General features: G+C 34.0%; 4 protein-coding genes across 15 annotated transcripts in view; 2 read left to right on the top strand and 2 right to left on the bottom strand.

Annotated features, from left to right (window-relative positions):
- Nucleotides 1–3,150, bottom strand: part of LOC111416266 (uncharacterized) — a 5,974-nt gene extending 2,824 nt beyond the window's left edge. For 2 of the 7 annotated variants that reach the window (XR_002706510.2, XM_023048233.2), the window contains exons 1-2: nt 2,916–3,150; nt 1–2,830 (exon numbers count right to left, since the gene is read on the bottom strand). The exon at nt 1–2,830 is cut by the window's left edge. Coding sequence is in view for 1 of the 7 variants with exons in the window: in XM_023048233.2 (XP_022904001.2) it covers nt 1,635–2,825 (1,191 nt within the window). In the remaining 6 variants the exon portion in view is untranslated. The remainder of the gene's footprint in view (nt 2,831–2,915) is intronic. The other 5 variants (XR_002706509.2, XR_002706511.2, XR_002706512.2 and 2 more) reach the window with 5 other exon arrangements.
- Nucleotides 3,151–14,964: 11,814 nt separating this feature from the next.
- LOC111416267 (glycerophosphodiester phosphodiesterase 1) lies at nt 14,965–30,760 on the top strand. Of its 5 annotated transcripts, none has more exons than XM_071194853.1 (6): nt 14,965–15,417; nt 15,492–15,667; nt 23,631–23,736; nt 29,669–29,761; nt 29,971–30,200; nt 30,641–30,760. In XM_071194853.1, exons 1-6 carry the CDS (start codon nt 15,097–15,099, stop codon nt 30,732–30,734), a joined length of 1,020 nt encoding a protein of 339 aa, XP_071050954.1. In that variant the 5' UTR covers nt 14,965–15,096; the 3' UTR covers nt 30,735–30,760. The 5 variants fall into 5 exon arrangements, with proteins under 5 accessions (XP_071050954.1, XP_071050955.1, XP_022904003.1 ...); XM_071194854.1 differs by having other exon boundaries at nt 14,969–15,417; nt 30,161–30,200; nt 30,641–30,711; XM_023048235.2 differs by having other exon boundaries at nt 14,969–15,417; nt 30,342–30,711.
- A 7,775-nt stretch (nt 30,761–38,535) lies between these two features.
- Nucleotides 38,536–65,152, top strand: LOC111416261 (DNA topoisomerase 2-binding protein 1-like). Of its 2 annotated transcripts, none has more exons than XM_023048229.2 (11): nt 38,536–38,714; nt 38,781–38,923; nt 38,976–39,219; nt 42,087–42,731; nt 42,783–43,076; nt 48,572–48,716; nt 48,770–50,094; nt 56,967–57,131; nt 57,180–57,389; nt 63,853–64,316; nt 64,370–65,152. In XM_023048229.2, exons 1-11 carry the CDS (start codon nt 38,625–38,627, stop codon nt 64,569–64,571), a joined length of 3,927 nt encoding a protein of 1,308 aa, XP_022903997.2. In that variant the 5' UTR covers nt 38,536–38,624; the 3' UTR covers nt 64,572–65,152. The 2 variants fall into 2 exon arrangements, with proteins under 2 accessions (XP_022903997.2, XP_022903998.2); XM_023048230.2 differs by having other exon boundaries at nt 38,541–38,714; nt 38,979–39,219.
- Nucleotides 65,153–68,925: 3,773 nt separating this feature from the next.
- On the bottom strand, nt 68,926–69,987 carry LOC139429485 (histone-lysine N-methyltransferase SETMAR-like). Its single transcript, XM_071195252.1, has one exon. The coding sequence runs from the start codon at nt 69,985–69,987 to the stop codon at nt 68,926–68,928; it is 1,062 nt and encodes a 353-aa protein (XP_071051353.1).
- Between the last annotated feature and the right edge of the window lie 2,102 nt (nt 69,988–72,089).

Here is a 72,089-nt window from a genome sequence, read left to right as displayed (position 1 = left end):
GAGTGAAAAGCCGTTAGTGTGGACTTGCCCTGAGTGTAAGCGTGTTGATTAGAATTTACTGGTTTAGTTGGGAGATAGAAATCTCTAATGTAGCGATCACACAGTCTTTCCAGGGTTTTCAAAAGAAATGAGGAGAGACTGATTGGTCTAAACGATTTCTGTGTGAAATAATCAAGCTTACTCGGTTTTGGTATGAAGTTCACTGTGACCTCAGCGCCAGAGATGCCTGGAAGATTTCCACTAGGTGAATCCTCCAAGCCTCATTGTAAAAGGGCAGGTATAATACCGTCTGGTCCTAGTGTTTTGAACGGAGAGAAACTGTTGATGGTATTTTTTCCTCCCTGCAGATCTCTTCAGCTGAAATCCAATCATCTGCAGTAGGTTCATGGTTGGTTTCCTGTTGTAAGCACACGGAACTTCCGGAACCTGAAAAATGCACCTCCATTAATAGATGAAGACTCTCCAAAAGGTTGTCAGTATAAGAACCGTGAGCCTTTTTTAGTAAGCAAATTCGTCGTTCAGGCTCTGAAGCCAGAACACGATTTAGCCGAGAAACTTCGCTGTAGGAGGAAACTTCCTCACAAAATTTCCTCCACGTTTCTCGTTTTCTATGACGAACGCTTTTTTTGAACTCCACTAATTTTCCTTTATAAAGTTTCCAGTCGGAGTCTAATTTTGAGTTTTTAGCTCTATTAAAGGCTGTTCTTGCCTCCTTTTTGAGCTTGCCGAGCTCAGGACACCACCAAATGGTAGCACGCCCAGAGACGGCCTCTGATCGGAGGGGACAGGCCTTTTTATAAGCTTTAATTAAGGAATCACTAATAGTATTTAGGTACTCCTCAACTTCAAAGCTTTCAGTTGGCTTACGTAACCCAATATCGCTCAAACACCCAGTTAGTAAAGATCTGAACGCGTCCACATCCGCCCTTCTGAGGTTACGCTTTAGGTTCTTTCCAATCTTTATGGTACCTAGATCGAAAGTGATTCATCTATGGTCCGACATTGAAATACCGTCCAATTGTGAATCGAGGACGAGATACCCATCGAAGCGAGTGTGATGTCATTAACTGATTGACCTTTAGCGGTTATAAAGGTCAATCAGTTAGCGGCTCAAAAATGAATTCAAGAAGGGACTTACCTCTTCCATTACCATCAGCACTGCCCCAGGCAGTTGAATGTGCATTAGAGTCACATCCGATGACAAGATTCCAGTTATCTTCCCTTCCGTTCTCGGCCAGTCTTTCCAATCCTTGAGATGGAGACTGGTCTTCATACGGGAGGTAAACTGATGCCACCGTTATTTCCTTAACCTTTCGGTTGATGGTACACCGTACTCTAATCGACGTAACGGCTCTTCCTGTGTGCTGAGGCAACAGGTGAGCGTTTGCGTCTTTTGGTACGTAAATGACAGTTCTGACCTTATTAGTGGCAGGGCAGCTAAAAAATAGAACCGCTTAAACCACTGAAACCGCAGACCTTGCATTTTAAAACCCAAGGTTCTTGGATCAGCGCGATAGTGTTAATCATCATATCAAGGTGGCGACAAAGGGTGGCACTTGCTGACCTTCTACGATGTAGGTTGCACTGTAGCACCCTTAATTCGTCACCTACCTTGTATACATCACCTTTTTCGTTCATTTCGAAGAGGCGAGTTGATCAGCTGATGCTGTTCTGAGCGGAGGTGTATCTGGGATGGACTCCTCCAACACCTTGCTCGAAGCCGGGATTTTGGGATCGACGTCTAGGTTGACGAGAGTGTTCTCATCTTCCTCAGCGGTTGGAACATCAGCTGTTTCCATCCGCTCTGCCGTCTCTCCCTCCGCGGCTGCTCCAACACCCTGCTCAGGGTCTTTTAATCTGCCAACGCGGGCCTTTAAGGTGTTGAAAAGGTAGCAGATTCTACCTTCATGGATTTTAAGCCATTCGGCGTCGTTCTTCCCTGCCCCGAAGACAATGAGGCGACCCACAGGGTCTGTCCTCACTTCGTAGCGAAAGAGGCACCAGTTGACGACATCTAGGTGTCTATTTTGGGCCGCTAGAATCTGAAGTGTCTGTTCCCTGGTGTTTACATCCACATCAGTATCGGGAATCCAAACTTGGATTCTTGAAAGGGTAGGAAGATCAACTTCCCTGACAACGCTTAGTACTACGCCCTCTAGGGGTGGTATCAGCGGTACTGCAGCCTTCAACCACGTTAAAGAGTGGTCATCATTGCAGGCGACCTTTAAGATCTGGCCTGCATAGACCATCGATGTAAACGTTGGTATCGGCGTTTGTTGTTTAGGGTCGAGCTGAGTAATTACTTTAAACAAAGCGTTCGTCAGCTCGTATTTGACATGTCCGGCCTCAGTCTCGCTGAGTTTACCCAGCTGATTTTGGCTGTTAATAACGGCAACTTTAAGGTGCGACAACAGCGCGTCCTTGAAGCCTTTTTTGGGGCCCTGTTGAGCCGATTTATCCAGGGCGGATTCCTGCCACTTCCTCTTCGATTCTCTGAGTGAGGGTTCGGTAGAGGTGGCGAATCGCTGCTGCTCGGGTTGCGCCCTCGCCTGTCCCTGGGTGCGGACATCTTTCCTACCACTTTGCAGTGGTTGGTTGGTCCTAGCCCCCCTGGGAGGCTTATGAGGGGCCCGGCTGTGGCCTGGTTTCAGGTTTTCAGAAGCGAGAATCCTATCCCTCTCCTTCTTTCTCCTTTTTAATTCGGCCCCACACGGTCTTTGTCGGTATCTACGGTGGCGGACTTCTATGAAGTCCTCGCCTCCGGACGGTCTGGCTTGCGGTGTGGATGCCGCCGAGGGCTTAGGGGTTGAACTTTCTGAGCTCATTTCGCCTGAAAAATAAATGCCGATCAACCAGCCCGAACGAAAAGTTAGGTTATGTTACGTATGCGGGTTGTCAACGATAAACGGACTTACCCCGCAAAGAAATATTACTTTGTACAGTGCACACGACACCTATTTACGTGATTTAGCACGTTATAGTAAAACACGGCACTAGAAAACCCTTAAAAACACGCGAAAATCGCGGAAAGTTTTGTTTCACGTCTCCATTATTTTCGTTTAAAGGGGGTTCTTATTTTAAAATGTCAATTTAAATATGGTATCTCAATTTTGGGATACCTGTACATTTCAATTTTATCTAAAAAATGCCCATTAAAAAATATAACATACATATTCAAGAATTTTTTCTGGAAGAATATCCCTCAAATTTTTATCAAATTGATTTCATACTTGATGTACAACTCGGAAACTATAAGAGGTATAAGAGTTAGAAAAAAAGTAGCTTATATGTCATGATTTCGTTTTTCGAAAAACTGCTAATGCCGAAAACCATAGAAAATAGCTTCGTAGAAATGCAACCCACTAAACAAAAACTTCGTACTCAAAATTTACTCGCATGTGGGGCCATCTGTTGGGGATATTTTGGAATTATTCAGCTAAGAACCGAACCACTAGAATACAGGTTGGATTGGGTTTATATATAAAACCTCCAACCCTTCTCCAACCACAGAATAACTGTTTGGAAAGTGTTTGGAGCCACTTAACGTTCCGATTGGTTGGAAATTCCTCAGATGCAATTACCTACGGCAATTACACTTGTCAAATAATGCCACCACATTTGAATATTACTGCATCATACGAACGTTAGCTGAAACAAAGCTATAATGTCAATTATTATAATCTAATTGTTTAATCATACCATTATTATTTTATTATACTCTTACCGGAAAATCACTTTAAAATGACGTTTTCATCTGTCATTCTGAACTGTTCTCTGAACAAACTTCAACTGTTAAAAGGTGAAGTTAGCGGCAAATTTAAAAATATAACAATCTATACTTTTTAAATTAAAAGAATGATGGTAATAATTGTTATTGCTGTCTCTCATCATTCCTACTATTAATAATAAAATTGTTAGTTTAATTAAATGATTTCAGTATAGACGCTAACGCCATCTTACGGGGGGATTTCGACATACAATCAGTCCCAACTTCTCCTATTTAAGATCCCTGGGGCTGCCGAAAACCTCAAGGCGCCATCGTCTTTTGTTTTTTCCCTAGAGGCCACAATTGAAAATATCGATAAACCAACAAGTATAATTATCTTGGTTATTATTATAGGTGGAGTATTATAACTAAAACATTATATAGACACTTTTTTACAGAGAATTTCATGACGTAGTCAAAAAAAGTTTTTCGGTTTTAGATTTTGAGATATCATGAACATTTTCGTTTTTTTAAATGGAAACAACCACTGATCATTCGCTTATTAAATTCGTTATTTTTTTCTGATTACAAAAATATAGGGTTTCACAGGTCTATTTCTTATTGTTTTGGAATAAAGCTAAAAATAAACTTTTTTTTTAGTGTAGTCAAAGAAATAAAATTTACAGTTTCCTGTAAATTATAACTAAAAATTAAAAAACATATTTCTGATATTTGAAACAAATACATTTGTTGAACTATTTAATTTATATTTGTTTTACGCAAAAGTTGAAATAGATTATTTCACATTTTTTATTAATATTTAATATTATTATTAAATGACTTAATAAATTATTGATAGATGGTGCTCATATATATTTTTTTATAAAGTCCCTAGATTTACAAAGTACCGCGGTTCATGACGCCTGTTTTCGAGCCAAAATGGCGGTTTGACAACTTGTCACTGCATCTCACCACTTATTTACAAAAATATTGCCGTCTTGTTGCCTTTGGTGTTGCAAAAATGGCAGTAAGAAGGACTTTTGACTCTTCAGAGTACCACGAGAAAAAAGAAAGGAAATTTGGCGTAATGTTATCAATAGAATAACATAGTTTTAAATTTCCCGCTTGACTTGCGAGGCAAAATGGCGTCAAACCGCGGTACTTTGTAAATCTAGGGACTTTATTTTTTTAATTCAAATAAACATAGCAACATTTGTTTGTATTCAAAAATTTAAGTGTCAAATTAAAAGTCCTGTTTTTTAAGATGGATTACGAAAATTACGAAAAGTTTAACATGTTAGAATGTTATATATTAGAAAATAAAGTAAATTTTATATAAATTTTTAGTAAAATAATTAGTTATAGTACCGTAATTTACAGGAAACTGTAAATTTAATTTCTTTGACGACATTAAAAAAAAGTTTATTTTTAGCTTCATTCTAAAACAATAAGAAATAGACCTATCCAACCCCATACTTTTATAATCAGAAGAAAATAACGAATTTAATATGCGAATAATCAGTGGTTGTTTCCATTTAAAAAAACGAAAATTGTCATAATATCTCAAAATCTAAAAACGAAAAATTTTTTGAAAGTCACAGCTCTGATGGTGAAGTCGATACTATGCATCTAAGTACAAATGTGTAAAGTTGTTCTTCAAAGGATGGAAGAATAGAATGGAAGTCGAATACCACATGATTGTTTTATAACGTTATATGACAAATAAGACCAATGGGGATATAGCTTCCTTAGACATAAATATGCCTTTTTGATATATTCATTGATCTGTCCACGATGCCTAAAACTACGGTCGAGCGTTAAGCCTTAGCACTTCATGCGCTGCATATGTGTGTCTGAATCAAACTTCTGAATATCCCGTAAGTGCTTATTTATGCTTAGTTCCATATCATGACTCCCGCAACAAGGAAAGGACTGATACACCTGAATGTCATCGGCATACATATTAATGTTGGAAGAAGTCAACAGGGAAGCAAATCTCGACGTATAAAGAGTAAACAGAAGTGACCCCAAGACTTACACGAACCACCGCGACACTTGATCTCCAACTTTAACGTTTTGTGTCCTACCCGTTAAATAGTTTTCTATTAATGACACGGCACTTCGTCCCAGTCCAAAATATCCTAAAATACGACAAAATAAAGTGTGACTAACGGTATCAAAAGCCATAGAAAAGTCTAACAGTGCATAGCTGTAGTACAACTATAATTTGCACGAAAGCCAGATTGCTGGACACACAGGAAAAAATATAGAGTAAAAATCAACTCTAAAACATGGTTCAGATCGGTCCAATTTATTTAGAGTTATTTTTCTGCACTATATAGTGTAGGTGAATAGATTAAAAATTTACACTAAATAGTGAGAAGATGGTGTTTATTAAATAGTGTAAAATCGTTACTGTATAACAGTGTATTATATGTAATATAACTAGATGTTGTCGTGACTCTAATTAGATACATTTCTAATCTAATCAGTGTAAATTATTAAAAATTCGCTCTAATTTTACTCTATTAATTGACAAAATATCACTAAATAGTGTGTATCTTCCACTTATTAGTGTTAATTTTTAATAGGAAGTGGAGTATTTTTAGGGAAGTTTTACGTTTGTAATAAAAATCAAAATTATAAAATATTTGTTTTTATTTTTACTTGTAATATATTGTATATACTTAAATTTAAAAAAATTAAATTCTGTTTATATACATATATAACATATATAATACTTAATTCATTTTAAAGTTTCCACGGAGTCACCATCAAAACTGCATCTAATGAGTCTTCTATAAGTTTCCTATATGTATAGTTGCACCAAGTTGCACATACTTACCAATCTTCACAAGGAACTTGTATGTAAAATCTTCCGGAAGTTCCACTAATTTCACATCATGAATGTTTTATTTTGGCAAACATAATTAAAATAAAAATAATCGTTCTTTCTTTCTATATCGCGTAAATCTGGTCTATAGACACTATCTAGTTCCGACTCGTTTAGTAGATGACCGTTAAATTTTAGCTGTATCACACCACATGTTGGTCACGTGGTACCGACGAGTTATCCCGAGCAAAATAGTGCGGTGCCTACGAAGTACCCGAAGGAAAAATACACGTCTAGTGTAAAATTTAATGTTTTATATATTACATTACTTCACTAACATAAGTAAAAAAGAACTCTTCTTTAGAGAACTGTAAAAACTGCAGTATTGTAGGGCAACACATCCGCAAAATATGAATACCAACCGAGTCCGCTCCTATCGATGGAGAATCTATTACCGAAATAACCTGCAATAGCATTTGAAACGTAAATAAATTAGAAAATTTTTTTACTCTCCATGAAAATCATCAGAAACGTCTGACTTAATTTTATCATGAATATCCTGAACACTCTGAGTAAAAAAGATATTAATATCTTCAGGATCCTGCAATTGTTCAGGTAATTGGCTTCAATTATTATTATTATTATTCTTAGATTGAATTTTTAAATGCTTAAAAATAGACATATATATAATCTTATTTCAATCATATATATATATATATATATATATAAAACACCTCTTCTCAGTAACAAATTGTTTTATTTTTTATACAATTAAAACATTATTTCCTCGACGTTTCGAGCTTTTAATGCTCATTATCAAGAATTAGTATCATCTTAGCGCAATCTTACATTGTAAATTCTATTCTAACGATAGCACGTGTCACTAACTGCAAAATTATCGATGGAATGAACAATTTACTACTGAGAAGAGGTGTTTTATATATATGATTGAAAAATTTGACTCTCGGTAAAACAAAAATTTCTATATTAATCTTATTTCGTTTTTAATGGCATTTGTTGAAGTTACGTATTAGCGCGACGCGGATTTAGGGGGTGAGTTTGACCCCGATGGGCACTTCTAAAATTGATGAAACTTTAGAATGCTTAGAAGGGTGGATTTTTGACAGAAAAAAACTTTTTACAGAGAAAGAAATTGATTATATTAATGGTTTGCTTATAATTAAATTCTGTAACGGATTGAGAATATTATTATAATTACTTGCTACCGCGTTCCAGACCGTTTCCAACCCTTGTTCATTTAAGTGAATGCCATCCCTGTGTAGAAATTTGTATTAAATACATAAAAAAGAAACATTTTTACGTTGTGTTACCTTTCCATCATGTTTTTGTTAACAATTCTTTCAATGTCGCTACATATGATTTTCTTTTCAGCACAAACCTGTCGAATATAACGATTGATTTCCTATAAAGGCTAGGAGATTATTTATTTATAGCATGACATAGAAATTATGATATCTTACGTTCACAGATTCGAAGTTTTTGCAGGGAGGAATTTATATTTCTTCAGAATACAAATTACGAAGAATATATACATTAAAATATTTCGATTTTTCTCTTGTAAAGACATGAGCACGAATACAAATCACAAAATAAACGAAACAAACGTGATGAACTCTTCCTCTCCCCTCTCCGTTATCCTCTCAAATTTCCTCATTCTAATAAACCTGTTTTAAAATTTTCTTCATACGTGGGTTAAGTTGTTTTGGTTGTTTTGCTCGAAATCCTGAAGATTTGACGTAAGTTATTTTTAGATTAAGTTAACGTGTATTATAATACACTTTCATTTTATATTTTATTTTCTTATAATAATTATAATATGGTTTAACTTGTAGATGTTTCTGAAAGATAGCCACGGCCGGTAGAGCATAAATAAATAAAAATTGTACATCAGAAGTACAAAATAGAAAAATATATTTATATTGTTTGATGATTTTCTTTCCATTTTATGTCTAATAAATAAAATTCGTTTTTGCACTTAAATGGATTTTTATTTAATTTTTCTCTCAACCGGTTTCGCTATACATTTACAGCATCTTCAGGAGATTACGTCATTTTGTTACAAACGTGTCCTATAAAATGAGCCAACTTTGACAACAACATACTATATGCCAAATTTTATTAATTTAGGATATAAAAGTAAAATGCAGATTTTTAAACCATAAGATTAACAAAACATTTTCGATCTAAACTAAATTAACATAAAAGCTTATTCAATGATACCACCACCAACACTAACACATAATTCAGCCCTTTTCCGACATTGTTTATAACTTTTTCTAATATGGTCCAACGGAATTTCTCTAATAACAGTTTCAATTTTTTGTTTTATACGGTCTAAATTGTTATTAAAATTTTCAGTGTACACTTTTTGTTTTACATAATCCCAAAAATAAAAATCCATAATAGATAAATGCGGACTTCTTGGCGGCCATGGTTGCGGACCATATCTAGCAATCCATTTTTTCCAAATAACGTATTTAAATAATTTCTAATTAAAATGGTCGAATGTGAGCCGCAACCATCTTGTTGAAAATATAATTTATTGTTAATATAATTTTCTAGTATTTCCAAATATCGGTGTTGATTCAAATTGCCGTTTATTAAGTAAGGTCCAATAACACCGTCTCACGAAACAGCACATTCACTTTCTGGGAATACTAGCGTTTACAAGCTATGCGATAATCTGGATTAGTCTTTGACCAAAATCGGCAATTTTGTGATGTAACCACTCTATTAGTGGTGAACGATGCTTCGTCCGAAAATATTATGTTTTTTAAAAAAGTTCTGTCCATTGCGTTCGTTACTGCAACAATCGACCCCGCATCATGTTCATCTGAAAACTTTTTTTCCTTCCTTTTATTTTCCGCATTACCCGAGTCAATTCAAATTTCTATTTTCAAGTGTTACGGTGTTACCAACTGCTACATACCTATTTCCCTACATTGTCAAAATTTATTTTATTTTTGAGAAAAAAAAGGATAAAAATGAGAATTACAAAAAATAGCATAAAAAACACGTTTCATAAGACTTAAAGCACTCATTCATTAAAAAACTCGTGGCTTCGCCACTCGTTTTTCAACTTGAATTCGTGCATTTCAAACGTGTCTTACGAAACTTGTTTTTTAATATACTATTTCGATAAATTTCATTCTCTAACACATTTAGGTTTCAAAACCACCTTAAATAATATCAAAAATCGTTTCTTTTGGCCACATTTAACCAAGCAAGTAAAATCATGGTGTAAAACTTGCATACCTTGCCAGAAAACTAAAATCCAAAGATACACAAAATTTCCACTTCAGAAATTTAATCTACCTACTGGTAGATTCGAACATATACACATAGATCTAATAGGTCCTTTTACTCCTTCATTAGGCTGTTCTTTTGTACTGACAACCATAAATCGCTTCACTAGATGGCCCGAAGCGTACCCAATACCTGATACTACGACATCTACTATAGCCGCAACATTACTAAACCAACATTTTTCAAGATTTGGTATACCACACACTATCACACACGACCAAGGAAGGCAATTCGAGTCCCTACTATTTCACCATTTCAATAGATTGTTAGGATCTGATCAGATCCACACTTCAGCCTTTCATCCCCAAAGTAATGGCATATGAGAAAGGTTCCATAGAACCCTTAAAACTGCTATTGCTGCCAGAGGAAACGCCTATAGGTGGAACAACGCCCTCCCAATTATATTGGGCCTTAGATCTTCACTTAAAGAAGATCTAGGCTGTTCCCCCGCAGAGTTAGTGTATGGTCAACCTCCCCGCCTACCCGAGAATTTATTATCACTTCATAGGACTATTTAGAAACGGAACCACTTCTAGTTAGTCTCAAAGAAACGTTTTCAAGTTTAAAACCAGTACCTACTACTTTCCATTCAAAAATTAAACCTTTCATTCATAAAGATCTATTTGTTTCAGACTTTGTTTTATTAAAATTAAATCATTTTAAACCTCCCATGGTTTCCCTTGCACCAATTATTATTTTAAAAGATAACAAGGAATTACATTAGTCTACAAAAAAACATAAAATGTACATTTAACCCCACTGTATTTTTCTTATGTAGTTTGGTCCCCTAAACCCAAAAATCACATTTAAAATTTTTTCTATGGATACGTTTTGGAGATATGATTTTTTTTAGCGGTAATTTGACTATTTGCAGCAAATCTCGAGTTAGAGATGACCGAGCTGGTCGTACTATTCATCAAATTAAAGAGTATTGTATAGCCAATAAATGGTATTAATACTTATTCCAATCGCTTTGGTAGTTTTAAAACAATGTGAAAAAGGGATTTTTTTTAGACGAAATGTGAACCAAAAATTCATTCAATATCCGTGGAGAGTCGCAGAAAAATTTTTTTTACCTTCTACGTAAAGTTTGCTCTTTTAAGAAGACAACAAGGTACGCAGGATAATGGACTATAGAGAAATTACCAAAAATTATGATCTTCTATATGTAAGAGCACAGTTTTTTCCTGTACAGGGTGTCCCAATTTCGTTGTACGCATAGAAAACAAACAAGAAAAGAAAAAAACCAAACAAAAGAAAACTAAATTAGAAACTGTCAAAACACAAAATGTATTCACCTGAAAAAAATGTTTCATGTACACCTCCCAAAATAAGAAAAATTGCTCAGTGTTCAATGTCCTCATCATTGTGGACCTTGTAGACAAAAATTGTCACATTGACAACTAGAAAAATTAATGACCCAATGTCACCAACTTGAACTGGTTCCATAAAATGTTACTAAAATCTCATTACAGCATCGGATGCTGTAAGGAGTTTTATTACAGCACCCGTTTGAGTACTGTTAGAGCTTTCGTTACCGTCGCGAATTACAAAAAATTCTTTATATTGGTCTCTTTCTTTAAATAGTATTCACTAGCCGTATTTTCATTAATTAAATCTAGTGGTGATATATAGAAAAACTTATACAAAACTTGCGCCATTCTAAACCAATATTCGAACGATTCGAACTGAGAACAGAACAAAACACAGAATAGAACAAGACGTGACAAGACGCTGACCGCGTCACCGCGATGAAGACATTCCAGACATGTTTCACACACATTTGTAAAGAAATGTTTCAAATAAAATGTTTCTGCAACATTTTTTAATGATATTTCATAAATATTCCTACTGAAATGTATTTGATACATATCTTTAGATATATTTCGTAAAAATAGTATCTGTCACGTATATGAAACGTAGTTCTAAGATGTTTCATTTAATTCACTGTACAGGGTGTCCAAATTTCGATGGGTTTGCAGGGTATCTCAGTTATTATGAAAGATAGAAAGTTGCGGTTTTCGCGAACCTGAGCTACTTTTTTGTGAAACTTACAATGCCGCAAACCAAATTTTCATAGACCTCTTCGTTTTTGATATACAGGGAGTATTTCAAAATTTACGATTTTCAGACACCCCCCGTATCTCGGCTATTCGGAAACTTAGTAAAAAAGTAAAAACGGGTTCTAATCAAGGACAGTAGAATCTAACAGGACTGCTACATCCATTGTTGTGACAACCTGCCCGCAAATTACGTCACACCATTTTCCACGCCCAGCTGTTGCTATGTCTATGCGTTTGCTGTGTTTTTAGAGGTTATATCCTAGACTTATTCATATTATTTTTGAAGTTTTATGTTTTTAGACGTATTAATGTCTATCATATAACCTCTAAAAACTCAGACAGTTACCAGGCGTGGAAAATAGTGTGACGTAGAGCGCGGGCAACCAACCCGTAGTGGACTACAAAAATACAATGGATGTAGCAGTCCTGTTAGATTCTACTGTCCTTGGTTCTAATAGATTTTTTCACGTAGAATCCAATCATGCACGTAGAATTTTTCTAGACATCACAGTTTTTGAGTTATAAACACAACTTAGGTTTTTTTAAATGGAACCACCTATATTTTATTTTTTTATTGAACTAGAATTTTTTCGAGCTTTTCAATGATATATAATACTCTATACTTACCTTTATAATTAACCTCGAAATTAAAAAAACCACATTATTTTATAAGTAGGCTATGATAAATTAAGTGATCGCGTTGCTAGGATACCAGAATAAACAAAGAATTTTGAAAATACTATAATATTAATTATCGACTTATTTACTTAAAAATGTATCTATTAAATTTTGTTTGCTAAAAACGAAAAATTATTAAAAATAAAACATTATGGCTTCAAGTTACAAGAATTGTTCAAAGTTGTTACCATTTTGATGCACACATTGTTCACAAAGTTTAGTAATGCGTTTAATTGCATTTAGAATAGTTATGGGATGTTGCTGTAAATGTGAAAAAGCATCAATTGCAGCAATTTCAATTCCAATTTTGTTCGATTCTGGGTACTATATACCCGATTCTTGATTCTTGATCCCCATAAAAAGAAGTCCAAAATAGATAAATCAGGTGATCTTGCTGGCCATCGCGTTGGACCATGTGTACCTATCCACCTACCAGGAAATTCTGCAGTTAGGTAGCGACTCACTAACTGCGCATTATGAGCGGGAGCTCCGTCCTGCTGAAAATAAATATTATTTCGCCGAATAAGAGGAATATCATCCAAAATCTCTGGCAAAGCCTCTTGCAAGATGGCCAAATAGCGATTAGCGCAAACGTTTCCTTCAAATATTTTGTAAACAATTCGTGGCCCAATAATAAAACATGCCACGCTAAAACCAAATTTTCCTTAACTCTCCCGCTCAATTACAATATGTTGGTTTTCTTGATGCCAATGCCTGTTATTATGACGATTATAGATTCCTGTGCTGGTAAAATATGCCTCATCAGACCATATAATAGAGGAACTAAATTCAATATTATTTTGTGCATGGTTCAAATACCAGTTACAGAATTCCAAACGTCCTTCGGCATCTCCCGGGTGTAAGTGGTGAACTATTTGTTCTTTGCAGGGTTTATATTTATACTTTTTTAGAATCGCACAGGCTGTCGATTTTTTAATTCCAACTTGACATTCAATTTCCCTACATGATGTTTTAGGCGCGGCTTCCACACATCCTAACACGGTAATTTCATTGTTATTCCGGTTTTCTTTATTATATTTTTTTGGCCTTGGCATCAAAAAACTTCCATAATTGATCAAATTACGCTTTATTCGCAAAAAAATTTTTGAATTTGGTTGCGCTCTTTCTGGATATCTGAATTGAAACAATCTGCTAATAAAATGTTATTGCTGATAAATGTTGCATTCTACCTATTTATGTATAATTCAGCAGCTTGATTAACATTTTCATTTGCATGAATGTAACATGCTAGCATGTCATATTTTTCATAGTTTTCATAGCGCTCCATTTCAAGAAAAAGATAATTAAAGGTAATTAAGTAACACACGACTTATTGTTAGCACAAAATTCAAAATTAAGTTTGACAGTAATTAACTATATTTACTTTGTTTATTCCGGTATCCTAGCAACGCGATCACTTAATAGACAACCTAAGCCTTGACGTAACAGAGATGGGCGGAGCTTATATCGACTCCAAACATTTTGAGATAGCGGGAATTTTATATTTCTCAATGGCAGTTACGCCCCCTAGCGGTCGAATTACGAAGTTCAAAATAATTTCCAGCTATTTCTCTTGGCCACTTTGCCTATAAGGATTTCTTTCCCAAACCTCTAGGCTTTACCGTTGTCGAGATACAGCCGCTCCGTACCCTTAATGGGACTCACTGTATAATAAATGTTACGTACGGAACTGAAGCTTTTTGCCGTTATGGGGTGGCGGCTCGTTTTCTAGTTCAAAGCACGCACTCCAGTAAATATAGTATATCTCGATGATGCCAACATTATTGCGATTTTTACTAGATTTTTGGTCACCATATTTACATTTCAGCCAATTACAGAGCGCATTTTTGGCGTATAAAAATTTTAAAAATTAATTTTCCATAGCAATTTGAATTTTTATGGAATCTAATGCAACGTTGCCACAGATTCATTTACATTGTTGCTTGTTATTAAAATGGGCGCAAATTTTAAATATTTTTATAGATAGGCGCAATTTGACAAAACATTGCAGTATTTCTAATTTAGTATGTATTCTGGTAGTATTAATAGTTTTAAAATATAAAACGATAAGAAAGGACAAATTAAATAACGCTTTTTCTGGATTGTCGGAACTTTCCCGTATATTCTGTGAAGATGGGGCTGTATGCTAAAAATAAAAATTTTATAATAATTGAAAGTTGTATAAAAAAATGTCAAAACTTTTTAAGAAACAATTATTTTTCTATCTAATTCCGATTAAAAAACATTGCAATTTCAATAACAATAAGAAAAATGTGAAAGCCTTAGTAGTTACTAAAACACCCAACTATAACCTCTTTAAATTAACACCAAAAACACCATGGAAATACACCAGACTTTTCTTAACAGGTAAAAAGCAAAAAAAACCAAAACCCATCAAAATTCTCGTAGTCTTAACAATAATTTTAATATTACCGCGTTTTAAAACGCTTTTTTATGAGCACGCGCAATAGACGTTTTTAGGTTATTAAATGGCAGTCGAAAAAATAAACATCATGGACATGGACTTGGGAGTTGCAACAATCTGTTTAAAAACAACCCTAACCCTATACACCATTGGTTATCTAATAACAGGAGGTTTTACACACATTTTGACTTTAGGAGTGGTCTCTATTGCGGTAATAACGTGTCTTTTGTATGTCATACGAGTACCAAGACCTCCAAATAGTGCCGTTGAAAAAATTATTGGCCCCGACCCTTTTATTACCGAACACGATGATGTTATTACTACCATTGCTCATCGTGGAGCCGGATTGGATGCACCAGAAAATAGTTTGGAAGCGTTTAGACAGGTTAGATTCAATTTACTGTCAATTTTCTTTTAGGTTATGTTTTAGTAAATTTAATTTGATATTTTTATTTTTAGTGCCACACCAAAGGGGTTGATTTTATCGAATTTGACGTGACTTTAACTGCTGATTATGTGCCCATTGTTTTTCATGATGATTCCTTAGAAAGAATGACTGGCATTCATGAATTAGTGAGAGATAAAACGTACAAAGAGTTGGAAATGTTAGATATTAGTGTTCATCACCCGTACAAGTAAGTTTTAAATTATAGGGTGTGGCAAATAAGGTTCTTATTATTGCATATTAATAAAACTTGATGTTATTAAGTAAATACATATATATCAAGCCATTTCTTTTAGTCGACAGTCCAAGATAACCATTTTTCTCTAGAATACAGATGTCCCTACAATCAATAAAGTGTGGATGTTTCATCTAGATTGTAATTTAAATCAATTGGTACAAATGTTACATTTGTTATGTACAAATAATTTTCTTAATGATACTAACAATTATATTGATGCATGAAACAGTTCATATTCAGTTTATCTAAATATCAATTCATCTTAGTGGACATTAAGTACACATACCATTAAAATCTATTTTTAGGATTTTGTTAAGTTCATTGGTAAAGTTGTAAAACCTAAGGGGCAAGGTGATGAATCTGTTAATGAGGTATTTGAAGTAGATGAGTTTATATCAACAGCAGTTTAATGATCTTTTAGTTATAGTGATGTCTGTTGTGTTTTTTTTCTATAAATGTTTAGGGATAAATGGTTGTATGTAATGTTTCTTTTGATTTCTAGGTCAAGGTAATTGATCTTAAAATTATTTTCCATTTCAGTGGTGAATTTTAGATTGCACAAGTTTTTAAGGGCTGAGAGTTTCGCATTATTTCCATTGTAAATCATAAAAATGTCGTCCAGAATAAAATTTTACATCTGTGTTAAATAACTATATTTTTGGCTGAATATTTTAAAGTCGTATTAAGATGTTGGTGACTGATGAACTCATCAGTAGTCCGTCTTGCAATCTGTCTTAGCACATCTAGGACCGCTCACGAGATTTCTCGTCTTTCGCGTACTATCTCACGAGTTTTCTCGTGCGCAACACGTGTGGGTCAAAAACATGCGGTCTTATATAGGCTGTCTCCGAAATGCGTGTACAACGGAAGACCACAAATTCCTTGACTCAAAATAGGTCGATTTAAGTTAAGTTAACTATATCCAAAGTTGCTTCGTTTCGCCGCTAGAGGACTTCAAAATTAGCAACAAAAAATCTTTTATTTTTTATAACTCGAGAACGTGTAAATCAATTGAAACCATTTTTCAGAAGTGAGTTCCTAGGTGCAATTAACGTCTTTTTATGGTTTTTGATACAATTTTAGAAACATAGGAATGATGGAAAAGTCATGTGTTCACCGGATTACCCCATTTTTTTTTCTGGCCAGGCGACCGTTTTTGTCTCTTATAAGATTTTGATTACATAAGTGGTTAAGCCAGAAAAAAGGTATTTTTAAATATCTGCAAGCCTTGTTTACGCCCTTGCAGTTACAAAAGTTACCTCATCGTAGTTGGCACTGATTTCAACTAATTGCAATTTATGTTTAACGTTAATACAATATCATTAATTGATTAAAAGCGTGGGCATTCAATGATCCTCAAAGTATACAGTGTTAGGAAAAAACGTAGTCGTATTTAGTTGATTCAGTACGACAAAGAGAAACTTTTAATCAATTCTAAGAAACAAAAGGATAATACATGTGTTATTGCAATGATAAAACATAACTCTAGTATGCTTTGCATTTAACTGTCAGTTAATATCAATAAATCGTGTTTAACGTTATTTTTATAATGGATACTTACACATATGATGAGCAAGTAGATATGATTTTAGTTTATGGCCAATATCAATTTAATGGTCGCAAAAGCGTTCGAGTCTTGAGTCGTGAAAAGTTTCTTAATCGTCGAGTGCCAAATCACGAAACGTTTGGAAATATCGTAAGACGTCTCAGGGAAACAGGTAGCTTGAAACCGAAATACACAGACCATGGATGTCAACGTACAAGGCGAACTATAGAGTTAGAAGAAAGGGTTCTTGAAAGAGTAGCAGAAGACCCTAAAATTAGTACGAGGCGCTTAGGAAATCAACTAGCAGTCTCTAAAGATGTTGTCCATAGGGTAATAAAAGAATTACTACACCCATGCCACCTTCAAAAAGTGCAAGAGCTTTTACCTGTGGATCACGAAATGCGTTTGACTTTCTTCCAACTCATCCAAAACGAAAGAGTCCACGACCCACATTTTAGTAGGAGGATTTTATTCACAAATGAGGCAACGTTTACCAGATCTGGTATCAATAACATGCGTAACGATCATGTTTATGCTGAAGAAAATCCGCGTATGACCACAGCAGTCCATCATCAGCATCAATTCAAAGTCAATGTTTGGGCTGGAATTATTGGCGATAACATCATTGGACCGGTAATAATACCAAATCGGGTAAATCGCGAAGTTTATTTAAATTTATTAAGACAGTTGTTACCGGATTTGTTAGAAAATGTACCTTTATTACTTCGTCGCGATATGTGATTCATGCACGATGGTGCTCCGCCACATTTTACGATGGCGGTTCGGTAATATTTAAACCAGCAATATCTTGGTCGATGGATTGGAAGGGGAGCTGATGCCCCAATAAAATGGCCAGCAAGATCACCAGACCTTACACCATGTGATTATTTTCTTTGAGGGGCATTGAAGTCAAAAGTCTAAGAAAAATTTTGTTAGCATGTAATACATTAAATAATCGCGAAACAATGGACAGAGTGCAATTTAACTTTTTACGACGAGTAAATTTATGTATTTTGAAAAACGGTAACTACGATAAGGTAACTTTTGTAACTGCAATGACGTAAACAAGGCTTGCGGATATTTAAAAATACCTTTTTTCTGGCTTAACCACTTATGTAATCAAAATCTTATAAGAGACAAAAACGGTTTAGAACTAAATAGGCTATTCAGAAATTATAATAATGTAATTGTCGCCTGGCCAGAAAAAAAAAATATGGTGTAATATCCGGTGAACACATAACATTTCCATCATTCCTGTGTTTCTAAAATTGTATCAAAAACCATAGAAAGACGTTAATTGAACCTAGGAACTCACTTCTGAAAAATGGTTTCAATTGATTTACACGTTTTCGAGTTATAAAAAATAAAAGAATTTTTTTTGCTAACTTTGAAGTCCTCTAGCGGCGAAACGAAGCAACTTTGGATATAGATAACTTAACTTAAATCGACCTATTTTGAGTAAAGGAATCTGGGGTCTTCCGTTGTACACGCATTTCGGAGGCACCTGTATATACGTCTTACAGATTTCTCTGTGGTCCTTAATGTGTTAACTGGCATAAAGAAACATAAAATTTTCACTATCTGAAAAAGTTAGATGATGAGCTATAACTTTGATAATATTATTTGATAGCTTCGATAATACCGCATTGTTTTGCTTTGCGACATTTCTGATATTTATCACAATAAGCGAGGGGGAGGCTAATGCGTTTTCAAATATATTCTCAGTCGGAATTTCGTATTCGAAAATCGTGCTTTCATGAATTCATTTCTCCATTCATCCCTATTCTCAGCCATCTTGAATGTGGGCGCCAGACTTTGTCCCATACTGTTTGTGATAAGGTCATGTAGGGGATCTTCCAGGCTACCTTTTACCAGCTACTATACTCTCTAAGGTAAGTCTTACGAGACTGCTTCATTGCACCACATGTCCAAAAAATGTTGCAATGTTTTCAGCCATCACGACTCGCAATCTTTTTTTGGTTTCAGTTTTTGTAGTATTGACTCGTTAGTTAATAATAATAATAATAAGCGTTTCATTGTTTATAATTTTACAATTTACCATTTACAATGTTTCTCCAGTAATACAGAGTGATTTATTAGCTCACCCTGAAACTTTGACATATGATAGCTAATCCAATTACCAAAAAAAATGTTAATGAACATATGTCCCATTTCAATTATTTACGAAATTATAACACTTTAAAGTTTTAATTTTTATATCATAATTAACTGCTACATTTTTTTTAAAACACGTAAATATTACAAATATTGTTCAAAATAGCCTCCTCCTGCTAGAATACATGCTTCACAACGACGAATTAAAGAGTTCTTCAGCCGAATTAAAATGTCTGGGTGATTTCTTATTTCAGTAGCAGCCATTTATTAGCCTATTTATACTATCTCGTGTAAAATATGATTCATCTATCCAGAGAACATTTGAAATGAAGTCATTATTTTGGGCATATTGCTGCAATAACCATTCACAAAATGCCGTTGCTGATTATCTCCTGGCTGTAGAGCTTAAACATTTTGTTTACGATACGGATGAAGGACTTCGCGGTTCAATACGCGCCATGCAAAATTTTGACTTACATGTATGTGCTATTTTGGAACGTTGATGGAAGGATTATCAATGAGAGCATTAATTACAGCTTCTTCGTCCTCTACATTAACTACATGCGGTCGAATAGCTTTTGCTGGAGCAGAATTACCTGTTTTTCGAAGTCTTCTGAAAGAATCGCTAAAAACTGAATAATATTGCAAATGACGCTGTGGAACTCTTTCTTGATATTGTCGTACTGATTGTCGAGCATTTCCATTGCAAAAACCATACAGGAAAATTATATCAGCATACTCTTCAGTGCTATAAGCGTACATTACAGCAAACTGACATATTACAATGATAACTTTGTTTTTGTTGAATGTTTGATTTTACTGACTATTAATAAATTCGCTGCAGAAAACTTCAATGTGTTATAATTTCGTAAATTGAAATAGGACATATGTTCATTAACATTTTTTTTTTGGTAATTGGATTAGCTATCATATGTCAAAGTTTGATTGTGAGCTAATAAATCACCCTGTATATGTATACACCCAAACCCTCTACCCTCCTCCCCCATCTCCACAACCTCGGCTCCTCGCCTCAATCACCTCCCTCATCCATCTTTTGCGTTCACACACCCCCCCCCCTCCCTCTCCCAAAATCTGCATCCTGTCCATCGCGTCCTCCTTTGCTCACTATACCCTCTCAGTATGTGTTCAAGCGTCTCCCAATCCTCTCCACACAGGCTACACCACCTCTCCACATATTCCGCTCAATACCTGTTCCGTTTCTCTTCATTGCCACAGTGGAATCTGGCCACCAATCTCTTCCCTTCATCAACAGATACTTTGGCAGTTTCTCTATCACTATCTCCCCATACCTTTCATTATATCTCCCTTCCCGTATCTGTGATCTCTCAGTTCTCTCCACATTTCATCTCTCTCCACTCTTCTGTTGTCGATCCCAGTTAGTGAATATCCCACTCTCCTATAATATCCTTCCCTATCTCTCTGCTCATATTTCAGCCTCCTTTCTTTAATTTCCCTCCAGCACTCCCAGGATCTTACAATGCGATCTTCCTTCTATCATTTCCTCGTACTTCACTGCTCTTTTCCCTTGCCAACCCTAGTACCCATCTCCAATACCTTGTTTGTACATCCTCCAGCAATCCTTGTTCTCTCCATCCCCATACTTCTGCGCCGTACATCATTGTGCTTACTAAACCCTCAAACATAACTTATCTTTTTTCCACATCCCTCCCAAAAGTTCTTTCCCCCCATTCCCAAACTTGTCCCATCATCCTGTTCGCTCTTAATGATCTTTGGCTTCTCGATATTTACCTCCAACCCCTTCGCCTTACAATGTCTCTCCAGAGACCTCATCATCTCCACCGTCTCTCTAGCCACGACCACTAAATCGTCCACATACGCCAACGCGTGCCATTTGGCCCCTTACAAGTCTCTCTTCCAAGTCCGCCGTATACATCGCAAATAGTGTGGGACTAAGTGTGCACCCTTGTCTCAATCCCTTCGTCGTCCAGAATATCTCGCTTAACTCTTCTCCCGCTTTAATCTTGGCCATAGTCTCTCTGTACGTCTCCTTCAGTGTCTCTATCAGCTGTTCTGTGATACCACTCCTCCTCATTTCCTCCCACATCTTCCCTCTATCCACCTTATGAAATGCCACCTTCAGGTCTGTGAACAATGCACACAACTTTCCTCCCTTTTTGTTCAACTCCCTATATGCCAGGTGAATCTCTACCCGAATCCCGCCTGCTCATCCGGCAACAACTCCCCCCTCTCCATTTCCTCTTCCAATCTCCCCAGTAGTACCTTTGTATATATTTTAAATTTAGTGTCCAACAGGGTGATCTCTCTATAATTGCTCACCACCCTTTTACTCCTTTTTTTATATAGTGGGCATATTATCCCCATCCTCCACCTGTCCGGAAACCCCTCGTTCTCCCTCTCCCATATTTCTCTCTTCCACCCCTCCCAACAATCCCATGAAGTAGGTTCTCCATTCCGTCATTTGTATATCTCTGCTGACTTCCTCTCTTCCCTTCCTCATCCGCTTTAAGTATCTCCATACCTCATTTTTCTCTTTCAACTTCCTAATCTTCTCAGCCTCCTTCTCCTTCACCTCCTTCTTCTTTTTCTTGCAATCTTCTTTGTATTTTCTCTTGGTCGTTATATATCTATCTATCCCTACCTCCCCTCTCTGCCATTGTCTTAATCTCCTTCTAGCTTTTCTCTTCACTTCTCTGCATTCCCTATCCCACCATTCGTTCCTTCCCAGTCTAACCCCTCGCCGCCCACTTTCTTTCTTCAACGTCGCCTCCCACCTCAACCACCTCAATCAGTTCATTCAACCCGTCGGCCCCCTCCACTCTCTGACCATAGCTTGCCAACTTTCCCCTATAATGTTCTATCTCTTCACTCGACCAATCTGTCCTAATGTGTTTCCCATTATCTTTCTGTTCCCTCTTCACCCCGCTCCCTTTATGCACACGTTTAGAGGTTGGTGATTGACTCGTTAGTTCTCTGTGTCCAGGGCATCGATTTTCTTTTTGTCCGTTGTTTCTAACGACTAGCACTCTGATCCGTAAGAAAGAAAACCAGGTTCCTTACCAGTCTTATTTTCGTTGTCATGCCTTCCTTCGCTAGCACGCTTCTCCTGATAATCTCTCCGTTGCAGTTTGTATGTACCCTTTCCAGAAACCCTTTTCCACGTGGAATGGGGCAGTTAGTCCGGTCTTAACTCTTACGTATGCTGGGTTATTCTCGTAGAGATGGCCTTTGTCGCTTCTATAAAGCATAAATAAGTAGGCATGTTAAATTCTCTGCAATCGGTTTGCAGCACTCTGCAAAGCGCAGGCGACACTACTGGTTTACATTTATCTCTATTAAATTAATTCCAAGTGCGGCGGCACTTCACGAGTTAATTTTGGCGATTTCTTCATTTTGCCTTGACGCTTTCAGAGTTTTTGAGATACCAAATGTAAATGGTAAATCAAAATTTGGTGCGTAGTTGTGTCTCGAGAAACTGATGATCGCTATTGCTATAGTCTTTGCCGGGTAGTCGTTTTCCCTCTCGATTTAACTAAGATATAGTCGATTTGATTTTTATATCGACCACCTGGGGATGTCCATGTGTAAAGTCTCCTTGGATGGTGGTGAAAGCCTGTATTTGCGATGAAGAAGTTGTTTTCTATGCAGAATTGCAGTAGGTGTTCTCCCCTAGCATTTCTGTCACCCAAACCAAACTTGCAAATTGCTCCTTGAGTGTTGGGGTCGTTTCCTATTTTGACGTTGAAATCACCAATTATCAGCGTAATTTCTCTATTAGGGAGAGTGTGTAATAGTTGTTTCAGTAGGGAATATATTTCGTCCACATCTTCTTTTTGTGCGTCAGTCGTCTGGAAGGAAACTTGTATTATATATCATATGATACAAGATTTTATCTCAAAAAATACGCGTTAATAAAAATAAAGTAGATGTCCAAGCCTATTTTCTGGAAGAATATCCTCCGAATTTTTATCGAATTGATTCCTTACTTTATGTACACAGTTTAAACCTTTGCAGTTAATCTGTGGACATTTTGTCGCCTCGACATTGCATAGACTATGTACCTAATCTTAGTAATATTAATTGTTCACGAAAAGTTTTAACAGATTTAATGAATCTACTCAATTTTAAGAATGCTTCATTTGAACATTTTGTTGTATAAATTTCAATACTTAGAACTTTATTTTGCTACATCAATAGATTTAGTTAAAAACTAAATAGCTCGTATACAATAAAAAATTTTAATATACTTTTTAGGGAGGATTTTCCAAACACAAAAATTCCAACGCTAGATGAAACTATTGAGTGTTTATTAGAAAATAATCAAAAGATGTTTATTGATATAAAAGATAATAATCCCCACGTTAGTATTTGATTTAGAAGAGTATGAAATTTCGAATATTAAAGGGTAACATGAGTGAAAATTTTGATAGGATAAAGGTCATCTTGCTATAGTAGCATAAACTTTATCCTAGTATTGAGTAAAGTTCTTTCATGCGCAAAAGTGATTTATAAGAAAAATGCGTGCATGGTCGGACTCTAGAGTATATTAAACTCTTTACACATTGAAATCATCACTTGTTATACAGTGTGGAAAAAATCTGGATTACTTAAAATGGGTAATCACTATTGAAAAGGAGTTTCTTCTGACAAAAAGTCTTGTAGAGGTCCAAAACTATACACATTTGTTGTCTTTTCATATGCTTTAACTTTTTTCCTGTGGTGTGTAGTCGCAGGTACAACAGGCACAATTTTTTTAAATTGCAGTGCCTATTTTTTGTTTGATAGTATGAAAGAACACATTTTTCCAAGTTCGATCCATGTTACAAAGGCATGGATCGAGATAATTCAAAAAGTTGCGACATACATTAACAAACATTATCGATTACTATTTTAACAATTTAATGGAGGCATTACGAGTTGTTCTAGCTTGCAACGTTTTTATCTACGACGAATCAAGTTTATAAGACTCATATAGACACTCTTCTACGTGCTGTAACTTTTCTGCCAGAACGAACTTCTTTTCAAAATCTTCAAGACTTTATCTACATTGCGCGTCCACATGCAAAGTACAGCTTGGCAAATCTATTTTCTCCGATCAGTTGCGCAGAAGGAGTGCGATAGTAAATCGTTGAATTTATATAAGGGTCGCTGATATATATGGAAACGGTCGGTTATCTCCTAAAGTGAGATAGCTAGCGAAAAATGTTAAGATACAAAAGATTTAAGTGGTAATTTAAGTGCTTATTTTTAGTGTTTTTTTAATCTATTACAATAAAGACAAATTAAGTATACAGGGACAGTCAAAAAGTTATGACGAAACAAAGTTACGTTTTATTTAATGGAACACCTGTATATTATTCCATATTTCAGTTCATCTCGAAATTCTAAACAAAATTCATGTAGTATATCATAAACCTAAACTTATTTGATGGCACAGGATGTTCCACTAAAGAAAACCTAACCTTGATTCGTCATAACTTTTTGGCTGACCTACTACTTAATTTATCTTTATTGTAATAGATTTTAAAAAACACAAAAACTTTTGTATCTTAACATTTTTCGCTAGCTATGTTACTTTAAGAGATAACCGACCGTTTCTACACATACCAGCGACCCTGTATATAAATTTAAATCATAGTATCACCATAGCAACGTTAAAATACAAATACAATCGGTTTAAAAATTATTAAAAGCAATTTTCTATAATTATTCAATAACCGTCAGAAATGTACCCAATAAACCATATACAGGATGATTCAAAAAACCTTCTAGGGCAGGTAATACATCAAAAATTAAGATGAAAAGTCTTAATATACAGTGAGTAACTTTAATATTCGGTTTTTTTATTACAAACTCTTCTGTCTGAAATTTTCAGAAGAAAATAAAAAAAAAATTTTGTTTGTATCTTGTTCTTTGATACATATATCTATTTTAATTTAAAATATGTACATTTGTTGTTTCAATCTTATTTCAATAAACCTACAACAAACAATATACATAAAACAGTGAAAATTCGCGCAACATTAATATTCGGTTTTCTTTACTGTGAAAAATGGAAACACTTGTTAGCAGTTGAGTTGGCCAAAGAATAACGCTATTTTTTCTAAATCGCAGTAGGTTACGTTACCTATGACGTTACCCGGCATGCAATTGTCATTTCACTTGATTAAAACGTATAAAACGAAGCGATGGGGCGTAAAAGCAAAAATTCGTCAATTGAAATTAAAAAACTTGTCATTAAACATTATGTAACACGGAAAACATATAAAAAAATAGCGGAAATTTTAAACATGAAAGTGAGTACAGTTGGGGATATAGTACGGCGATACAGAGAGGAAGGCAGGATAGAATACCTCAAGCAAAAAGGGCGACCAAAAAAGTTGTCTGCACGAGAAGAAAAGTATATTGTGCGTAAAATTAAGTGTGAACCGCGTTTAAGTGCGCCAAAACTGGCTGCTGATGTATTTTCTACATACGGTAAGAACGTACACCCCCAAACCATTCGGCGTGTAATACAATCAGAGGGTTATAACGGACGAGTAGCTAGGAAAAAACCGTTCATTAACGAGCGTACAAGAAAAGCCCGATTGAATTTTGCTAAAGAGCACATAAAAAAACATGAAACTTGGTGGAATGATGTCATTTTTTTAGATGAAAGCAAATTCAACTTATTTGGTAGCGACGGAAAAGTTATGGTTTGGCGGAAACCCAATGAGGAGTTGAAACCAAAACATTTGAAACCTACAATAAAACACGGAGGTGGCCATGTGATGGTTTGGGGGTGTATTTCGTCCAAGGGGACGGGAAATCTGGTGTTTATAGACACCATCATGAACAAAGAAATATATCTAAATATTTTAAAAGAAAATTTGAAGAAGTCAGCTGAAAAAATGGGCATTCTACAGAGTTTTAAGCTGTACCAAGATAATGACCCCAAGCATAAAGCACATATTGTAAGGGAATGGTTGCTTTATAACTGCCCGAAAGTGATCGCCACTCCTCCGCAATCACCTGACCTTAATCCCATAGAGAATTTGTGGGATGAATTGGAGCGGCGTGTTCGGCAGAAGCCGGCTTCTTCCCATATAGAACTGAAGAAAAGGTTACAGGAAGAATGGGCAAAAATTGGACAAGACTATACCCAAAAAATAACTGGCAATATGCCAAAACGTCTAAATGATGTTATTAAAAACAATGGGTTCAGTACGAAATATTAATTTCTTTAAATTTGAACTATTTTTTATAATTATTTTGTAAGTGGGCAGAAAAACCGAATATTAATGTTGCGTAAATTTTTGATTATTTTGTGTTTTTTTGTTAATTGTAGGTTTAATAAAATATATTTAAACAACAAATGCGCATATTTTGAATTAAAATACATATATCGAAATACTAGTTGCAAGAAGAAAGGAATTTTTTCTTACTTTTTCTGTGAAAATTTCAGATAAAAGAGTTTGTAATAAAAAACCGAATATTAAAGTTACTCACTGTACATGGGGTCGCAAATGCCTCCTTAACGAGATATAGCGGGTCAAAGTTTCTTTAAAATTAAACATCTGCAATAACAAGCCCTTTTTTAAAAATATTTTCAACGCCACTGCTAATTTTGCCAAACGGACAGTATTTTCGTGTAAAGTGATAAATTATCTATCAATTAGTCTCTTACAAAACTTTGATTAAAGCAACAGTTTTTGATTGGATTAACAAATTTTCTACCAACCTGTTTTTCTTAAAAACTATTGCTTTGACCAAAGTTTTGTAAGAGATCAATTGATAGATAATTGATCATTTTACACGAAAATACTGCTCGTTTGACAAAATTAGCAATGGCGTAGACAATATTTTAAAAAAAGGGCTTTTTATTGCAGATAATATTTAATTTTAAAGAAACTTTCACCCGCTATATCTCGTTGAGGAGGTATTTGCGACCCGATCTATATTAAGACTATTCATCTTAATTTTTCATGTATTATCTACTCTAGAAGTCTGTCAGCGGTTGTTTGAATCACATGTATATTTATTATCACAAAAAATACAGCAAATTCATCTAAACCACGACCAACCGTGGCATTTAAAAAATGAAGCTTGATATTAAATCTTGAAGATGGAAATTTTGCGAGATGTATAGCGAGATATTTTGAAAATATACGATATATGCGTGTTTGTCATTGTCGTAAAATTTAGACTTTTTTGCCAATAGTGCAAAAACAAAAGACTATAGCGATTTAGAGTTTTTTGCGTTAGCACTTTCTCGAAAAGCGAAATAACGATATATGTCAGCTACTTTTTTTCTATCTTTTAGATTCTGAGATAGCCTATGATGACATCAAATTCTGTAAGAACACCTGTACAGTTATAGATCTTTTGAATAATTAACCTGAAGTCGCTTGTGGCCGAGGCTCGGTGATTAAAATTATATTAACCTGAAGCTGGTCATCATATTGTGGTGCCTCAGCCGCAAGCGACCTCGGCTTTTACTGAAGTTATAGGTGCAAATTTAAATACTAGTGCTTCCCTAACAGTGTATTTATTGTTTATTTCTGTGGATCATCTAATCAAACGTGTACAAATTTCTTTCAAAATAGAGAAACCATGATTTTTTTAAATAATCACAACCATTTTATTCTTTACTAAGTTAGCAGCTTCACTATTTATGCCATTACTTAAGTCCTGAGCTTATGTCACTACACCAACCTGTGTACAAAGCGGAGGCCCAGATGTCTCTAATGTTTTTATTGATGCGCTAGGAAGCCATAATTTGATGGAATAAAAATCAAGTTTGATTTTATTGTATTGTCATTCAGTAGGTCCTTTGAAATTTTCATTGACGCAGCGTCTTCTTCGTCTAATTCGTCAAACACATTCCCAATTTTTTCGAAATTAGTGGCATAGTAGATTGGTATATCGAGTAATTACCAGTTGTGGAGGAAGAGTGAACCAAGGTGCTATTTAATTAAAAATTGCTACTCTTGACAGCGCATTTAAAAATACTTTTTTTTAACATAAGCTGGTCGACATTAGTGTACATGCCTCGAATTTGTTCACAAACTCGATGAAGTCCGAGTACAAGACGAGTTAAGTGTGACACTTTTAGATAAAACGTTTGTATGGCCTAAGTTGCTTTTCCCATGTAGGGAGCAGCATCTCATATAAAGATTACAATCATGTCTCTGTTAAAAGTCTCACCCAAAATCTTAATACAATCATCGAAAAGCCTTGCAATAGTGCTTTGATTCGCTTTACCAACTACTGCTGTATATAACAAAAATTTTTGTTGGAACTCTCCATGATCCAAAACCAGATATCTTCCTGTTGCATCTGTTGTTTCTGTATGTGTTCTATGGTATTTTTGTAAAGTTCCTTATACAGGGTGTCAGATAAAAAACGCCCCAAGCTGTAACTTTGTCATTTACATTCCGATTTTCATGAGCGAGGTATCAAATGAAATGGTTTGATGAATACTATGACTCATGCTACAAATAAACTTTTTCCAACGCTATCTTCAATTTGAAACGATTATTAACTTTTGTTTTTCAAATTGCTCTATATATTTTTCTTCACGTCATTGGATAGATATTCTTTTTCAGAATCCATTGATATACAATACATCCATTTTGAATGTAATTTTAGCAGAGAAAAGACACCTGTATATACAGATTGTCACACAAGAATGCCGCAAGCTGTAACTCTGTCATTTACATTCCAATTTTCATGAGCGAGGTATCAAATGAAAAGCTTTGGTGAATACTATGATTCATGCTACAAATAAATTTTTTCCAACGCCATCTTCAATTTCAAGCGATTATCAATTTTTGATTTTCAAATTGCTCGGTATGTTTTTCTTCACGCTATTGAATAGAGATTCCTTTTCTGAATCCACTTTATTATATTAACCTGAATCTGGTCATGATATTATGGCGCTTCGGCTACAAACGGCATGGGATTTACCTGGTAAAGATGTACTTCTAGTAATTAAGCCATGATTCTAATATCCCATATGAAATACATACACGAATACTTTTGTTGGGCACTGTATATGATATGCACTTCGAAATGAGCTCCGTAGTACCGTCCATTGTTTGCTACGGCGCCGGCGGATTTAACCTTCACCGGCCAAGATAAATTTGCCAAGCTGTAAGGAACATAAAAGATGAACTTATAAATTAGAAACTGTCTAGCATCACAACCGATGCATACTTCGATACATAAAATAGAGATTTTTAATTCACACTGATGTTACCTTTTTATATTATTTTAACTTTTTACATACCATACGTCCCCTTCCTTTTTAGATAGTTGATGTAATATTATCAGCATATGAGAGATGTCCAATTCTGTATGAAAAAGCCATTACAACATCGTTTTTTCCAAACATCATATACATGGTAATTAAAATCATCTTTTTGATCGATTAAGTTATATTAAAGAAATTTAATAATTTCCTTCCATGTCTGGAAAATTTTCTTACAAGACTTGGAACTTAAAACTCTTACTTTAAATTATATTCCTTGTCTGCAATAGAAAACCTTTCAGACTTTAATGTAAATAGCTATTAACACAATAACATTCTTTTTGTTTTTGAAAAAAAAAATAGATTAGAAAACGAAACCCCAAAATTGTATGCTCGCTTGCTTGGAGGCCGCATTCGTTTACTTCTGCCAGTTATAGTTACACTCAAGGTTTGGGGGAGCGAATGCATAGCAGTTTTCATATGCATATAATCTATTGCTTACTCGATTGGTTACACGAAACTTTATTTATGACTGTAACTCATTACATTTTAGGGCTCTCATTTGTGTTGTTACACAAAGACGCTATTTCTGGGTAAGTTTTTTTGATTAACATTTTTTTTTACTAATGTCTAAATTACTAAATTAAATATTTACTGACATTTTTGTTATTAAATAACAAAGTTTAATGTTGGTGGTGGTGATACTAACATTTAGGTTTAATAATTTTTTTCAGTCGCGTTGTTCACGAATGGCGCGAAAAAGGTGTCCGGGTGATTGCTTGGACAGTAAACCTGCCGCTTGAAAAACGATACTTTTCGCGCGTGCTTAAAATAACATACATGACTGATACGTTAATTCGAGAATCGCAAGAACCAAGCTTAGAGAGAAGCATTACGGACCATTTGCTCGGGGAAACCAATTAGTTCTTAGTTTTTTTATTTGGTTAGATTTGTTTAGATTACGTTTATTTTTTTGTGTAGTGTCATTTTTATAAATTTAGGTGATTATATTTTTCTCTTGTTTTTTGTTTAGTAAAAACTGTGAAGATCTCAATTCTCTAGGTATAATATACACATATAAAATAAATAGAACATTCCGTAACAGTTGTGCATTTTATTTCTTTTAAATAAAAAGAGTTAAATTTAAAATTAATTAATAATTTCATTTTATTTCACCTTCTTATTTCAGCTTGTTGGCGATTCGTTTGAAGCAATATTATGTTTAAATCGTGGGGCCTTCTTCTCGCTGAGATAACACAATTAACTCCAAAATCATCGTTTTCCATTAGTTCGTAAGTTTGTTTTAATTTAATTGAGCCACTTCTTCGAATCGATTTCTTTGAGTTAGGTTATAAACAAAAAATCTCTTTTCTTAAATTTAATTAAAAAAGAAAAGAGTTAAACTTTTATTCCCAGTGGACATTTGGAGTTTGGCTTGATTGAACAGAAAGTATCGGAAATTGCTAAATTATTTAAACTTACATCTCTAAAAGAAAAAATAGTTATAAAAATTAAATGTAAATGCAATAAAACGTGTGTATTTATAGATGGTTTCTTTTAATTTTAGCTTTACCGGTTTCGATCAATACATTTAATCATCTTCAGGAGCAACGTCAGTAAATATATTTTCAAAAGACATATTTTTTGTTAATTAGGCTGTTATCCTCTTACTCTTGATATTTTAACTCTTCTTTTCCTTGTTACCCAATTATTCAGAAATATCCAACAAGCCTACCTCGATGTTAGTTTCATCACTTTGAATAAATCTCATTAATGCCAAACACATAACATTCAGCGATTGATTTTAACAATTTCAGCGTCATCTTTCATACAACTTCTAGCTAACTCAGCTTTCTTCAGATGAAATTCATGATTTCTATCGAGTACCGTCTTATCTTCTTGATTCAAATCTGGGTTAGATATTTTAATTTTGTAAATATCACACCTTTTACATGTATCCTTTTTCGGGCTATAGAAGTGTAAGTTGAATTTCGTATTGAAGATATACCGATAAAAATGTTCCTTGACTGGCTGCCTCTGGTTTTCATAGCATTTTTCGGCGTACATCGCATACATTTTTCGCAGGCTCAATGATTGGCATAAATATTTTTTGTTTGGGTTGTGTTTCCTTGTGTAATGACTCTCGTATGAAGGAAATGACTGGATATGCTGCATAACGTAAGTTTCATCGTCTTCTGATGTTTTCCGTTTAGGACAGCCTTTTAAGCCTCTTAGGTCATCTCCTGGAGTCTGACCATCGAGTGTTTTTCTTAAAGCTCGGGAAACTCTTCCCTCAGACACGTTAAACGTGCCAAGAAAATATTTCTTGCAAACCACAACTGATAAATTATTGTTTGGTTTTAAATTATATTGAAATGAAGCACTCCTCATAATGGCTCCTTCCTTTCTTGGCCTTTTTTGCTTCACTGAATTTTTACTTACTAAACCACATAAAAATGTATTTTGTCTTTTGAAATTTCCCATTTTCCAAAAAGCTTCAAACAACAACTTTCGCTCTACTGGCGTGATTTTGTCATTACAGTTCCTTTTGCAGGAACAGAGAGCATCTTGAAATGTTTTTTTCTCAATAATTTTACCCATCTTTGTAACGTATCGTTGCCCAAAATTTCGTGCTTGCTTCGCAATGTTTTGTTTGTGTAGGGAAGGATTTCGAATTCTTTTCCTACTTTTAGTTTTATTAGAATGTTCCATTTTTGTCGTTTCCTCTTCGTCTTCCGAACTAGACGAATAGGGTACAATCCTTAATGAAAGAAAAGTATTAACACCGTTGTTAGGCATCTGTCAATAATTGTAGAAATATCACTGAAAATTGTTGTGAGTAATAATTAACATAATATTTGCGTAACAATGTTTGACTTATGTCGTTGTCATTCTCAACAAATGTCAAGTATTGTAACAAAATGAATATTCGTGTTGCTCCTAAAATGTCTTAATATTTATCACAAAAACAAAAAAAAATAAGGTTGGTATTAATATTTAAAAATTAAATTGCTATCTTCATTGTTGCTAACTTAGGGTTTAATGTTTTTTATTCTAACTTTTTTGTTTTTTGAGATAAGTGCGTCATCTTTGGACTCATTTTAAAGGTTTTTTAATGAAGATGACAAATATGTCAAAATTGACGTTGACGTTTCAAACCGGAAGTGATTACATTTCCATTAATATTAAAGTTAAATATGTCGAGTTTGGAAAGATTTTTTATAAAGTTGACAATTATGTCAAAATTAAAAGCTCGAATTTTTTGATTTTTTGAGATAAATTTGTCAAGTTTGGACTCACTTTAAAGGTAATAATAAAATTAAAGTTGACATTGACAACTGAAAGTTTATTTCACGACTAAACCCGAATGTTTCTAGTTTTAGTTCAATAAAAATATACAACATAGTAATATCTTGTGCTAACTAGCGCTACCTACCACTGCCACTAGAACTAACACTAGACCGTGAACTAGAAACATTCGGATTTAGTCCCACGTCTCTCAAGACGGTTAAACCCGAATGATTCTAGTTCTAGATGTGTTAGTTCTAGTGATAGTGCTAGTGTAAAACTAGAACTAACACTAGTCCTAGAACTAGAAATATTCGGTCTAGTGTTAGTTCTAGTTTTAGTGCAATAAAAATGTGCAACAATGATATCTTATGCTATATTATAGCATATATTATATAAAATAAAAGACAAACTTTCAATTTTATACTAACATCTAGAAAACGACACTGACTCTAAATTGTAGGTTCATCTATTTTTTCTATTGTAGAATTTCTTGGTGTATCTAAGTGTCGTATCTAATGGTAAGTCGGTTCTTAGACGTATGATGCAAATCGGACTTGAAATCGTATAACGTGATTGGCGCTTAGTTTTATCCTTTAAAACAAATAGTATTTTAGGTCTCTCGGTATTCTGTATTTTTTCTAAGATGTTACACCTTTACTTACCAGACAGCATGAAAATCTCTAAAAACGATAAAATGTCGCTTAGTCAAGTGATGTATAACGCGGTCCATTTATTAACATTTTTAACATTGCGGACCACAATCTTGTGTTCGTTAATGTTGTTTTTCCGAATGCGGCTCATAAAGTTCCTCAGAAGTTCACATTTCGTGATTTTAGCCATTTTGATAACAAATTATTTTCTTCTGATTTATGTGCAATATCTTGGTGTGACACTGCAATTTAATGACATCAACGACAAGGTAAATTTTTTAAACGAAACATTGCTTTATCTATTTGACCATCATGCGCCTTTGCGCACTACTTCTATTCGCAAAAACTCTGGGTTACCGATACCATTAAAGTTCTTATGAAACTTCGTAATCAGGCTTACGGTAGATTCCGCCTGAGCAGGTGCCCAACTCATTTCCAATACTATAAACAGTTGCGTAATTATATTAATGCTGCCATACGAAGGGAAAAGCGAGCATTCTTGGAACATTTGTTTCAGGAACGGTCATCCCGTGACCTCTGGAAAAGCTTCAGGAAACTTGGGGTTGTAAAAAATAAGACTCAGATACTTGCAGGTACCGGATTCGATGCTAATTCGATTAATAATTTCTTTATTAGTTCTCAGACTGACTCTGCTGGGGATATAGAGTTGATTGAGTTTTATTGGAATAACACGCTTCCACAAGTCACAAATAAACTTTATTTCTCTCTTACAACTAAATCTGAGATTTTAAGCATCTTAAGGGGAATAAAATCTAACTCAACGGGTATTGATGGCATAACTGCTAAAATGATTGTTTTGTGTTGTCCCACTATTTTACTTTTCTTGTGTCACGTTGTTAACTACTCAATCGAGCATTCCGTATTCCCTGATGTCTGGAAATGTGCCTTGGTCACCCCAATCCCTAAAACTTCTAATCCCCGGGAGTTGAGTCATTTACGCCCTATTAGTATCTTACCCCTACTCTCCAAAGTGTGTGAAAGAGTCATAGCGGAAAGACTCCGACATCATCTCGATTTGTTTGATATCTTGCCAGATTGTCAGTCTGGTTTTCGCGCGGGTTTTAGTAGTTCTACTACGCTGTTGGCGGTGACGGATGAAATTTTAAAAGCTATTGATAATAAACAAGTTACAATCTTAATTCTTTTGGATTTTTCTAAGGCATTTGACCGAATTCATCATGAAACTTTATTGGCCGTGCTGCACTACATTGGTTTATCTGAAGAATCTATCCAATTTATCCAAAGTTATTTATCTAATCGAAAACAGTCAGTGGTACTTAATGGTCAAATATCTGGGGCTGGGGATATTGTTTCTGGTGTCCCACAGGGGTCTATTTTGGGGCCTCTTTTATACTTACTTTCCACCATTGGTTTTGCGGATGCTATTGATTATTGTACACCATATATATATGCTGATGATACACGGCTTCTTTATTCCTTTAATCCATACAATTATGAGACAGCGGAAAGAAATATAAATCATGATTTAGATAAGATTGTGCAGTTTGCCGCTAAACTCTGTCTTCATATAAACGCTTCCAAGTCATCGGCCATGGTTTTTGGAGACAAATCCTCTGTAGAGTTTGTAAAATCCAATCTTCATTTGGTGATTGGCGATAATGAGCTAGTGTTCGGGGACAATGCTAAAAGCTTGGGTATTATTATTGATGAACGTCTCCGTTTCTGTGAACATGTTCAGTCTCTTTTACGGAAAGCCTATGCTACTTTAAGGTTGCTTTATAATAATAGGTACATCTTAAACCAAAAATTGAAACTACAGCTTTGCGATGCTCTTGTTTTGTCTATATTTAATTATGGTGACGTTGTTTACCATTCATGTCTTGATAGTGTACACTCGGATAAGATTCAAAAACAATTCATTTACGGTATCTGTAGAAGAGACCGCATATCACACGCACTAGTGTGGGCTGGATGGCTAAATATGTCACGACGTAGAACTCTTCACTGCCTGTGTCTCTACCATAAAATTATCTTGCATAAAAGACCTCCTTATTTGTACAATAAAATTAAATTTCGTACGGATGTTCACCACATTAATGTTAGGCATAGGCATACCTTGACGATTCCTCTTCACCGTCTAGAAATGTTTAAACGTAGTTTCTCTTATTGTGTGCCTAACATGTACAATCGGTTACCTGATTCAATTAAGAATCTTGGTCTACTTTCCTTTAAGGGCATGGTTAAGGAGTTTTTTTGTGGGTGAGTGACCAATGGAAATATTTTTAAAAATTTGTTTTTTCTTTTGTGTATACGATTACTGTCTTACTTTGCGCATTTAAAATTCATTTAAAATTTATTTAAATATTATTATGACTTGAATCATATAATTATATTGTTTTGATTATTATTATTATTATTTGTTGTATTTTTTTTTTTTTCGATGGGTCATTGAAAAGCAGGACGACCTCGGATTTTCTTTGGTCGCTCTGACATGACTCTTTTTGATTGGAGTTGTATTTTCTTCATATATTGCTATGTACTTATGTATTTCGTTTATTACCTATCAATAAATATTATTATTATTATTATAATATGATAAAACACATAGATAATGTTATTTAAATTTATTTTTAAGTATAGAATTCAAAAACCTTAACTTTGACAACCTGGTGCCTAATAAGCGATTCCTTTCCTGATTAATTGTTGCCCCAACTTCTGTGAATAATCGTTTGTTAGACACTGAAGTTGCTAACAGTGCCAAATATTTCATTGCTCTTTTATACAACCATGGAAATAATGGTCGTTTATTTTATCAAACATCGAAGATAAAATATCGTTCATAATGAACGATGTATCGATGTTTTATGGACTTCAATATCGCTATTAAAACATCGAAGTTTTCGAAAAATCGATGTATCGTTTGCATCCCTAGTTATTAACGGTCTCTGGTGTTTTTTTTTGTAGTTGTGAAGTCCGTTATTAGCTGCCGTTTTTTTTTGGTTTCTCAATGTGCTTATTGCGTCTTTTAAACGATTTTTACGGGGCATGGTTGTGGCAAGGTCCTGATATTTTTACCGGCGAGACGATAGCAACAAACTTTTTCCTTTATATTTCCACCTACTTCTAGGGCCCATATCTTCATTATCTAGAAAGATAGCGAAAAACTAAGCACACGGTTGGAAAGCTTGGTCTTTTCTCTATCATTAACCGAGTTTTCGTCCGCCGATATGTTGATAATAAGAGCAAGAAAAATAAGAAACGTCGCGCTGCATTCAATTTACCTCAGAATTACCAAACTTCACGGCCTTGTGCAGCTATTTCCAGATGGAAATTCAACAAATGGTTTACATATTCGGAAAGAGCTGACCTTGGTCTATCTTATTCCGAGTTTTCGTCCGTCAATATCTGTCGGCGTCTGTAAAAAAACGCTCCTGAAAAAGAACCTACAGTTGGCAACAAACTTTACTTTTGTATTTCCATCTATGTACTTTTCGGACGGATATCTTTGTTATTTATAACGCTAGCGGAAAACTAAGCACACGGTTGGAAACCGCCGATATATTAATAATAAGAGCAGAAAAAAAATAAGAAACGATACGCTACATTTAAATCACCTCAAAATTGCCCCACTTTAAGGCTTTGTGCAGCCGTTATCAGAAGGAAATTCAACAAATGGTTTACTATTACATATTCGAAAAGAGCTAACCTTGGCCTGTTTTATTTAGAGTTTTCGTCCGGCAATATCTGCCGGCGTCTGTAAAAGAAACACACCTGAAAGGTTACCAACCTTTGCATTTTAAGTTGTTTAGTTTATCAATTTAAAAAGCGCCTATGCAAATGTGTAAGCGAAGCGGTGCGTCGCACACCGTTGGAAAGAGCAGAAAATTTCCCATAAGATGAATATAGTTCTAGAGTTTTCTCCCCTTCATAAAAGAGAGTTATTGACCCAAGCGTGGTTTAGCCGCTGCAAAAATTCGTGGTTTAGGTAGTTCATAGTCAGAAAAAAGGATTGTGCAAACATGTGATCACGGTGTATCACACATCGTTGGAAAGAGCAGGAAATTTCCCATAAGCTGAATATAGTTGTAGAGTTTTCTCCCTGTCAAATAGGAAAGTTATTAGTGCAAGAAAAATTTGCGTGTTTTCATCGGTAGGGACTTTTTCAGGTGCGTTTTTCCTACAAACGCTGATAGATATTGGCGGACGAAAACTCGGAATAAGACAGGCCAAGGTCAGCTCTTTCCGAATATGTAAGCCGTTTATTAAATTTCCGTCTGGTAACGGCTGCACAAGGCCGTGAAGTTTGGTAATTCTGAGGTAAATTGAATGCAGCGCGACGTTTCTTATTTTTTCTTGCTCTTATTATCAACATATCGGCGGACGAAAACTGTTTAAACCCGGCTTAAGATAGAGAAAAGTCCAAGCTTTCCAACCGTGTGCTTAGTTTTTCGCTATCTTTCTAAATAACACAGATATGAGCCCTAGAAGTAGGTGGAAATATAAAGGAAAAAGTTTGTTGCTGAGTGGTTTGTTGCTATCGTCTCGCCGGTGATATTTTTACTGATTTAATGGATTGTTATTAAATGTACAATTTTAGTGGATTGTTGTTAGTATTAGTATTAGTAACGAACTGTCATATAATAATGTTTGTTTTTATTGCTAGTGAATGCCGCTATTGGGGGTTTCCCTGTTGGCATCCCAAAGAAATAAATAAAAAAAATGATCCAGATAAACTGAAGCTGAAAGTCAATATTATTTTTTTTTTTTTTATTTTTTATATTAGTTCATATTATTTTTATTTTTTATTTAGTTATTTTTTTATTTGTTTTTATTTTTTTTTTTTTGTCAAAAAAAATAAAAATTAATAAGAACAACATCATTTTTAACCACATTTAAAAGTTTTATTAATAAAATAATACAAATTAGTCTTATTATTTATAAATAAATTTTGTTTATAAATACAATAATTTTTTTTGTGGGGATTTTTACGTTTTAGGTTGGAATAGATTTAGGCTAAAAGATTTGACATTTGACGTGTTTTTAAAAGAAAGATGTTTTAACGGTTGTGTTAGTTGTTATCAAATAAATATTAATATGTCTACAAATGTACGGATTATTTTCATTATCCCCGAAGAGTACGATAATGAAAACCAATGTTCGGAAGTAATGCAATCTGCGTTTCAAGTAATCAATTTATTTTTTAGTAATATTTTGAGGTTAACGTTGATTGTTTTTAATTTATTCTTTTAGGCATGTAAAGGAAATTCTATGAATGTTGAATGGATTAGAGATGGTAACAGTTTCACAGAAGCCGAACTACAAAAGACGGAATTTGTTGTATTTGATAAATTTGAAGGGAGTTGTTACGAGAAAATTAAAGATTCGAAAGCAAGGTATGTCTAACTCATTTCATTAATTTTTTATTAATTAATGAATATGTTATAGTAGAATCGTTGGTGCATATTGTTTGTTAATTTGTTTAACCGATGGACGTCCAGTACCAAATTTTTCTTGGCCGGTATTTAATATGGCAATGTCGGATTGCGTTGTTTGCACTTCACATATTAATAAATCGAAACGAGATTGTCTTAAAGAAAAGATTCAGTTGATGGGTGGTAAATTTACTGAGGGATTATTTGAACCTAACACACATTTAATAACTGATAGTGTTAAAACTGAAAAATATGTTGTAAGTTAAATGAATGAAACAAATTAAGGAAAAATTTAAGAATCATCATGTGGCTTAAAAATCGACGTTTTTTTTTTAATCAATCTGAAATGATCTAATTATCTAACCTACAAATTGTTTATTTTATAATCACACACAAAATCAATCTGATATACTTAAGAGTAAAGGTATTTTCACTAAACTAGGTGAGATTACAACATATATTTATGGATGAAACACCCTTGTTTTTCTTAGTCTTTTGATGTATAATGTTCATCTAAAACTAATTAGATCTAGAACTAACACTAAACTGAAAACTAGAAACATTCGAATTTAGCCCCACATCTCTCAAGACGGCTAAAGCCGAATGTTTCTAGTTCTAGGTCAAGAATATAATAGAATAGTTTATTCGTGCTACAAATACTTACAAATGTCAAAAAAAAAGATAAAGAAACCGAGAAAAGGCGTAATAAAATGATATAATACAAAATACAATAAAAGTTCAAAATGGGGAAAAAAGAAACATATTATACAGGGTCCTGCAACAGTGTGTCGGGCATCCATAGCTCCTATACCAATTAAGTTAGGAATTTCTTTCAAACGCAGACTTGTACAGGGTGGGCAAATTTGGGTGTTATTATAGGCTATCAGACACAATAAGAGATACAAAAAAAGTAGGTGCCATGTCCCGGTCTCTTTTTACGAGACTAATCCAATCCCCTAAACACCAAATATCTATCTTCTTTTGTTTTTAAGTTATAGCCAAAAAGTCAAATTTTAGTGATTTCAAAAAATGCTTATATTTCGTTTATTTTTGAAATTACAGAAATCGGGTTAATACATTCTTAAGACACTTTTTTGAGTAGAATATACTGCCGTTGAAAAATTTTTAACATAGCTGATAATTTTTGAGATATAACATGAAGTTGTATTTTTTAAAATACAAACTATACTTTATTATGATGTTACTGAAAAGAGCATATTTTTAGCTTTTCAATGATGTATCACACGCATGATGTTTCTGCGGAAAATAAGCGTTATTTTTCAATTTTTAAAATATTAAAGATTAATATTCAAATTTTTAATTATAGTAGGCGAGGAAAACGCTAAATACTACTTAGTTACTATAGCAACGTGAGTTTACTTATCATTTCATTCATGAATTTTGCGAAACGAGTTTCCCGTTTAAGAAGTTCCGCATTATCTTTACATAAAACGATAAAATTATATATAGAATATATTGGAGTCCGCTTTGAAGATGGTACATAAGTCTTCATATCCCCATTCAAACGGTGTTTCAATGGAAAGTCCGCTCCCAGTTTATGATCCCTAATTTTCCTCTATCTCACCCAATTTCAAAAGAAAAGATTGCTGATATCAAAAAACTTCTACATCTTATGTTTGGGGAAAACTGGGAAAATACTACCGCAGATTTCATTCATTGATACCGAACTGTTCTAATCTTACAACCAGTAAGTTGAGTAGAAGAAGATGACAGAGAGGATGAAGAAGATGAGTAGAACTTTATGACTGTTTAGTTCCCGAAGTTGTCCATATTTAATTATTCATTAATTAATACATTTCTTGTATTTTTAATAAACAAACATTACTTGATAATCATTTTTTATTGGTGAACAAAGTCAGGGATAAGATGCTGAGAAATTTAAATTAACTATTCAAAGTTTAATGGTACAAAACCAATTTTATTCTGTCATATTCGTGCAAAACCATATATTATAGCCACTAGGTAGTATTTACTGTCCGGAAAACACAACTTTGTGTTGTATCTCAAAAATCATCAAGTATATTTAAAACTTTTCAACGGCAGTATATTCCACTTAAAAAAGTGTCTTAAGAACGTATCAACCCCATTCCTATAATTTGAAAAATAAACGAAATATGAGCATTTTTTGAAATCACGAAAATATGACTTTTTGGCTATAACTTAAAAACAAAAGAAGATAGAGGTTTGATGTTTGCGGGATTGAATTAGTCTCGAAAAAAGAGACCGGGACAAAATCAACTTAGGGATGTCGAAGTTATATCCACACCAAATTTCAACTCAGCAACTCACGGCTAAGGGGTGGATTTTATTTTTTTTTCACCTAACATAGCGAATTTAAACTATTTTTATTAGGCGTTGACACCCCGTCATCTGTAGCACTCTAATTTTAACGAAAATCTACTTAGGGATGTCGAAGCTATATCCACACCAAATTTCAACTCAGCAACTCACGGCTAAGGGGTGGATTTTATTTTTTTTTTTCACCTAACATAGCGAATTTCAACTATTTTTATTAGAGGTTGACACCCCTTCATGTGTAGCACTCTAGTTGTAACGAAAATCAACTTAGGGATGTCGAAGCTATATCCATACCAAATTTCAACTCGGCAACTCACGACTAAGGCGATGGTTTTATTTCTTTGTAAAGCCGCGACGTTTTTACCCTATTTTATTAGCAGTTTCAAAATTTATTCTGCAATTCTGGGTTAAAAGCAGGTAGTAACCTTCGTAACATTCACTTAACACAATATGATCATATTTTCCATCTTCAATCCGTTTCCCTGTGCGTTTCAATCTTAGCGACGGTATTGCGACCGTGGTGGAATTGACAAAATCCGTCGCCGAAAAGTCGTCGATTATTTAACTGTATATGGTTAACATGATCGATGACGTCACAAAACGTGACGTCACGTCGAAACTTTAAAGTGATTTTACGGTAAACTTTACACTTTTCCGCACTTTTTTTTTGTAACAGCTTACTTGAGTGATTTCCCGTCGATTAAAAAAAAATTGTTGATTTTTAAGCGACATGATGATTCTTGATTTTTTACCAAGACTAAAATTAAAAAATAATATAAAAAAAATTTTTATATTATTTTTTTAGAAAGCTGCGGAGCTGGGTTTAAAAATAATGTTACCTGATTGGGTGGATGTTGTTTGGGAATTGTCTCAAACAGAAAACGTTCATTGCAACGATCAACGATTTAAAACATATTCTTGTCCAACTTTTAAAAATTTAAAAATAAGTACTACTGGTTTTACGAATATGGAGGAACGGGAGAAGTTAAAAAGGTTAATTACTGAGAATGGAGGTACTTATTCCGGACAATTACATTGTGCTACTACAGATATACTTATTTGTAATGGTCCAACAACCTCGGATAAATACAAAGTAGCTAGGAAAACAAATAAAATAAAATGCGTTTCTTACGATTGGTTATTAGATAGTGTAAGAAACGGTTATGCACTTAAAGTGGAAGAATATACAATTAAAAAACCGACTTCCACTCCAACGAAAAATCGTGAAAACATAAATCCTGATTTCTCAGTGATGAGTGCGATTAGTTCCGTGACACCTTACCTGAGTGTTTTACAAGAAACCGTAAACTTATCTATATCGAACTCAAATTCGTCACTTTCTCAAACAAGAAAGAGAAGAAGTTCTACATTAAATGATGTTAATGATATCATCGATGGAATTGATATAAAGTCGGTTAAACAAGCTGGAAGTTTTTTAGACGGGTGTTGTGTAAATCATTTAATATTTATTTTAATTAAAGTTAATTCATATCTTCCTTAGGTTTTTATAGCGGGATTTTCACCGGATCAACGCGAAAAGGTTTCAAGAATTTTAAATTTGGGAGGTGCAACAAGATACGATCAATTATCTGATCGGATAACTCATATAATTGTTGGTGATCCCACATTAAACGATGCCCGCGCTTTGTATAAAAAACATTCCGCCCCCGTCGTTAGTTTGGAGTGGTTGTGTGAATGCATTCGGACGCAATCCGTGGTCCAGGAGGATGAATATATTGTTAATTTGCAAACGCGTGCATCTCCTAATGTTACCGATTCACCAATTTCACAAAAAGTATGCAAGTATTTTTTTTTATTTAACCTTTGAGCGGGCGCGCTCGATTTTATAACATGAGCGGGCGCGTGTCATAAATTTTATAACAACAGGTCCGTATTAAATTTCTAGCTGGCGCACTCGATTTTATTACATGACTGGGTGCGTGTCATATATTTTATGACAACAGGTTTGCATTAATAAGTATTACGTTATTTTTAATAAAACACCCATTTTACTAGAGTAAAAATATTTAATATACAGAGTGGTCCATTACTAATGGGACACAGAGCAACAGTGAATTCCTTACATTAAATTATTACGATTAAACCCAATTTATCTTAGACCAGTTGTTAATAATAACGAAGATACAGATGGGTAAAGTTAATACTTTATTTTCGTTTTTCTTTAATAATTTCTCTAGCTTAAATTATGAACATGAAAATTAGTACATTATTATTTCTTGAGACGATAAATAATAATTTGGTATTAGTTTTGATCTATCTTTCAGATGGCGCTGCCTACCCTAAAAAGCTCTCTTAAGGGGGTATGCCACCTTGAAGACCCGAAAATAATAGGTATTTTTAAAATTTTTTTGCAATCGGACGAAAGAAGTTTTCTAAAAACGGGTTGCAGGGTGTGAATAAGCCACTTTTTTAGTTTTAAATACATATTTTATTTATTAACAGTTATTAAAATTGCATCCGCTGGATGTCGGTAATGTTAGCAAGCCTAACGGTAATGTTAGGCTTGCAAATCGTGCAGGGTCAAACTGTGCGTAGGATTTCTCCTAACGCGTAAGTCGAATAATTAAAACTTCAATACGATTACTTTAGTAAACTCAAAAACTAGGGAAGTACGTAGGACTTTTAAAAAATATTCATTTTTGACGAAATGGTGACGATTTTACAAGAAATGTCGTATTTATCGATAAAAAACGTACATAAAAATAGTTGTAAAACAGAGAATCTGAGACATATCGAAAAACGGTATGTACGTACTTACCTAGAATAAGATAATACAAACTTTTGAAAAAACAAATATTGAAAATCCGTTGAAAATGTGGAAGTTATCTTGTGCACAGATTTGAAAAATGTAGTTTCCAGAAAAACGCGTTTAAAGTTTTCGAATGTAAAAAATTGTATATTTTTTCTAGATACATCTAATCAGCGATTCCTGCACCATACAGCTGTCCTTCCTGAAGCTTATTTTCATCTTTTGCAGCTTTTCTGTCTGAAAGTAGGCTTCTACGAGTTTCTTTAGCCTCATTTTATGACAAAAGTCGAAGCACGCTCTTCCAATTGTTATTGTTATGTGTTGTTATTTCAGTGCTTGCATTATTTCCATAATGCTTGTAAGACCGTCATTAAAATTGCAAGCAGCTATATTAGACGCAATGTCAACCACTTTCTTGCCACTATGAATAGTTTTTGGTGCGATAGACATCTTGTTAAAAGATCTTCACCACGAGTCAACACCAACTGGACAATTGTCATGCTTTGGAGTTTCATCTGTTGAAATTTTATGATACAAAGTAGCCCAGATCTCTTTTTTCATGTCCTTCACGGAATCGCAATTTCTGTCAATAGCCAACCCATAATATAAGGAAAGTTTATCAATTAATTTTCCTGTTAATTTTCCTTTGCCTCCTAATCCACGGGTGTTTCTTTTTAGATTTCGTAACCGTGTGCCCATTCGTTTCTGAACGTGATCGACGCATTCTTTTTTGGTTACTATTACACTGTCAACTACAATTAATGTTACAATTAATATTAAAAACTTTAATCACCTTCTTAAAAGCAAGAATAAGTAATCTTTTATTATTAATTTATAAAATTAAATTAAGATGTTCGTTTTTACAACGACCATTAAACCTTTATTATTTCGGAGCAATCGGAAATATTTAAGAAAACTAAACACGTATAATTATGAATTAAACTAAATTTTATTGAAAGCAGCTCTTGACTCGAATGGCCAAAAAAAGGAAAAAAAGAGACGAAATTTTTCTCTTTCTATATACGAGTTATAGGCAGGCTCACAGTGCGAGAAAAGAATAAAATAAAAGTGCAATTCTAAACATAAGTTTATTTGGTTATTACTATAAATATTTCGTTTATTTTTCAAATTAGAGAAATGGGGTTGATACGTTCTTAAGACACTTTTTTAAGTAGAATATACTGCCGTTGAAAAGTTTTAAACATACTTGATGATTTTTGAGATACAACACAAAATTGTGTTTTTTTAAATACTAACTATACTTTATTATGATGTTACTGAAAAGAGCATATTTTTAGCTTTCCAATGATGTATCGCATGTATGGTGTATTTGCAGAAAATAAGCGTTAATTTTCAATTCTAAAATATTAAAGATTAAAATTCAAATTTTTTATTATAGTAGATGAGGAAAACGCTAAATACTACTTATTTACTATAGCAACGTGAGTTCACTTGTCATTTCACCCATGTACTTTGCGAAACGAGTTTCCTGTTTAAGAAGTTTCGCATTATCTTTAAATAAAACGATAAAATTAAATATAGAATATATTGGTGAGTGTGTTATCCTCTCATCCATTGGGGATTTTCTTTTGCTCAATAGCGACAGTTTTATTTATTAACTTGTTCGGTTAATGTAAAGGTTGATTCATCTGGGAACAAAATGTTTTCAATATGACGAGGGAATCTGTGGCACATATCCATTAAGGTTTGACAAAATTGCGTTCGCCGGTCCGGATCGTTTTCTTTAATTCTGTACCAGTTGTATTTTATAAGGATGCCACTTCTCTAATCGTAAAACCTTATGTAGGGGTATCATAGATGCGACTAACTTGACCCGTTAATTACAGGACGTCCTTTTTTTGGCTTATCTTCTACAGAACCAGTATCTCGAAATTTCCTCTCAATTTTGCTGGCTACTGATTGGTTTATTGGTCTGTCGGGATACTTGTTATTAAATAAAACACACACCTCGCGTTGAGTTCGCGTTCTATCACCATGCCCAATTATCATAAGAATTTCAATTTCAGCTGAATATCGACATAGGGTATGCTACATGGAAAATACTAAATACAACAAAAAATGAGGGTTCTTATTTAAAAATGTTAACTTAGGCATGGTATCTCAATTTTGGGACACCTGTACATTTCAATTTTATCTCAAAGAATGCGCGTTAAAAATATATAACATAAATATACAGGGTGTATCAGCGAGACCAGTCGTTAGACGTTTCTGGGGTTCTGGCGAAAATAAAAATTTGAGAATTCAGTCTTAAGTATTATTAATTACGATCTCTTCGACTAAAATATTTTCAGATTTCTTACACTTCCGATTATACCGGAAGTCGCCACCTACTTTATTTTTTTAAACCTGTATATTTTTACATATTTGGATTTGTCTGTTTTGAAGGTTTATAAATTACTTTACTTTTTCCAATTTGATTCGGCCGTTCTCGAGTTATTCGAATTTTTCTAGAAAAATCTGCTCCAGCAGACATTTGTTCAAAAAATCAGAGAACACTCGATTTTTGGGATATCAATTTAGGATTCAGAACATACTTAAGAAACATGATGGAGTAAAGTGACCACTTTACTATGGCACGTTAACTTTTCGAAATTTGGAAGTACCATAACTTCGTTTTTTTAAATGGCACCCCCCATATTTTATTACTTAGTCGTCTTCGGTGTCTCATTCTACATCTTTTATATCCCATATGTCCCATACCTAACATTAATAATTTGGGAGATAATTAGGGTTTTTTGAAAAATGTACACATCATATGGATATTTAGCCTAGTGTGCCATGAAAAACAAGCCTCAATGAGTTCTTGTCAAAGACTAACTTGTTTACGTCACTTGATGCATGTGAGCTAATAATTATCTGTTAGGTCCCTTAATATTAGTACTGAAAAAAGTTAAAATCGATAACAATAACGAAAGTAATATTTACACAAATCAAGAAATTCTTAATTTATTTTTTATGCATGAAAAGCGCGACAAAGTTCATAGTATGATTCCCAGATCTTCTTTGGCAGCTCGAATTGAGGTGTTGGGACTGGGCTCGAAATAAGCCAAGGTATTCACTTCTTCCGTTACATTATGTACTACATTTTTTGGTCAGTTTAACACGTGATTAATTCGTCCAAAATGCAAAAAAAATTGCTTCTATTCTTCTAAATTTCCCTTTTGTCGTCGGAGGTAAATGTGGATAATTTTCATTAAACATTCTGCAAGTTCTACTAAGAACTTTGTCGCACTTTTCGGGCACAAAAAATAAATTAGGGATTTCTTCATTTGTATAAACATTATTTACGTTATTAATATCCATTTTAACTGGTTTTAGACTCACAAGCATCAAACAACGTAAATCAGACTTTGACGTTTGTCAATAAGTCATTAAACATTTGTTTTCAATGGCACACTAGGTTGTATTACTAGACACTGTATTACAAAAAATAATATCAAGTAGCGATAGACACAAAAGAAACAATTAAACTTTATTTTGTAATAAACATCTACTTATTTATTTGGACAAAAACAACATCGAGTGTAAAACATTCATGCGCTACTAGATTAAAATGTTAGTTAGCTTTTTAATGGGGAAAGAAATGAATTTTTAAGAAAAACAAAATACTATCGTAAAAAGAATGTCTTTAGGATCTCAATACTAAAAAAATTTTGGCATTCCATTTAAACAAAAAGTTGACAGTCGCCATTTTGAAATAATTCGTCCAATTCAAAATATGATATCACCATCATGTAGAGAATGTCCTAAAACATATTACTGCCAAATATTTTGAAAGTAGTGCCCATAGTGTTGCTAAAATACAATAATGCGCTTACTCTGAATCAGGCTGTATAAAATACCTGGAGTGTCTAGGCAATGTATGAAATATTATGAAGATTATTGTCCCTTAGATACTTTACCTAGGTAATGTATACAATTCTTACGGATTACATAGAGTACCTGTTGGTCGACCGGCAATGTGTAAACAAACCCGTTTTAAAATTTAGTTTCCGGTCCCAATAGACCTCTTATTTACACGCACAAAACCTTTGAAATCTTTGTAACAAATAAGACGCGTTCGCACGAAAATTATTGAACCTTTTAATATATTGAATTTTTCTAAAAACTCACTAAAAAATCGAAAAGATTGTAATATTGAAAAGATGAAGAAAAAAAATCTGATTCCAACAAAATTGTCATTACGGACCTCAAAAACGTGCCGAAACCTGTTTATAATACTTTTATATTCCTAAATACTTCACATAATATAAATACGGCCTTATCAAACAGCAATTAATGTGTAAATTTCTTGCCTTTTATACCTTTTTTTGCCGTATAGACGACAACAATAGTTTTTTTTTTAATTTTCTTTTCGCAATGTTCAAAATACATGAATACTGTAGCGCTAAATCCTTTCAAATGCATAGTGTAAGGAAATATATTATATAAACGGATTGTCATAAATTTTATGACGGCGCGCCTGCTCGAAGGTGAATTAAATTTAATTAATATTGTAGGGTTTAAAGTTATTGCGATGCGGATTATCGAAAGAAATTTCAAATTCCGAAGATAAAAAAGAGAAAACGACTACTAACCCAACTGATGATTTTAATGATATAAATAGCGAAATTCTTCAGCAGTATTTAAACCCAGCTTTAACAAGTAAAATTTGATTATTTTGTTATTTTTTTTTATTCAGAAATTATTTTTTTTAGATCAGGAAGATACAATAGCTCAGTTCCTTCAAAATAATCATTTTAATTCAAAACAAATTGATGATAAATCATCCACTTTAAAAGAATCGGACAAAACTCAATCATCGAGGAAAGTTTTAATCGCTGGAAATCCATCAAATATTTCAGTTTCGGAAACTGAAGATGATTTAACCGAACAACCAACGTTTTTTAAGCGAATCAAAGTTGCAGTTGCGTTGTTCGATGAGGATCAAATGGGTATGATTCGAAATTGTATTGAAGAAAAAGGAGGTGAAACGATATCGATTAATAATGATGATGAATTGGCTCGTTTAAATTTAAACGACGTCGATTTTATCGTTGTTCCCGCTTTTATTTATAAAAATTTAAAAAAAAATTATAAAAAAATTTGTGATGTTGCCTCAAGGGATGCTAAAATTGTTACGGAATTTTTTATAACCGATTGTAATCAAAATTTGGAAATTGTTTCGATCGAGTATTATCATAAACCGGTTATTCTAAAAAATATAACTGAAGATAATTCAGAAAATGGCCCCTTACACGGAAAGGTAGTTACAATTTCATCATATTCCGGTACAGAAAGATGTTTCTTAGCGGATTTAGTTGATAGACTTGGTGCTATTTATCAAGAACAATTATGCAGAGTTAATAGGAAAGATATATTAGCTTCAACTCATTTAATTAACCCAATTGCTGAGGGGAAAAAATACGAAGCCGCTGTTAAGTGGGGACTTCCCGTTATTACAAAAGATTGGCTTTTAGATTGTTGTAAAAGTGGCAAATTAAAATGGGAAGGAAATTATTTAGTTGGAAGTTCTAAAGCGCCACCAAAACCAATTGAATCAGAATCTGATTCTGATGTGTCGTCGGAATCTGAAATTGAATCGAATAATGATTCCGAATTAGAATTAAAATCACCTAATAAATTAAAAGAAAATGTCGATACTAATATACAAAAAAATTTAATTAATAAGATTTGTGAAGATTCGCCGCAAGTTCCGAGTGAAATTACTCCGTTTAAAGACATTGCTAAACGATTTGAGGGAGATCTTAAAAAAGGTGTAATTAATAAGATTTGTGAAGATTCGCCGCAAGCTTCGAGTCAAATTACTCCGGTTAAAGACATTGTTAAACGATTTGAGGGAGATCTTAAAATAAATTTGTCCGCTTTAACTCCCCCACTGCCTAAATTATACAATGAAGTTGACACGCCTGAAACGCCATATGGAAATTTTTTGAAATCAAATCCATCTCCGAGATTACGTAAACAATGTTTGCAATGGATTAATTCACTTCCATACACTAAACCAAAACCGTTAAGTACCGTACGTATAATTTCAATCAATTTAATTTTTTATAACGAATTATATTTTAAATTCTAACGGTTAGAGTATGAAAATGCACTCTTACTGGTTTAAAGTTATTATTTCCTTCAAAAAGTTATAGTTTCTCAGAAATCAGAACTACAAAAAATAAATTTATCAAAACTACTCTCGCTTTAAACTTAAATAATGATATATATTATAATATTTACAATGAAACGCACGAGATGAATATTTTCAAATAATTTGGTAATACAAATCAAATCATACCATCAGAATAAAAAGTAAATTACATTAGAATAAACTAAATCACTATATTGAGAAACCATTTAACATTTATGTCTGATTAAACTAAAACTAGAACTAACACTAGACCTAGAAACTTTCGGGTTAAACCGTTCGTCTTTTGTAAAAATTTAGGAGAAATAATATGTTTTTTGTACTTTTAAACTGGTCTTTAATTAGATAATAAACTGGAGTCTTACTAGTTTCGGCTACAAGCCATCTTCAGAGACTAGTTTTTGGACACAATCATAGATTAAAATATCAATTTTACATTAACATTAACGTAGAACGTTCTAAGTTTTTAAAATGTTAACGTGATTGTAAGAGTTTTGCTATAAACTTTTATATTTTATTTTGTACCTTTACAAAAAAATTTTATTATTGTGTCCAAAAACTACTCTGAAGATGGCTTGTAGCCGAAACTAGTAAGACTTAAGTTTATAATCTAATTAAAGAGCAGTTTAAACGTATAAAAAACATTTTATATTATTTCTCCTATACAGGATGTTAGGTAAACATGCGGCAAAAATTCAAGGGGTTATTCCTTGGCCTATTCAAAGAATAGTGCGTCCTATGATGATTTTTGAAAAACCCCTTTGTTTCGAAGATACAGGTGAACAAAATTTGCGACAACCATATTCGATATTTGTTGAAATTATTAATGTAAATAAAAGTATGGCGTACGTCACTGAGTTTATCAAGTACCTAAATACGTGTAAATACGTCTGATCAATCGCATTTGTTTAGATTGAGCATAGATTAGATATAATATATTTGTTATATAGATAGGCAACTATAAACGTTTGATTGAAATGCGCAATTACTTTTGGATACTGTCACCTACAGCGCTGAAATCATTGGCAGGCGGGAAATATAAATTAAATTGGTTATTTGAAAGTTTTGTCGATGTTTTTTTACGAAAACATTGCTTGGTGACAAAACTTTACAAACTGTACAAAATTTTAAACGCATTAAATTTTGCCGTTTACAATGTTTTCCAAAAAAAACATCGAAAAAACATGACTAGGTATTAAGTTATTATTTGGTACAGGGTTTATTAAAAAGTCTTTAAATGAATAACAAAGACTTTATTCTTTAATTTTTTTAATATTATTTATACCACATCGTTTCCTTTTAATTTTATTGTATTTATCCAATGCTGCTTCCTCATGGCTGATTATAACATCAATCGAAGTACTTATTGTAAAGCAACATCAACAAATCGCTAGCAACTGTTCCTCTATACACAATACAATCATGCAATCAAAAATATTACTATGTCAAACCAGTCGAACTGACAACTCAAAAAATAGCCAAAATGGGTTCTGTAATCGAAAGCAACGCTATAAGTGACAGTATCCAGAATTAAACGTATGCTCCCCACTTCATTAATGCGAGTGACTGGTGCAAGATTGAGTGACGTTTGGTTGTTTGACGTGTCTTTAACAGTTAGTGTAGTACTTTATTATGATTTATACGAACACCAAGATGATTGACATGTATTTCATGTATGGACTTGCTGATGGCAATTCATCAGAAGCTAGATGATTGTACATTCAATGATTTCTTGCCCGTAATGTCCCCGACCGAAAACATTTTCACACAGACGTCTTCATGAAACAGGCTCATTAAAACGAAGTGAAGGGCCAGGAAGATCAATGACTGCAAGAACGATACAATTGGAACAGAATGTGATATGATAGAGGAAGATTCTAATAGTTCTACGTGAAGAATTGCAAATACTTTGACTGTAAGTCATTGAACAGTTTGGAAAATTCTTAAGGACAATTTGTTGTATCCATATCACATTCAACACGTTCAAGCACTAGAACCTGCTGATTTTCCTTCACGAATTGCATTATGTCAATGGATATTGCAAACATTAGTTCGCATCCCTCTATTCCTGACACATTCTTTTTACCGATGAAACCAGTTTCTCAAGAAATACAATAAGGAATTTTCAGATCAGATGAAAATACCCATGGTATGTGAAGATCATTTTCATCATCAATTCTCCTTCAATGTTTGGGTTGGAATTGTGGATGATTATCTAATTGGACCGGTATTTCTACCAGGAAGACTTAATGGCACACCACGCCACTTTTAGGCAGAAACGCTGCCTGAGTCTCTGGAGGATGTACCATATGCGACAAGAATTGCAATGTAGTTTATGCACGATGGTGCACCACCACACTTCCGTTTGGTTGCTCGTAATTTTTTAACAGCAACATACGGAAGTCGCTGGATTGGTCGTGGTGGGCCACACGCATGGCCTGCTCGATCCTCAGACTTAAACCCCCTGGATTATTTTTTCTGGGGATATCTGAAATCATTAGTTTACACTACTCTAGTGGAGAATTTCGACGATTTGCGAAATCGGATAATTGCTGGGTGTAACTCAATTAGAAACGACCTTGGTGTGCTTGAAAGAGTTCGGCAGTCAATGGCGAGAAGGAAGAAGTCATTTCGAACATTTATTGTAGATTACGCAACTTTACATGTCCTTTTTGATAATAAAATGTTGTTACAATTGCAAATTTTGTTCGCTCTGTATCTTCGAAACAAAGGGGTTTTTCAAAAATTATCGTAGGACAAAATATTCTTAGAATAGGCTGTGGAATAGCTCCTTAAATTTTTGCCGCATGTTTACCTAACACCCTGTATATTAAAAACTTGTAGAATGGATTTCGAATATAATTCTTTCGAAAAAATGTTTGACATTTTGCATGCTGTGTTGCAGCCTTCTTCAGAAACAAGTTGGAAGTGACGAAATCGGCTAAAATTTGACAATAAATACATGAAAAGCTAATCAATAACTAATTAGTGTCTAATTGTCAACTAAGTTGTTTTTGTCAAATCCGGGTGGAGAAGGTATCGTTCAGTTCACTAGCATCTTCCATGTGCGGCTGTCTCTATCGCTTCTCTCGTCAATCTTTGGAAGTAATGTCCGTTTCTTGCTAGCACTTTCGTTTTGTGAAACTCTATGCTGTGTCCTCCTTTGTGGCAATGCTCTGCGACTGCAGATTGTTTATTTTTATTTTTCCCAGTCGGACATCTCTGTCGTGTTCCTTGATGCGGCATTCGATGTTATGTCCAGTTTGGCAAACGTAATATTTCCCGCAACTGCACGATAGCCGATAGACTCCCGATACCTTTAATGGGGTTAGTTTGTCTTTGGCTATCGGAAAAGCGTTTTTTTTTTTTTTCAATTCGTTCCATTACACCTAAAACATAAGGAAGGCAGATAAAACCGGTTGGTGTCGTACTTACCGAGCCATCCTTCTATTTGCGTGGTTTGGTGGCTCGTCGGATATCCTTTATCGTATAGTCGTTCTTCTGCAGCACATCCTCTAGGAATCTTTCTTCTTTCCTTTGGGTCTCTTTATCACATATCCTCTCTGCTCACTGGAATAAGGCTTGAATCACGGACCTCTTCTGTTGTGAGTGGTGGTGGGATGAAGCCTACGGGTACCTATTCCTATGCGTCTACTTTCGATATACTCCCAGTTCCATGCCCCCATCTGTCTTCCTAGTGACCAATACATCTAGGAATGCCAACTGTTTTGCAGTTTCTGTTTCCATGGTAAATTTTATCATGGGGTGCTGTGAATTGAGGTGGTCTAGAAATTCCTGGAGTTATAGCTTCGTTTTCCACGGACGCTTCCTCTCCAAACTTCTCCAAGTAAAAATTGGCGATCACAGGTGACGGCGGTGATCCCATGGCTGCCCCTTCGCATTGTTCGTAGAATTCTGCCTTCCAGCTAACATATGTCGACGATAGGCAGTACTCCACTAGTCCTGGGACATACATGGGCAAACCCTCCGGGATGAGTTTCTGGCGAAGACCATTCATGGCATCTTTGACTGCTACTCTGGTGAATAGAGATTCTACGTCGAAACTTACCAGGATATCCTGTGGGTCTAGCTTTATACTCCTGATGGATTCTACAAAATGTGTGGAATCTCTGACATATGACTCTGTTTTACCTGTAAAAGGAGACAGAAACTTGGTAAGGTGTTTTGCTAGCTGATAGATGGGAGAATTTATGACACTGACAATAGGGTGTAGTGGGACCTCTGGTTTATGAATTTTGGGTAATCCATATATCCTTGGTGGTATTAGAGCAGTGGTGTCCACTAATTTTTGACCAAGATCGACTTTTTATATAAATGTTTTGCCAAGATCGACCAAAGGGTTTAAAATCTTTTTTTGCATTTTAAAACTCACCTTCCTTTTTTACCTACTGGCTCCTCCTATCATATCGCACCTTTAACACTAAAGTGACTCAACTCAAATAATAATGTTTATAGGAAAACAAGCGGCAATTGATAGAGGACACCTTTTTATGACATTTTATGATTAAAACTAAAAATATTTCATTTAACTCATTTATTAATATTTTAAGTTTTAATACAGATATTAAATTGAGCTTCCAGGTGCATTGGTACATGTTTGACTTATTCGACACTGCTGTGAGTCTACAATCTTTTTAAAGTTGGGGATGTAATTACTTAGGGCATTTCTCAAACAAGATTCTAAATGCGTATCTGTCAATGCCGTTCGGTATTTAGATTTTATTATTTTCATTTGTGAAAATGCAGTTCAGGTGAATTATATTGAACCAAAACATGAGTACAAATTCTCAACACATTTTCGAAACTTTGTATACTTGTCTTACGATAAATATTTTCAAAAATTTTCTTCAGATACCCTTACTTTAACATAGATATCGTTTTGCAGTGTTATGATTTCTAATTTTAACTTATGTACATCCATTTCGAACAAGTTGAACAGTTTCTCTGCAATTTTTTCTATATTTATATTTTTATTAAACGAAAAAGTGATTAAAAGTGCCACATCATCATTTTTTTTTAAATCTTGAAGACGATTGTCAAACTCTGCAATTAGGTTTTTAAATTCATTTTTATACCTATTTAAATCGATGTCGGTAGCAGCACTATTTTTTAATTGAGACGTCATATTGGGAAATGAAGTGAAATTATTATTATTCATTATGTTCAGTTTTTTTTAAGGTATTTACAGAACTCATCATGTCAAAAATTGTTTTATTCTGTCCTTGAAGTTCTAAAATCATATCATTCAGCTTACTTGTAATATCTCTCAGAAAAGACAAATCTAAAAGCCAAATATCATCTTCCAACAACCTATAACAATCCTGTAATCGTCGCCTCTTGTAATAAGAAATTGTTTAATTTCGTCAATTAAATCGCGAAAACGCTGTAAGAACTTGCCTCTATTTAACCACCTGACATCAGTATGCATCACAAGTTCAGTACATTCTTCGTGGCCGCTTTCTTCTACGTATAATTTAAAAAGTCTTCTTTGTAAACTTTTTGCCCGTATAGAATTGCTGATTTTAAAAGCTATGATCATGAGTTCTTCCCTCTTAAGAACCTCTATAAAATACTTCTTCAAAGACTCCTCTTGTTTTGTATTTTTAATTATGTCTTCAATGTCTATTCAATGTCTTCAATTTCTTTTAGAACGAAACTTGTATTCGATAAATGATTTTTTTTTCTGGAACCATTACAGTAGATTAAATCAGACTGTTTGAATATTATTTGACGTTTTCTGTGCATTTTTGTAAAGATGGAAATAAAGTTTATTATTATAGCTAATTTTGGTAAATTCAAAAACCTGGGTGTAAGTACGTATTTATGTACTTTGTTAAGGAAATTTAATTCCTGCTGTGTGAACTGGGTGATTGAGAGATTATATATGTGTCATTGATTTGATTGTCTTTTGTCTCTTTGTATTTCTCAACCATGCTAATTTGTCGTTTTTCTTTTTCCACAAAACCTTCAGTAGTTTTTCTTTAAATGAGTGTGCTTGTATGATTACTATTAACTTTCAATTTTGTTGTAAATAATCAATTTCTAGGAAGCAATATTTTAATTTGCTTTATAATAATAATAGTCATGGTTGCTTATCCTTTGTCGTTTCCCAGCTGAGATTTGTTTGTGTTTATTAATTAATTTTATTTTATCGACTACTTGTCCGAACGTTGTATTTTATTTTATATTTTTATACATACGCAGTTTGGTTATGATATTTTTAGATATTCTTGCATGAAATATGTTTTTAAAGCATGATACCGGTTATTGAAATCACATTAAAAATTCCGTAAAATCAGACATAAATAAATGTTAAATGGTTTCTCAACATAGTGATTTAGTTTATTTTAATGTAATTTACTTTTTGTTCTGAAGGTATGATGAAGATTAGTTTTTTTGTATCTGTTACCTAGGTTCATGGTTTTCATAAAAGTGTATTACCAAATTATTTGAAAATATTATATATCTTGTTATCCGAGTTAAGTTTAAAGCGAGAGTAGTTTCATAGTTCTATATTTAAGCTGTTCTGTGTCTTTTGATAAATTTATTTTTTGTAGTTCTGATGATGCATTGTTCAGGCGAAACATGTCAAAATAGAAATTATAATTTTTTAAAGAAAATAATAAATTTACCAGTAAAAGTACATTTTCATACTCTAACCCTTAGAATTTAATTATAGACTGGTTAAAAATGGACTTTAATATTAATTTCGATTACAATAAATTATATTTTAGCCCTTTTCTGAATTAAAACGAAGATTATGGAAGAAAATTTTACACGAAGATGAAACTCCCAAAAAAATCCCGCAACCTAATTTTGAATCAACCCCGGAAGGAACCACCGATGAAATTAATTTAAGTAGTATTTTAAATAAAAATGAAACTCAGGAGGAGTCAAATGTAAGTGTATTATTTGTTTCTTTTTAAGATTTAACAATTCTTTTTTAGGATACCCCGCGGAAAGCTTTAATAAACAGTAATTTAGATAAATTGCAAAGAAAAATATCGATGTCAAATAACCAAAATAGTTTAATCCGAAAAAAATCGAATTTTAATCAAGAATCTTGTAGTGAATCAGTTACGGAAATTAAAAATTCTCAAGCAGGGACTGTTGGTTGGGAGGAGTATTCGCAAAAGGAAAAAAAACAAGAACAGATTGTAATGGTTTATTTATAATTATTATTTATTTAACGCTGAATAACAACTAAAACCATAGCTAACACTAGCGCTGAACTAACACTATACCTTTTCAAGTTCAAATTGGCACTGATCTTTGATTATATATAACATGGATTGAGCTAACTGAATATATCTACTAACAAAAATGTGGCTCAAGGTGAATAGACGCAGATGGAAAGCGATAATGTGAAAGTGTAACAAAGATAGACATAAAACGGTACTAAACAGACGGGCGCATGCGCACAAAAGTGTCAAACCTCTTCCATTTGACGTTTATCGTTTTGTTGTGTCACAGCCAGTCACACCGTTATGTTTAAAAATGTATTGTTTCGTGTGCAAAGTTCGCGATAATACAGTTTCACATCACCTGTAAGTATTATAAATGTTATTTCTAATTGATAGCTTTTTATCTTATAAATTAACGCACGCCCATTATATGTCAGTACGCTTCTATGTCTCTCTCGGTTCGATCACCTTGCGCAAGCTATCTCTCTCGTTGGCTCAATCCATATTATATATAATCAAAGGCACTGATGAAATTCAAAATGGCATTAAACAAAACTAATGCAACTGTCATAATCAAATTGGCATTGATTAAAATCGAAATGACATTAATCAACATCAAATTGGCATTCAATAATTTAACAAAACAATCTTTGATTCGTGATTAACGTTTTAAACGCATAATTTTACTTGGCAATAAACAATATTGTTAACTCAAAAGGTGACATCCTCCATGTTTAAAATAGAGGTGATGTGCTTTTGAATTCCGGCTATAAACTTGTCACAGTTAGTTACATTAATTTTGGGAATATTGTTTCTAATTATATTTTCTAATTTTTGTATTCTGTGCTCTGTTTGAGACAAATTTTCTCGGTCATTTCCTTCCAAAATATTTATAACTGCATTCGCCAAATCCGCCTTTATACCTGCTTTCAAAATAGACCAAGAGTGTTCAATTGGGTTTAGCATTGGACTGCAAGGACTTAGCTTTACAAATTTATGATGAAGAAATTCTTGTTCTTCAACACTTGTTCAATTCCACAATGACAAGGAGCACTATCAATGACTAAAGCTGTTGACCATTAGCTATCTTGACCTTTCCTTAAGCATTGCCTAACAAACTTGGCAGCAATGAAAGTACAACGACTTCCCTTTTTTGAACGACCTTGACTTCGCGAGATAAAGAAATTAAAGTTTGTTTCGTCTAAATAGATTGTTTTCACTTTTAAGCTCAAGCAAACTTCTTATGTATTCAGATGTTTTTGTTTTCAGTTCGACGGTGTTGGTTCTTTCCGGTTCAAAACGTATTTGTTTTAATGTAAACATGAGGCCATCAAGGTGTTGTCGAATACACTCCTTGTTTACATTAAGCTGAAACTCATTTCGTAATGTTTCTTGCAACTGCTTAAGTGTGAGTTTAGAGTTTTCTTCAACTTTAAGTTCAAAGAAACTGTGATGGTCATCTGTAACTTTTATTTTATGTTTTCCTTCTCTTGGGTTTTCTTCTTGATTATTTACCCATCTCAACTGTTCTTTTTGCAACACCAAGAATTTGAGCTAAATTTCACCAGACGCAATTCGTATTGTAAATGGCACAAATTTAACGTTTTACGTTTGCTGTTTCCTTTTTTCTTAATATAAGGCATTTTGTAGATATAGTAGAAACCACGAGAGCAGGCAGTGACAGATCGCTTAAAAATGGTATGAATCAAGATATGGACGTACGACTTAGATCATTTCACCACACACATTTAAATGTAGGTTATGTTAGTAATGGAGGTACTGCGGGATCTTGGGGGAGTGTTGGAGGGAAATTAGAGAGGGAAAGATCAGATATGGGAAAGGAGACAGAGACAACTATTATAGACGAGCGGGCTACTCGGTAACTGAGATAAATAGTAGACGAAGGGTGGGTAGGGAGATGTGGAGGGAGTTGAGAGATAGGGACCGAGATGTGCAGAGACAGGAAAGAAGGACACAAATAAAAGAGGGGAGGTATAACGAAAGGTACAGGGACATAATTAAGGAGGGGCTGCCTAGATACTTGTTATTAGAAGGAGATGAGGAAGGGAAGAAGTTGGTGGCTAGGTTCCGTTGTGGAAACGAGGAGAGAGCTAACAGATACTGGATGGCCGATGAGGAGAGGTGGTGTAGGCTATGCAGGGAGGAATAGGAAACGTTGGAACATATGTTGAATGGGTGTAGTGAGTTGAGGGAGGAGGAGTTGGACCGAGGGCAGATCTTAGGGGAGAGGGGAAACGATGGATGAGAATGGTTGTGGGGGTGAGGAGACAAAGGGATGGATGAGGGGAGGATTGGGCCGAGGAGCCGAGGGTATGGAAATGGAGGAAGAGGGTAGAGGGTGAAAATAATATACTAATGACATATATTAAGATGTATTAAGGGGAAAATTGTAAATATCAAAAACAATAAAATGCTTATTAATTGTTAGTAATGGAGGTTATATGTCAAACATTGTCAAAGATATTATCTAATGATTTTTCTTTCAAAGAAAACGTTTTCGGCTTGTGAAAACACTAACAGATTCATGACAACGCTGACAAGACGTTTCGATTTGAGGTTATAATTATAGAGTTACATCCCTTAGAAGAACAGACCTACTTTTTCGACGTGGCCATTTGAATTGTACAGCAGACATATTAAACTAATGCTATCTCTTTCTAACATACATTACTTTCTAGCGGTTTGTGAACTACGTATGGCGTTTGTAAGAGCGGAAAACGATGATTTACTGCCAGCTCTCGTGGCGTCTACTATACATAGTTTGTTATCAGTGACGATTTGTAATTGATTAATGTCATTTTGATGTTGATTAATGCCTATTTGATTATGACAGTCGCCAAATTGGTTTTGTTTAATGCCTTTTTGAGTTTGATTAGTGCCAATTTGAACTTGAAATAGTATAGATCTAGAACTTGAAACATTCGGGTTTAGCCGTCTTTAGAGACGTACGGATAAAAACCGAATGTTTCTAGGTTTAGTGTTAATTCTATCTTTAGTTAAAAAAATATACAACTATCTAACACTAGAACTAGACAGTTTTGGGTTTAGCTGTGCGTCTGAAACGTGTGAAATGTCAAGATGACAGTTGTGAATGAATACAGTTGTATATAAATTGTCATAATGACTGACAGTTACGAATAATTGACATCTGACGTTTATGAACATAATCCATTTGGTATTTATTAACATCGTTTCGAGTTGATAAAATAACATTTGTTGACTTGTTTTTTATACTTGTTTATTATTATGTGGTTAACTTCCATCAGTCTGGTTTTGGAGTTTGAATTAGGGCCGGCTGTACAATGTGCAAACTTTCCGATAAAATTATTTGGCCAATAAGTTAGTTTGTACTGTATTACAATGTACGGATATTTTTGTCGGTGAGATTATCGGCAGTATAACTTATCGGGTACTCAACAGGGCGGCCTTATCGGCCCCGAGTCAAATTGAGTAACCCCGTAATGCAACCGTTCATATGAACGCGCGTCAGTTCTTGCGTTCATATGAACGGTTGTATTTGAATACATTGGATATCAAAGCGCGCGGTTACAAATCGCAAGTCAGATTATTGTCATGTGAATGGAGCCTTAGGGTGCGTTTACGTTGGAGCTGCGATAAACGATACTAGCAAAATAACGATATTGTTGTCACAGTTTTATATGCAGGTGTTTATATTGGAGCAACGCGTTGTCACACGCTTGACAGCCGACTAACGATAAGAGCGATACTAATTGTATTCCCTATTTTCTTTGCTATTATCAGGTGTGGTCGGCATGGATATCGACTGTTTAATTAGTGAAATTTTTGTTAGATCCCCCTTGTGGGACCAAAAAGATAAAAATCACCACAACAAATCAACGTTCCACTATAAACAGCATATCATAGAAACGAATTTTGCGCAGCTCTTATCGCTGCTCTCATTGCTGCTCTTATCGTTTATTGCAGTTCTTGTTCCAATATAAACACCTGCATATAAAACTATGATAACAATTTCAAAAAACTATATACAGGGTGTATCTGAATGACTGCAACAAACTTCAAGAGGTGATTCTTCTCTCCAAATAAATAAATAAGTAGATGTTTATTACAAAATAAAGCTTAATTGATTCTTTTGTGTCTAGCGCTACTTGATATTTGGACAAAAATAACATCGAGTGTAAAAAATGTGCTACTAGATTAAAAACTGTGCTTTTTGATGGGGAATGAAATGAATTTTTAAGAAAAACAAGATACTATAAAGAATGTTTTTAGGATATCAATAATAAAAAAAATTTGGCATTCCATTTAAAAAAAAAGTTGACAGTCGCCATTTTGTAATAATTCGTCCAATTGAAAATGTGGTATCACCATCATGGAGAGAATGTCCTAAAAGACCTAAAACATATTACTGCCAAATATTTTGAAAGTGGTACTCATAGTGTGGCTAAAAAAAAATAAGGCGCTTACTCTGAATCAGGCTGTATACTATATTCCATACACAATGGGCACCCTGTATATGTTAATTTAAACATTTTCGGACCCGCGGTTTTCTTTTTATCGCGAGTTATATGAAAAAAGTCCCCGGTTTTTTTACGGTACCGGCAACTTTGTTAACTTTGCGATTTTTTTCTCGAAAACTACAGTACTAAAAAATTTAAATTTTGAACAAGTGGTAGCCTGATGTATTCTTAATGAGTGGCATATTTATTTTTTTCGATATTCCATACAGTTTCGCGGAAAATCATGGTTTAGTAAGACGCCGTTATGTCGAAAATAGTGATGTTACGGATATGAGTTTAGCGTATGCGGAACCGGATTTTTTAATTCTAATTTTGCGGATGCGGATTTAACGGATGCGGAGTTATTGAAAAAAAGTTACGTACTAAAATTTTAATGAAAATAATATTTCTATTGTAATTAATAGTAATCTGTAATTATTAATTTGTATTTAGTAATTATTTATTATAGCTCCGTTAAAATATATGCGGATGCGGATCCTCAAAACAATACGGATAATCCGCAGTTGCGGATGCGGATGCGAATATCCGTTACATCACTAGTCGAAAACGGCTGAGTGGATTTCCTCTCGGATTTGACCAAAATATGTCAAATAATTGCGTTTATCGGTTTTTCAAAGTTTTGTCTCTATTTTTTTTAGAGCGATTTAAGCTAATTATAAATTAAACAGAAACAGAAATAAACTCTGCGTGGTAAGGGGGAGTTCCGTCCAATCGTAAAAGATGGTGCGTTCCAGACAGTACGTTTTTAGTACTGCAGTACGCGTTTATCTTACCTAGTTTATCCTGGTGTGTCTGTGGAACACACACCAGGACCATTTTTTCCGATTGGACGAAACCCTCCCTCATGGGGAAAAACTACTACCAACTAATTCTTATTTCGCCGATAGTTAATAACGCTGAATAACAATTAAAACTAGAATTACATGCTTAAACACTAGAACTAACACAAGACCTAGACCTCAAATAATTTGGGTTTAGCCGTCTTGAGAAACGTACGGCTAAATGCGAAAGTTTCTAGATCTGGGTCTAGTATTAGTTCTAGTTTTGTATTACCACTATCACTACAACTGACATAAGGCCTAGAACTAGAATCATTCGGATTTAGCCGCACGTCTCTCAAGACGGCTAAACCCGAATGATTCTAGTTCTAGATCTTGTGCTGGTTCTAGTGATAGTGCTAGTGTAAAACTAGAACTAACACTAGACCTGCAACTAGAAAGTTCAATAAAAATTTGCAACACAATGATATCTAGCGCTACCTAGCACTGTCACTAGAACTGTGACTAGAATTAACATTAGACCTAGAGCTAGAAACATTCAGGTTTCTTTTCAGGTCGTCTTAAGAGGCGCACGGCTAAGTGGATTGTTTCTAGGTCTAGTGCTAGTGTTAGTTCTAGTTTTAGTTGGTATTCAGCGCTAGATTGTTGTATATTTTCATTAAGCTATAATATATCGAGATTTTATTGTACCGTCAAATTATATTGACATGTTGCATTTTATGTACATAGGTTTACTTCATAGATTAACCGTTAACCCTATACGTACGTTGTGTCAGTTGTGTGTCATGAAAATTTTTTTTAAACAATTATATTGTCAAAACGATTCAAATTTCAAAGAAAGACTTTAGCGTTACCAACCTACGGCACAAATTACTAGATATTTGGGAAAAAGTGCTACCAATCGACTCTTATTTCACCGATAGCAATCCTACCGACAAAAACAGCGAATATCTTCATCCTCCCGATAAGTTTATTGGCCGGATAGTTATCAGGTAGATTTATCGGTATATTGTACAACCGGTCCTTAACAAGTTAATTAAAAAAAATGTTTTGAAATTATCAACTAAGCTACCAACGTTACAAAATTTAATTTAAAAACATTTTTTATAAAAATTAATTATTTTTTAATAATTTTAGCCTACGCCAGTATTTATGCTATCAACAATCGAAAATGAATTAAGAAAAAACCTAATAAAACAAATCGGAGAATTAGGAGGAAAAGTGTCAACTTTACCATTTTACGATCCCGACGGAACGCATCTTTTAGCACCGAAACCACAGCGTACAGAAAAAATGTTATCCTGTATAGCAGCTGGGAAATGGATTCTTCATCCATCGTATATTGAAGCGTGCACGAAAGAAAATCGATTTTTAAATTGTGAACCATTCGAATATGGAAATCCATCAGCGAATAAGGATATAACGGTACAATTTGATAAAGATAAAAAGCTTTGGATGGAACCTTTACATTATTGGAGAGTTGAAGTAGCTAAAAGAGGATATGGAGCTTTCCACGACATGAGAGCAATAATTTTTGCTGCTAAGCGAGATGCTATGGTGAGGATAATCGAGGCTGGTGGTGGGATGGTTGTAAATGCTACGTAATTATTTTTTATTTCATTATTAGATTTGAAATTAAATCTTTTTATTTTAGCGCACCTTTTGAAGATAATATCTACGCAACTCATTGTTTAATTGATCCGAAAATAGTAACCGATTTTTCTTCTTTTATCCCCCTTGCAAAACAAGGGATATTTTGTGTAAATATTACCTTTATTTCCGATTTTCTTTATCGGAACGTAAGAGATGATCGGGATGCGTGTTTACCAGAGTTAGCTAAATATTATCAAGATTAAAATTAGTTTTATTTAATTCAGGTTTATACAAATATCTATTAAAGTGTTTGATTTAAAATTTGTATTTTAAAATTAAATGGAAAATACGACTGGAATTGCAAAATTGTGTTACTCAGAAAGTAATATTGAACCGATTACCAACAACAGTTACATCAAATCTATTGGGTATTGTAAGATGACTTTCATACAGAACAATTGTGGCGATAAAGTCCATATAGCGTGATTATTTATCTTCAATTCCTAAAACTTTGGGGAAAAAAAACATTTCTCTAATCGTATATAAACAAGATTGTTTCCGCCGTTTCGTTATCAGTAATTATTTAAGTGTGAACGAGACGATTTCGTTTTCGGCGTGTTCGATACGATTATAAGATTTAAAATTTTAAAACTGGTTTTATTAAAATTTTAATATCATAAAGTTGAATGAAAGGAGTTAATCCTTGATCTCAGTTTTTGCTTTTATTATAAACCTTTCAATGATGTTCGTATTGTTAGTATTACACAAAAAATTACTTTAATTCAAGGTTTTAAAACGATGTTAATTGTTTCGAAATTAATCAAAATACATTTTTTATAAACAACCTAATTTCATTTCAATTTAAACCATAATTTCCATTAATATCTTATTTTTCCTCTTCCATTTCAAAATTTTTTAAAGTAAACACTTTATTTTTCGAAAAAGCCACAATTACGTGTGAATATGTTCACGACTGTCTTAGGAATGCTATCAATGTTTGCAGATGACACCAATTAGCGCAATAGAACAATAATATTACTGTTATAACTGAGTCATTACAAAACACAATTAACTAGGAAGATTCCGAGAGCTACCAGTGGTATTAGCTAATAACGAAGTTGTAGAATGGTCAAGCGACGCTGTTAAATATCTGGAGTATACCTGACTTCACTGGGACTTTTACCAATCAAAAAATATCAACCAAAAACTTAATAAAGCTAATGTGCGACTAAATCAACTATGCAGGTGTTTCTAAATTGATGCGAAAGATTTCAAGAGATGATTTTTCAGTAAAAATTAAGGAGTGTCTTTCATATAACTTTTTATTCAAAACCACTTCTCCTCCAAGTTACAGCCCAAGGTTTATATAATGGGGTCATACACACTTATTAAATTTAGAGAAAATTTTTATGTCAAACGATATATGCAAGTATAAGCATGAACACAAAGTAAAAGAAATATTTTGATCAATTTTATATTTTGCGTAATTTGAAGTGAAAAATAGCAAATATTCAAACGAAATAATTTCGCGGCTTTTCTGTGACGTAGGAACCGCACTGCCTAAAACAAGTTAAATTGTCCGTTAGATAGCGCTTGCGGTGTGACAGTGTCAAAATAAAACCATGGATGTAATACAGTGTCTCTATTACATCCATGAACAAAACATAATAAACATAACCAACAAACACTCTATCTCTTTTCAATACAACCTAAATGACGTTCATCTCTTTCTCGCATTTGAGCGGGGAGCAGGGGACGCAAAAGTGAGAATCGTACGTCATCAACGCGGGAATTTTAAAAACGCAAATGGGTATATAAATTTTCAATAATTTTTTTAACAATGACTTTGTTCGAAAATATTAAAAAAAAAAATAACGGTAACTATATTTTTATATAAACTTTCAGAAAATATAATAAAAAAAAAATCGTGTAGGATCCCATAATAATAATACTAAATGTCTTTATTGCACATACCATTCAATACAACAAAAGAAAAAATATATATATATATAAGTATAATAATAACAAAAATTGTATCTATAGTGTAGATATATTCTAAACTAGAATGTTTAAACCAAAGAAATTGTATATATAGAAGCCGCATCGCCTATGTTCGCCCGTATACCGGTTTGAAGCCAACGCAAGAGCATTTGTTTGGAAACAAAATTGACCTTGGTCCTAGCGACAGTGGCCTGTACGATTTACATCATATATATACTATCTTCTATATCGCTGACTCCCTATCTAAGCAATGAGTGGCGAGCGTTTCCATCAAAAGCAGACGGAATGATAAATGTTTTGTCTTTGTCGTGCCCCCATATCGCGAAGGCGCTTGCGCGAATCGTAAATTTTTAAGAGTGAAGTGTTTCGCGCGTATTTTATGCAGCTTTGAAATGCAATTATTGTAGATAGTTGACTTTAATTATAAATTATCGTAGATGCATCAAATAAATTAGAATATATGTACTTTTGTGTGAAATTGACGTTGAATATTGCTTTAAATATCAACTTTATGTAGGTTGTTCATTAAACATTATATTCTTTACTTTTGTTTAGGCAACCCAAATAACAAACCAAATTTTATGTAATCATGACAATTTTGTCGATTTCAAATGTTATAAATAAAACAAGAAGCCATTATTGTATTAGATTTTAGGTTATGTCTATGTCAAACATTTATTTGGTGTTTCATAATTTTATAAACATCAAGGTCATCAGCTGCTATTAATTTTTAATTCACCGTCCAATAAGATAAAAGCGTACTCACCACGTGTTCACGCATGTCTCTTGTGTAGACGGGGGCACGACAGAGACAGATATATATATATCTGCACTCTAGTGTTTACACTCTTTTGCTGCCTTAGTCAGCGATATAGGAGATAGTATATATATGATTTACATAGATGAAATTGGTCAGACTTTATCCAGCGGCGTATCCAAAGAGCATCCTAATTTCTTATATAAAATTACAATTAAAAATTAATTATTAAACTAGCTACTAATTGAAAAATTATTGTCGTAACACTTTTATAAATTGTAGAATACATTTTTTTCTATATCTTTGTCAAGTTTTAATAAGACTTGAAAGTATTAAATACAATAAATATAATGTAATTTTTTAAATTAATCAGAGGACGTAGAAACAATATACTTGGTAAATGATACAAGAATGTATATATGTAGTATTACGATTGATAAGTTTTATATTTAACTAAAAGTACTAGTATACTCTACATACAATATTTACAAAGAAAATATAAATAAATAAAAATGAAGAAAAACGAAACATTTATTGATTCGCAAATAGGTTTATTTATTTTAGTGTATGCCTTATTCTACGGGCAATAATATTCGGGAATGTTCGGCGATAATCGGCCGCTGGTCCGATCTGTGCACGTTCATTGTTTCAACCGGTTTCGACAAAGGTTGTTAGTAAACAAACCGCGTGTTGCGTTGGCTTCAAGTTTTAGTGTTTACAACTGCTTCTATATATACAATTTCTTTGGTTTAAACAACAAGAAATCAAAAAACTTAGTACCTAACACTACAAAAAAAAGAAAAGAAAAAAGAATGGCATTGTGCAATAGGCGGGCTCCAGATAAAATCTGTTCAACCAACCTTACCACATACAGAAACTTAATATTAATTATACTACACGCGTCCCACGACAACGATAATACAATTTCTTGAATATTCCTCCCTCTCCTGCTCTGAATGTTAAAAAAAATGCATTCAAATGAATAACTATAGCAAGGCTACACATTGCTCCAAAAATTTATCTTTATATAGTATTTTTTTGAAATTATTGATATTTAGTTTTTTGATCATAGGCGGTAACGTTCCATATGACTTATACAGGGTGAGTCAATAGTGCGGGGACGGAAGATAGTGGCTATACTATTGAAAATAAAAGAAATGTTTTTATGCCATCATATATTACCATCAAAGCTGTATCGATTAAAATTATTTTCAGCTATACAGGGTGTTTCACTATTCCAGGACCATACTCAACTTCATTTTTTTAAATGGAACGCTATGTATTTTTTTACATATTCTGATTTGCTGTCTTAAATGCTACGACTGCATATCTTGTTTTTAAATTTTGAATGCAAGGTTGCCAAGTTATTATTTTTTTTGTGAAAAAGTTTGAAAATTCAGGTGGTCACTTAAAATTCGTTATCTGCATTAATATTGAATATTGAAGATTGCAATTTGGGGTGTCGATAAACAAAGCTTGGGTCTTTCGAACACTGTTCATACTATTGGATATCATTGTACAGGGTGTTTAGCAAAAGCGATTAATTTATGCAATGTTTGGAGAACCATAACTTTGTTATTTTAAATGGAACACCCCGTATTTTTCTAAGGTTTCGGATAGCCTTATTAATTCTCTTTTATTTTTGTTAAGCATATGATATATCTAATACGTGTACTTTTTGAGAAAATTAGACTGTTTTAAAAATGTCAGTATAAACGTGATTTATTTACAAAATGTAGGCTATGGAACAACATTTTTGAACATATAAGTAAGTTTATGTCGAAAAAGATATAGGTGCAATACACAATATTAAAAAAAATACAATGAAGAATTAAGCAACAACCATTAACAAAACAAAATTAAAGTAAATGTTCAATATAGCCTCCTTGTTGTTGAACACAAGTTTCAATTCGTCTAAGAAATGAAACATTAACGTTCTGCAACATGTTTACGTTTATTGTTTCAAACGCATCGCGAATACGATTCATCATATTTGCTTTCGTCGTTGGTGGTTCTTCATATACCAAGCTTTTTACATATCCCCACAAAAAAAAATCTAATTTTGTCAAATCCGGAGAACGTGGTGGCCATCTAACAGGACCTCCTCTGCCTACCCACCGATCAACAAAAATTCTGTCTAAATGTCTTCTAACTATCCTACTATAGTGAGGTGGCGCACCGTCGTGCTGAAACCACATTCTTTGCCGAACGTTTAGTGGAACATCTCCTAAAAGTGCTGGCAGGTGATTTTCCAAAAAATTCCAATAAGATTCTCCGTTAACGTTTCCCTCGAAAAAATACGGCCCGATCAAACAAGATCCTACTATCCCTGCCCAGACATTTACAGACCATCGATGTTGGTGGTTTACTGGTCGTATAAAATGAGGATTGATAGTATCATAATAATGAAAGTTATGGCGGTTAACGTAGCCATTTTTGTGAAACGTTGCCTCATCGCTGAATAATAGATAATCAAAAAAATTATACTCTTGTTGAACTTTTTCTAATGCCCATTCCGAAAATTCTAGCCTTTTCTGGAAATCAGTTGCATCAAGTTCTTGTACTAATTGAATATGGTATGGATGAAATTTATATTTTCGTAAGATTCTTGAAACAGACGTTTGGCTGACGTTAAGCTCATTGCTTATTTTGCGTGTACTAGTGTGCGGGTTTTCAACTACCTTTAATAATACAGAAAGTTCGTTCTCTTCCCGAGTGGTTCGTTTCTCGCGATCTTTTTTTTCGTATTTGACGTGTCCTGTTCTTTCAAACCTTTCTTGAAGGTTTTCAAATGCTTCAACCCTAGGATGCCTACGCTCTGGAAATTGTTGAGCGTAAAGTCTAGAGGCAAGAAATGGATTTCGCTCTCCCGCACCCAAGAAATATACCATATCAATAAGTTCTTCTTGACTAAAATTCATTTTAATCAAACAACAGATTTTGGAAACACGTTATGAACAAACAAAGAGAAATCAAAACTTAATTGTTTGACACTTCGTATTGCTATAAAAATCTTTTCAAAGCCTACTTTTTTTTAATAAATCACGTTTATGCCGACATTTTTAAAGCAGTCTAATTTTCTCAAAAAGTACACGTATTAGAGATACCATATGCTTAACAAAAATGAAAGATAATTAATAAGGCTATCCGAAACCTTAGAAAAATACGGGGTGTTCCATTTAAAATAACAAAGTTATGGTTCTCCAAACATTGCATAAATTAATCGCTTTTGCTAAACACCCTGTACAATGATATCCAATAGTATGAACAGTGTTCGAAAGACCCAAGCTTTGTTTATCGACACCCCAAATTGCAATCTTCAATATTCAATATTAATGCAGATAACGAATTTTAAGTGACCACCTGAATTTTCAAACTTTTTCACAAAAAAAATAATAACTTGGCAACCTTGCATTCAAAATTTAAAAACAAGATATGCAGTCGTAGCATTTAAGACAGCAAATCAGAATATGTAAAAAAATACATAGCGTTCCATTTAAAAAAATGAAGTTGAGTATGGTCCTGGAATAGTGAAACACCCTGTATAGCTGAAAATAATTTTAATCGATACAGCTTTGATGGTAATATATGATGGCATAAAAACATTTCTTTTATTTTCAATAGTATAGCCACTATCTTCCGTCCCCGCACTATTGACTCACCCTGTATATGTGATACATAAAAGATCTGTGAAACAAAGAGGTTCTGTATTTTGGTGGATATATACCATATTTAATCTCGTTTGTAGAGCAATGTTAGCCCTTTTAAAAGTAATTTTCTCATACAAGTATGTCGGTATATGTGTTGTGACGATTTTATGAAGCAAAACTAAACTGTGCAACTCCCGGCGGATATCCATTCTGTGCCACCCAACATCTTTAAGTTTGTGTGAGATTCTGTCATACTTCCGGATTCCAAAAATGAACCTAAGGAAAGCTATTTTGAACTTTTTGTATGCGATTCGATGTAAGCACATCTATAGCAGGATGATACACAGGCACCATAAAGTTGAAGTGAGACAACACAAGAGAATCACATAACTGTTTTTTAATTTTATCGAAAGAACGGATCGGTGAGGATAAAGCTTTCTTAAACATGGATACGATCTTCTCATGTAAATATTAATTTGAGCTTTAAATCTGAAGGTATTATCTATTGTTAAACCCAGGCATTTTGTTTCCTTAACAACATTGATTCTTGAACCATTTATATGAATATTAAGATCCAAGCTCAGCCCTGAGACCTCTCTCCCTCTCCCGAAACATACACATGCAGACTTATCAGGATTAATCTTTAGTTTAAGAAACGTCGCAATATTAAATATAGTAGACAGGTCCTCATTAATACGCATCTGTGCTAGATTCTTATCATTTTCATGAAAGGACAGATAACACTGTATATCATCAGTATACATATTGACTTTACAATATTGTTTACTAAACTGCGAAGTGTACAAAGAGAACAAGAGAGGTCCCAACACCGAACTCTGTGGTACACCATTGAAAACTCTAATTGTGTGAGACAAATCATCACCGATCCTTACCCTTTGAGACCTATCGCAGAGATAGTCACCCAACAAAGATACCGCCTCTGAACTCAGCCCCAAATCATACAGACTCTCATACAAATCTGCATGATTAACGGTATCAAACGCTTTAGAAAAATCCAGGAAGACTACAGCATTGTCCGTGTTCGTAAGAATGTCATCCGTTAGGCGCAACATTGCAGTTGTACAACTATAGCCACTTCGAAAGCCAGATTGCTCCTGAGGCAACAAGCCATTACTCTCCACGTAACTCACCAACTGCTGCTTCATAATTTTTTCAAGCACCTTAGATAACGTTGGAAAAATACTTATTGGTCTTATCTTTCAATTGCTTGGGATCATCAACCTTTGCCAAAGGAATAACTATCCCTTGCTTCCAAAGCACAAGGAAGTTACTCTCTAAAAGACAACAATTGAGAAAATGAGTCAGATACGGCAAAATCAACGGACAGCAGAGACGTATCATTCCTATGGAAA

Source organism: Onthophagus taurus, chromosome 3, assembly GCF_036711975.1.
Source record: "Onthophagus taurus isolate NC chromosome 3, IU_Otau_3.0, whole genome shotgun sequence".
Lineage (NCBI taxonomy): Eukaryota > Metazoa > Arthropoda > Insecta > Coleoptera > Scarabaeidae > Onthophagus > Onthophagus taurus.
Note: the sequence above shows the minus strand (reverse complement) of the source record. Positions and strands in the feature narration are given on the sequence as shown.

Excerpts from the sequence above, each read along its gene's own strand:
- LOC139429485 (XM_071195252.1), bottom strand. The coding sequence starts at position 69,987 with ATGAATTTTAGTCAAGAAGAACTTATTGATATGGTATATTTCTTGGGT.
- LOC111416261 (XM_023048229.2), top strand. The coding sequence starts at position 38,625 with ATGTCTACAAATGTACGGATTATTTTCATTATCCCCGAAGAGTACGAT. Across the intron at positions 39,220-42,086 it reads TTAAAACTGAAAAATATGTT|AAAGCTGCGGAGCTGGGTTT; the intron begins GTAAGTTAAATG and ends TTATTTTTTTAG. Across the intron at positions 64,317-64,369 it reads GGGATGGTTGTAAATGCTAC|CGCACCTTTTGAAGATAATA; the intron begins GTAATTATTTTT and ends TTTTTATTTTAG.
- LOC111416267 (XM_023048235.2), top strand. The coding sequence starts at position 15,097 with ATGGCAGTCGAAAAAATAAACATCATGGACATGGACTTGGGAGTTGCA. Across the intron at positions 15,418-15,491 it reads GTTTGGAAGCGTTTAGACAG|TGCCACACCAAAGGGGTTGA; the intron begins GTTAGATTCAAT and ends TTTTATTTTTAG. Across the intron at positions 30,201-30,341 it reads CACAAAGACGCTATTTCTGG|TCGCGTTGTTCACGAATGGC; the intron begins GTAAGTTTTTTT and ends AATTTTTTTCAG.